Raw genomic sequence first — 60,021 nt, 5'->3', positions numbered from 1 at the left:
TCAAGTGAGGATATGAGGGGAAAAGAAAAGAGAGAAACAAGGGACCAGAAACAGGGTACATTTCTTGGACACAGGACTTGGATGACCCATCACCTTCCTCCCCCACTCTTCTTCCTCCCATACTCAGAGAGGCAGTCAGGTCTGAAATTTGATCCATGATGATGTCTCCAGTGTGAGTGATGTGAGTTGTGTCCCACTCCCAAGTCTCAAATGATTCTCAAAGTCCCAAGCCTGGCACCAGGAAGAGGCACTAAAAGGAAAAAGGGCTGCAAAGAATGACCATCAAATTGGGCCTCACAGGAGATTTTGGCCCTAATCATGTGCAGCCAATGACCTAGCCAGTGGGGGAGGCTAGCCCCCGGCCAGCCCCTGGCTGTGCCCCCCTGCCTCCTGCCCCTCTGTCTTCCCCCTCCCTTTTACCCCTACCCCCACCCCCCCCAGCACCTCCCCCACCCCCACCCCAGCCCAGCCCCCCCCCAGTGCCCCCAGCCCCCCCTGCCCCCCCAGCTGCCCAGCTGGGCAGGCGGCCCCCCCCTGCCAGTCCCATGTGGGCCCAGGCCAGGCCAGCCCAGGCCAGCTGCCCCCAGAGTGCCAGGAACTGCAGGAGCAGACCTGGGGGCAGAGCATAGGCGGGGAGGCCCCACCAGTTTGGGGAGTTTGGGCCCCCCCCCAAAAAAACCACCCCAGCCCTGGGCCCCCGGCCCCTCTGCCAGCATGCAGCATGAAGGCACTCCTATCACTGGGCAGCAAAATCTCCCACATGTGGGTGAAGGGTCTGGAAGACTGTTCTGGCACACTCCCAACCCCACCTCTAGTTTAGAGGGTTTAGGTCCCCAGCCCATAATGCCCAGCCCCAGCCAGCCCCTTAGTAATGAGGCCTCCCTTAGGAAGGCTGTAATTAATGGGAAGGCTCTGAGGCTGTGAGAGGGCAAGGAGAGTTAGCTGAGCAGGAGGCTGGGCAGGGGCTGGAGCCCTGCTGATGTGCCATGGACCACCATGGATCCACCATGAGATTCTCCACCCAGGGGCTGATGTATGGAACCTGATCTGGACACTGATCTGGACACGGAGGCAGCCCAGGCCAAGGGATGAAGGTCCTGGCTAGCCCCAGGCCTCCTGGTCTGGTCTGGATTCCAGGAAGAGAATTCAAAGAGGACATGAGAGAATGGAGGGGACAGAATAGGATTACCAAGGCTAATTTGCAAAAACCAAAAACACTCCCCCCCCCACCCTCTGTCCTGCCCTCCCTTCCCCTCCCCCTCCCCCCTCCCAGCCCTCCCCTCCTCCCCCGCTCTCCTCCCCCCCTCCCCCCACCTCACTCATTTTTGGGGGGATGGAGCAGGGGTGAGGGGGGAGGGGGAGGGGGGGCTCTGGTGGGTGGGGGTGGGGGGGGACTGAGGAGGGGGGGGGGGGGGGGAGGGGGGGGGGGGTTAGGGGGGGGGGGGTGGGGGGAGGGGGGAGATTCCTGGGGCAGTGGGGCAGGGGGGCGGTGGCTGGGGGGTGGGCGGTGTAGCCAGGGTCACAGCGGTCACAGTGCAGCTGGGGCTAAGACAGGCTCTGTGCCTGCCCTGGCTGGGCCATCAAAAAGGGGCAAGCATGTCTGGCCCCTAGGTGGCTCTGGTGCTGTGTGCTGTGTGCTGCCTCAGCCCTCCTTGCAGCCTTGGCTGCAGTTCCCAGGGCAGTGGCAGTGGGAGCGGGGGCCCTGGCTGCCAGAGCTTCCTCCTCGGACATGCTGGCTGCTTCTGGGAGATGCAGCTGCAGGCAGGGCAGCCAGGCAGGCAGGCAGGCAGCCTGCCTTAGCCCAGAGACCCCCCAGCAGAAGCATACAGCAGAAGTAGCAGAAGTATTGCTGCAGACTATGCTGCCTCCAGCCTCTCATTTCAGCGGTGCTGACCTCCAGGGTCATCTTCTCTCAACAAATTCAGTCAGAGCCCAAAACCCTACACAACACACCCTCCTAACACAGCCCCCTCGTAGCCCCAGACTGTAAATTTCCCTCACCTCCTCCTCTCCTCCATCCCCAGGCCTCCTCTCCATCTCTGCTCTGGCTCACTCTCTCCTCCATCCCTCACTCCCCCTCCATCTTTCTCCCTCCCTTCCATTCCCTCCATCAAACTCCTCACTAACACCTGGAACTTCACTAAGCTGAGCCCCAGCCTGGTTCTTTGGCTCCTCTCTCCTCAGCACACTAGCCCTCCCCCCCCCCCCTCTCCCCCTCTGGCTCCATCCATCTCCCCCCATTTGGTCCCTCTTTCTTCTCCTTCCCCTCCCTTCTGTTGGTGCCCCCATCAGAGCTGCCCAAGGCTTTAACAAGGGCCACTAACATCACTCACTCTCTCCTCCCCTGTCTCCATCAGCTAGAACATCGTCCCCAATCAGGTCCCCACTCCTGACTAGGAATTTGCCCCCCTTTTTATTACAGCATAAAACACTGATTATAAAAGTACCTGTGCCCTAAAAGTCACATTCCCTCCCTTCTGCCCCCATGTCTCTTCTCACCAGCCATTTGCAGACAGCACTGAGAGACAGCCACAGCCATCTTTATTTCTATGGCTACAGTTAGAGTGAGAGTGACACCTCTTCGCTGTCTGCCTGCCCCTCAGATCTTAGTTTTCACTGAGTACATCAGAAGGGTATCAAATATACAAATGGACAACTAGCGAGAACTCCTGGTGACAGCATCTAATTAATTTTTGTGGGTGTTTCCAAGCAGCTTTGGAGTTGGTCAGTGCCATGGAGATAAGAAATCCATATCTCTTATCTCACCTCTGCCCACTCAGCCTCTCAAAGAGCTGCAGTCGTGTGTGGGTCACACAGAAGGGCGCTGTGGTGATAGCGCTTTCCACAGTCAAATTGCTCACAAATTTCTGATCCTTGAGGGCATCACGCACAGTGGCTGTCTAGAAGCACACATTACACAAATTATCACCATCAGTATTTATACATGTAAAACTCATAGTAGATAGACTGGAAAATGGAATTTGGGGAAGCAATTAAGCAAACCTGATGCACACCAAGGAAATTGCCCTGCATGGATACTGCATTTCTTCATTAATCACCAGAAGCAGCACAAAAATAGCTCATTAGTACTGGTATTGCCTACCCCAGGCATTCAAAAGTCATGAGTCAGGCCTTCAAAATCATGGGATTTGCTCAAAAACCATGAGCTTTTTTTTAAATAAATGTTGGGTTCTTTGTATTTGCTTTCTGGTTTCTAAGCCTTTAGGGTGAACTCTGGGCATGTTTTCAAGCTTTTCTCTGTAATCACGAGGGCTAGAAACTTACTCTTTTTTTAAATTAAAGCTGAGATGCTGTTGCAATCTCTAGATTCCAGTGGCCAGGGCCAGATATCAAATATTGCCAGACTCACAATAAAATGATGAGAGTTGACAGCACCGAGTACCTAAGGAGTGTTTTTATTTTTAAATTCAGAACTCAGGGTTGGCCTAACTCTGCTCTCATTGAAGTTACTTCACTTGGAAAATCTATCCCTTAATTTTGTTTCAAATGAAAGCTTGTACTCTACAGAAATTGACTTGGCCTCTTACAAACTGACCCTTTGGTGTATCAGCAGGAAGCACTGGGGGACCTTCTCATCTTGTGTGTTAGGTTCTCTACATATAGCATATCCCTACATCTTTCCCTGTTGTTTTCTATCTGATTTTGTAATATGTTTGGGTCAGTTACTCAGGCTATCCCTCCTTCTCCAAGCAGGTATCAGCAAAGGGTAGGCATTGACAGAGGCGGCTCTAGGCATTTTGCTGCCCCAAGCACTGCAGGCAGGCAGCCTTCAGCAGCTTGCTTGCAGGAGGTCCCTGGTCTCGCGGATTCAGCGGCACGCCTACAGGAGGTCCGCCGAAGCCGCGGGACCAGCAGACCCTCCGCAGGCATGCCACCGAAGGCAACCTGCCTGCTGCCCTCGCGGTGACAGGCAGAGCGCCCCCCGTTGCTTGCCGCTCCAGGCACGTGCTTGGCATGCTGGTGCCTGGAGCTGCCCCTGGGTATTGAGACTAGACTCTGGTGGGACTCAGTGAGAAACAGGAGAGTGTGAGTTGAGTACTGTTGAGTGAAGAAGAGCTGGAAAGGAGCTGCTGGAGGAAGGCTCAAGGGTGAATCTAAAGGACTAGCTAGTGTGTGCCAGAAGACAATAAAGTACAACTTTGGTGATCCCTAAAATTAACCTTGACAAGTGAGTTCGAACTGCGCACCTGTCTTTTCTGTGTCACAAACCCCAGGGGCAGAGATGACTCCATATAGAAGCATCTCAGGATGTCTCTTTCTCTGGAGATCTGCACCCCATGTCTGTCTGATTAGCCCAGTCAGGCAGTCCCCACTGAATTAGCCACTTTCTCACAAATGCAGAACTTGTATGACCCACACTCCACAGCGTTAACATTTGCACCTTGAATTGACACACAGATCGGGTAAAGACTGGAACTGGCTTCTGGGATCCGAAACCTGGAATAGAAAATCAGAGTTTATAACCAGCTGCAGCCAGTTTCATGCGGTAAAAATCACTAATCAACCTTATATAAGCCCAACCAGTGCCACCCCTTTGAACTTTAAGTAGAGGTGCATTAAGGTAAGTCAGCTGTCAAGTACGGTCTGTCTGTACCTGGTGGGCGTGTGAGTGATGGATGACAAGGAGGTTGGGTAAGTGAGTGAGTGAGTCCATAATTAAGGATCACTTCTTCCTTCTTCATACCTAGAATTTGAACAGTTTCTAGCCATGCAGAGACTTACAGGTCAGTGGAGAAAGCTCTGCCATCCTCCCATAACCAGGACCCATCAGCTCCTTTGCGGGATAAGGCAATCCAGAAAGAATAGGAACTATAAGACTGTGCTGATCTTATTATGAAACCCTGTATGGAAACATAAGCAGAGCTCTGAATCATATCCCTTCCACGGCCAGTCAGAACTGGAAAGCTGCAAAAGGAGAGAGGCACAGAGAGAAAGGGAACTCATTGGTTTCAGGTATTTATAACAAAGGCTTTTTTTGCAAGGAAATCTGCCTTGAGTTTTCCAGTTCCAGCAGTTAGTTCTATTTCACAGGCCAGGACAGGTGAGGTGCTGAATGCCCTCAATAACTATGGGCTCAGCACTTCTCAGGATCATGTAATGGGCCAGGAAGAATTCTTTCCATCAAACTCTGCGTACAGCAGTGATTAGGGAAGTGAAAGGTCTTAGCCCTTGTCTGGTGTTCTGGTTAGGCTGGCCAAAATAAGAGTAATCAAATCACATGCTTCAGGGTTTAAACTGATCACCAATGGGAGTCTGGGAGGAATTTTCCCTATCTTTGTCTTCCCAGTCAGGTTTGCCTTCATGTATTACATTCTGCTTCATCTGGTATTGGAGGGATCAGGAAATGAGATGGTCTGGGTGTTTTGATTTGGGAGGTCAGGGAGCAGGATAACGAACTAGACTGACTAATTTTCTAATTCAGTAAGGCAAGAGATGGAAAACCAGCCAAGTGTAGGACCAGTGGTATGTTCCAATATGGCTGGAGATTGGATATCAAATAGAACTTCTAAATGATCTACTGAAGTTTGGTTTGAGGTGGGATCATAGAATCATAGAGTCATAGAATCTCAGGGTTGGAAGGGACCTCAGGAGGTCATCTAGTCCAACCCCCTGCTCAAAGCAGGACCAAACCCAACTAAATCATCCCAGCCAGGGCTTTGTCAAGCCTGACCTTAAAAACCTCTAAGGAAGGAGATTCCACCACCTCCCTAGGTAACCCATTCCAGTTCTTCACCACCCTACTAGTGAAAAAGTTTTTCCTAATATCCAACCTAAACCTCCCCCTCTGCAACTTGAGACCATTACTCCTTGTTCTGTCATCTTCTACCACTGAAAACAGTCTAGATCCATCTCCTTTGGAACCCCCTTTCAGGTACTTGAAAGCAGCTATCAAATCCCCCCTCATTCTTCTCTTCTGCAGGCTAAACAATCCCAGTTCCCTCAGCCTCTCCTCATAAGTCATGTGTTCCAGCCCCCTAATCATTTTTGTTGCCCTCCGCTGGACTCTCTCCAATTTATCCACATCCTTCTTGTAGTGTGGGGCCCAAAACTGGACACAGTACTCCAGATGAGGCCTCACCAGTGCTGAGTAATGATCACATCCCTCGATCTGCTGGAAATGTCCCTACTTATACAACCCAAAATGACATTAGCCTTCTTGGCAACAAGGGAACACTGTTGACTCATATTCAGCTTTTCGTCCACCGTAACCCCTAGGTCCTTTTCTGCAGAACTGCTGCCCAGCCATTCGGTCCCTAGTCTGTAGCAGTGCATGGGATTCTTCCGTCCTAAGTGCAGGACTCTGCACTTCTCCTTGTTGAACCTCATCATATTTCTTTTGGCCCAATCCTCTAATTTGTCTAGGTCCCTCTGTATCCTATCCCTACCCTCCAGCATATCAACCACTCCTCCCAGTTTAGTGTCATCTGCAAACTTGCTAAGGGTGCAGTCCACACCATCCTCCAGATCGTTAATGAAGATATTGAATAAAACCGGCCCCAGCACCGACCCTTGGGGCACCCCACTTGATACCGGCTGCCAACTAGACATGGAACCATTGATAAGGAAGTACATGGAACAGCTTTTATCTGTTAGGGCAAGTCCTATGGCCCGGATCCTTTGATAGGTATATATAAGCATAATCCACTGGTTGGTGGAACGACACTGATTTACACCAGAAAAGGATCTGGCCCTATATTCCTGTATATCTGAGTCTGAGCACCATCTCCTGGATTTCTCCTCCACTCAGCTGAACATTAGAAATAAAAAAGTACCCTTAAAGTAAGATAGAAAAATGAATCATTACCAGCTCTTCCTTACTCTCTATCTTAAGAAATCTGGAATCCAGGGAAGAGCAAAGAGCTTTGCTTTCTTGCCAAGTTTTCCATTTGGTAGAAAGGAAGTAACAGTCCTCTCCATGCTGTAGCCAGTTCTCAGGGCAAGGGCTGCATCTATGTCCTTGAAAATAAAATACCATATCACCATGCTTATCAATAGCAGCATCTAGAGATTTCCCTCTAAAGGATCACAAAAACACTCCACAAACTGTATAATGGAACAGCAATAGCCACTCTATAGTTAAGGCTGCAGCTAAGTCAGCCAAATCACCAAGCGTTTGGCTAAGCACTTAAAAACCAACATTGAAGAGCTTCCTACAGCTCTAGTAATACTAACCCACTTAGAGTTTGATCAGATCCACCAGGGCTAACATCTCTACTTTCACAAATGAAACCTTGAACGCACACAAGCAATGAGGGCCTCCTTTTATGTCACAGCTGAGTCAGTACATCCATCAGCACAATGACTTTGTGACAGAGCACTACCTCTTCCCCAGAGAAGACGGGGTTAACTTCAGCCTGTCTTCCCCCTTAAACTTGCACCCATGCCTGTAGAAGGGTATGAGAGAAGGCTGCTCCTGAGAGCCTTTGGGCAGGTTGGGTGTCAAAGACACAGAGGCAGAGACCTACCATGGGAGTTTTTTATTTGTGTGTGTGTGTGTGAATTAATTTCTTAGAGCTGGTAGGAACATTTTAATTTTTGTTGAAATATCCTGCTTAGTCAAAGCTGAAATGTCTGGGGAGAATGTAGCAGTTTCAACAGCGTTTTTGCTAGGAAGGCTTTTTGAGAGCAGCTCCCTCATGCTGTATAGGCTGGCGGTTAGGGCAACGGCCTGGAATATAGGAGACCCAGGTTTAAGCCCCCACTCTACCTAATTCATAGGAGAGTTTTTCATCCCAGATCAGCCTGGGAATTGAACCTGCTGTGTCTCCCACATCAGTACCCTACCCCACAAGCTGTACACACCTTTTCCTTAATTGAAAAGCTCAAGTTTTGATCTGACGGTGGACATTGACACAATTCCATTTTTGTAAAAACATTCACGAGGTTTTATTTTTGTTCCGGTGTGGAATGAAAACAAAATCTGAAACCTCAAAAATGCCAAAACACAGAATTGTTGTCCCATTATTTTATTTATATTTTCCGTAGCGCTATTATTTTTATTTCTTGTTTGAAACATTGGGCCTGATTCTCATCAGGTGTGCACATTATGAAGCCATTTACAGTTGTGCTACCATTCTGATTTGGTGGCATTTCATATCCACTTTGCACTCTTTTTGTACAGGTGTAGATGATGGCACAAGGAGTAAAGCAGGAGAGAATCAGACCCATTATTCCTTAAGAAGAAGCCTTTACTGTTAGTGACTGTGTTTATTCTTTTCTGCCATACCATTTTGTTAGCTGATTTCCCCTTGAACACCAAACAGAGACTCTGGTTCAACACTGAAGTCAGAAAGAAGCAATCAAAATATTGGATTGTTTATCTGACCCTCGTGCAGACTACTCCAAACCAGGGCTGCCCAGAGGATTCAGGGGGCCTGGGGCAAAGCAACTTCAGGGGCCCTTTCCAGAAAAAAAAGTTGCAATACTAGGGAATCCTATATTCTCGTGGGGACCCCTGCAGGGCCCAGGGCCTGGGGCAAATTGCCCCACTTGCCTCCCCCTTCCGCCCTGGGCGGCCCTGTTCCAAACCAAATAAATTTGCAAAATTCCTGCATCTGGTTGGGCTGGCAATACAATAATGAAAACACTCTTTCTCTTGTGGTAATTTGGGAGGTCCAATTCTGGCTTACAAATTGTTTTTTTTTTAAAAGAAAAAAGTACCCAAGACTATTTGGAGAGCTCAGAAAAGGTTCAGGGAACTTGGTTCTTGTTTTGTGATGGTTGTTTCTTTCTGTAGTTCACAGTACAATTTTGTATTGCTACAAATCCATAGCTAACTAGGAATGTCATAGTTGCCAGTGTATACCCTGGCTTCTAAAGACTTCATGCCGGATGGTAATTAGGATGGAACAATGTGGAATATTGAACCCTTATGATCTGATTTATTTTGATTTTCTTTCTAGGAGACTGCTGCTATTTTGTGTTCAATTTAGAGGCAGCCTATTACAGAGGGGATTACCACAGAAACTTGTGTTCAATCTGCTCCCCTGCTTCCCCTTTTTTACTGTAAAATAAAAGTGATGTAGACTGATAGTATATGGTTGCAATATGTGTATGGAAAACCTAACAAACTCAGATTTTCCTTCATGAAAAGACCAAACCCATACTGAATAAGGGATAGAAAAATCACCAGCATAGGGTCTATTAAAACAGTTGAGGAGTTTTGCTCACATCTAGTAGAGAGCAGTGATGCTCACACTAAGGTTTTCATTAACACATACTAGAAAGAGGCTGCCTTGAGGAGATCATTATATTCAACAAATAGAGCTACTCAGGAATTTTCTGACAAAATGTTTTTTCTTTGGACAATGCTGATTTATCAAAACAAAAACTTTTCACAGGAAAGGGTCAGTTTTGACAAATCTGAGGATTCAAAATCTTTTGAAAAGAAGTTTTGAAATTGTCAGAATGTCCCATTTCAACATTTTCTAAATAAAGACTTTCATTTTTTGTTTTCAAGTTTTAGTAATTTATATTTTTAAAAGGAAACATTTTTAAAGGTTGATATCAAAATAAAATGTTTTGATTTGACCTGATCCAATTTTTTTTTCAGTTTATTGGTTCATGAAAATTTTCTAGATTTCAATGTTTCATCCCTAGAAAAGTTTTTTTTTCATAAACTCTTGTGGGATGGAAAAAAAAACATTCCCTGCCCAGCTCTACCAACAAGCACTCCCTAGCAAAAAAAGTTACCTCTGTAGCTTGCCAGTTGCTGCACAGTCTCCGAAAGGTTTAGGTTCTGCGCTTGGAGAAACTCCAGCTGCTGGGTGAGGTTTCCCAGAATTTCCCTTTTCTGGGTAAGGTTTTCATGCCATTCACTCACTAGATGGGAAACCTGAATGACTTCAATTCACAATACAACTAGAATGAAATTGTTCCATTTAATATTAGAGTATGTTATATGTTTGCATATGAAGTATATATAAATGTATATATGTTGACCAAAAGGCATCCTTTTAAAAGTGGAACTTAAATCCTAGTGAGGAAAACAGAAGGAGCATAAACTCTGGCAAGTGAAGTGTAAACATATAATTAGGAAGGCCAAACAAGAATTTTAAGAACAGCTAGCCAAAGATTAAAAAACTAATAGGAAATTTTTTTTTAAGTATATCAGAAGCAGGAAGCTTGCTAAACAACCAGTGGGACCACTGGATGATCAAGATGCTAAAGGAACACTGAAGGATGATAAGGCCATTGCAGAGAAACTAAATGAATTCCTTGCATCGGTCTTCACGGCTGAGGATGTGAGGGAAATTCCCAAACCTGAGCCATTTCTCTTAGGTGATATATCTGAGGAACTGTCCCAGATTGAGGTGACATTAAAGGAGGTTTTGGAACAAATAGATAAATTAAACAGTAATAAGTCACCAGGACCAGATGGTATTCACTCAAGAGTTCTGAAGGAACTCAAATGTGAAATTGAAGAACTACTAGCTGTGGTTTGTAACCTATTATTTAAATCAGCTTCTGTACCAAATTACTGGATGGTAGCTAATGTGATGCCAATTTTTAAAAAGGGCTCCAGAGGTCATCCTGGCAATTACAGGCCAGTAAGCCTGACTTCAGTACCGGGCAAACTGGTTGAAACGGTAGTAAAGAATAAAATTGTCAGACACATAGATGAACATAATTTGTTGGGGAAGAGTCACAATGGTTTTTGTTAAAGGAAATCATGCCTCACCAATCTACTAGGATTCTTTGAGGGGGTTAATAAGCATGTTAATAAGATTGGACAAATAACCAGGGAGGAGTATAAAAGTATTGCTCAGGCATGCAGGTGTGAAATTAGGAAGGTCAAATCACACTTGGAGTTGCAGCTAGCCGGAGATGTTAGGAGTAACAAGAAGGGTTTCTTTAGGTATGTTAGCAACAGGAAGAAAGTCAAGGAAAGTGTGGGCCCCTTGCTGAATGAGGGAGGGAACCTAGTGACAGAGGATGTGGAGAAAGCTAGTGTACTCAATGCTTTTTTGCCTCTGTCTTCACAGACAAGGTCAGCTCCCAGACAGCTGCACTCTGCAGCATGGTATGGGGAGGAGGTGACCAGCTCTCTGTGGAGAAAGAAGTAGTTCGGGGCTATTTAGGAAAGCTGGACGAGCACAAGTCCATGGAGCCGGATGCGCTGCATCCGAGGGTGCTAAAGGATTTGGCCGATGAGATTGCAGAGCCATTGGCCATTATCTTTGAAAACTCATGGCGATCGGGGGAGGTCCCGGATGACTGGAAAAAGGCAAATGTAGTACCCATCTTTAAAAAAGGGAAGAAGGAAGATCCAGGGAACTACAGGCCAGTCAGTCTCACCTCAGTCCCTGGAAAAATCATGGAACAGGTCCTCAAGGAATCAATCCTGAACCACTTAAAGGAGGGGAAAGTGATCAGGAACAGTCAGCATGGATTCACCAAGGGCAAGTCATGCCTGACTAACCTAATTGCCTTCTATGATGAGATAACCGGCTCTGTGGATGAGGGGAAAGCAGTGGATGTGCTATTTCTGGACTTTAGCAAAGCTTTTGATACAGTCTCCCACAGTATTCTTGCCAGCAAGTTAAAGACGTATGGGCTGGATGAATGGACGGTAAGGTGGATAGAAAACTGGCTAGATGGTCGGGCTCAACGGGTAGTGATCAATGGTTCCATGTCTAGCTGGCAGCCGGTATCAAGTGGAGTGCCCCAAGGGTCGGTGCTGGGGCCGGTTTTATTCAATATCTTCATTAACGATCTGGAGGATGGTGTGGACTGCACCCTTAGCAAGTTTGCAGATGACACTAAACTGGGAGGAGTGGTTGATACGCTGGAGGGTAGGGATAGGATACAGAGGGACCTAGACAAATTAGAGGATTGGGCCAAAAGAAATATGATGAGGTTCAACAAGGACAAGTGCAGAGTCCTGCACTTAGGATGGAAGAATCCCATGCACTGCTACAGACTAGGGACCGAATGGCTGGGCAGCAGTTCTGCAGAAAAGGACCTAGGGGTTACGGTGGACGAAAAGCTGAATATGAGTCAACAGTGTGCCCTTGTTGCCAAGAAAGCTAATGGCATTTTGGGTGGTATAAGTAGGGGCATTTCCAGCAGATCGAGGGATGTGATCATTCCCCTCTACTCAGCACTGGTGAGGCCTCATTTGGAGTACTGTGTCCAGTTTTGGGCCCCACACTACAAGAAGGATGTGGACAAATTGGAGAGAGGGCAACAAAAATGATTAGGGGGCTGGAGCACATGACTTATGAGGAGAGGCTGAGGGAACTGGGATTGTTTAGTCTGCAGAAGAGAAGAATGAGGGGGGATTTGATAGCTGCTTTCAACTACCTGAAAGGGGGTTCCAAAGAGGATGCATCTAGACTGTTCTCAGTGGAGAAGATGACAGAACAAGGAGTAATGGTCTCAAGTTGCAGAGGGGGAGGTTTAGGTTGGACATTAGGAAAAACTTTTTCACTAGTAGGGTGGTGAAGAACTGGAATGGGTTACCTAGGGAGGTGGTGGAATCTCCTTCCTTAGAGGTTTTTAAGGTCAGGCTTGACAAAGCCCTGGCTGGGATGATTTAGTTGGGTTTGGTCCTGCTTTGAGCAGGGGGTTGGACTAGATGATCTCCTGAGGTCCCTTCCAACCCTGAGATTCTATGATTCTATGATTCTATGTGGACGAGTGGGATCCAGTGGATATCGTGTACTTAGATTTTCAGAAAGCCTTTGACAAGGTCCCTCACCAAAGGCTCTTAAGCAAAGTAAGCTGTCATGGGATAAGAGGGAAATTAAGCCTCATACCCCAGCTCCCTGGAAGAATTTGAAACACGCATTATCCCTGCTTCAAAGACTATGAAACTGAGGCACAGAGAGATTGGACTAAGCTCCCACACAGCAAGGAAAAGTTTCCAGATCCGCTAATGCCCAAGCTGTACCTCAACCACAAGACTGCATTTCCTCTCCTTATTTTATTTCTAAATATGTTAAGGGTTCACACTGAATTTTTAGCCCAGCTTCCCTGCTGATACTTACACTTCACACTCAGGACCCCAGCTGTTACCAGCAAACCGAAGCAGAAGATCCCAAGAATCACTGCTGTAAGTCGCCAATAAGGAGATGGAGTGGGAGATTCTGAGATAAAGAAAAGGAAGGGAATCGACAAATATATGGATCCTCTCACATCTAGGTCACCAGTTCATACATTGCCCCAAGTCAGCAGTGACTGAAAATCATTCCTGTCTGATGGCTGTGCAGCTATGTGAAATGAATTGGTGGGTTCACTCCAGTTCATAGTAATACTTTAAAAAAATTCCCCAAATAATTGTGCTACTGATTGGCCCCCTCTTCAGCAGACAGATGCCAAGGAACTGCATGAACCATGGAGATAGAAATACCCAATAGCATTTATATATATGGATAGGGTCAAAATATTGAGATGGACAGAATAGGATGTAAGTGACTAACATATAGAAACACGGAAATGTACGCATGTAAGAAAAAAAATCCTCCCCATCATATGCATTTGTTACCAAACCATATATATATATGTCTAAAACATGGCCAAGATTTTCAGCTGTGGTTAGTGATTTTGAGTGCCTTCATTTTTGAGTGCCCAACATGAGACACTTTGAAGAGGCCTAATTTTCAGAAATTACCTTCTGAAACACACATCATCTGAAAATCAAGCCCCTTTAAAAGTGTCTCAAATTGGGCACCCCAAAAAATGGACATTCAAAATCACTTTTGAAAATGTTCACCATATAAACACAGGCATGATGCACAGAGAGTACACAAACATAGACATGCATGGAAATATACAGCTACATACAAGCAATATGGAGACAAACATATATATGCAAACACAGATACTCAATGCATGCATAGCCACACACACACACACACACAAATAAGTTGAGCTCTCATTTACTTTTCTGATTTTTTTTTTTAACCAAAGATGAAGAGTCTCAGCTGGAATATCAATTCCATGCTGAAGTTCACCCTGTGAAATCCTGTGGATCCAAACAATCCAACATCTGGATTAACCATCCCCCATTCCCAACCCTAAGGGGAAGCATTCTACAGAGTCTGACTTTATTCTCTATCTAAGATCCAAGGATCCTTCTGAGGGCTGGTAATGCGATAGCCACCAGATTGGCTACTTACAGGAAAGTGTTCCTCAGTCTTGTAAATTGATAAATTAAGATCCTGTAGGAATTTTGTTAGACTAATTCTTTGTTCCTCTAGCACCTTTAATCCTGAATTGTTCCAAAGCACTTTAAAAACTGTATATACCCTGCAGAACAGGGATCAACCACATACACAGCACTGTTGTGAAGCTACGCAGCATTATTTTAATAGACTCTGAAGTTAAAGGCCAAAGGGTCTTTTTCCAGCCCTCTGTTCCATCCAGAATTGTTCCCTACAGAATATTCTTAAGTGTTTTGTCCAATTCAGTTTTAAATAACCCAATCATAATCCATCATTTCCCTTGGGAAGACTATTTCGCTGACCTCTAGGAACTGATGTATAATATCTAGCCCCAAAATGTCCCTTTTTCCTTAACTTCATCCCATTATGCCTAGTTAGACCCCTTTGCCCCTGCATAAAGAGTTCCTCTACATTCTTGGTGTATACACTCTTCAAATACTTGTAGCTATTAGTCATACTCTTTCATTACTAATTGGTTAGCTAATAGAGATATACTGAGTAACAAATTCTACCCCCATGCCACGCAAATGGCTTCAGTCCCAGTGATTTAAGGGGGATCATTTGTGTGCATATCAAGGGATAATATGAGTCTTAGCTCTTCTACTCTTTTCTGAAAACAAGCCCCTCCAGCTTCTTAGCAGTATAGTTCCTCTCCCTCTAATTTGTCAACAGATTTCTGGTCCTGGAGCTGAATGCAGTTTTCTAAGAGAGGCCCCATCAGTGTCATACACAGAGGGACAACACTGAATGCTGTATTCTCAGTAATCAAGCTCACCATATAAGGATCTACCTCACTCTTTTACCTTTTGCTTTGGCTTCGTGGGGCTCCTGGTTCCTGGGCCGCTCCACTGTCATGAACTTCAGATCTGCATAGGTCACTTCAGCCATTTTTGGCAAGGTTCTGAGAGAAATCCAGGTTATGGCTCAGCACGCAGAGGGAGAGACCGACAGAGGTACAGTTCTGGGTGTGATCCTCGAATGGTCAGAGTCATTAGAAATGAGAGAGTGATTCATCTACAAATCAGGCGGGGACAATGGCTCATGCCAGAGTTTTATAAAACACAAAATCTGGGACATTTGGGGAGCTTGTTTTATACATTGTGGGAGCTTTTACAATAGATTCACAAACTGACATTTATTTCTTCATCTGCCTCTGCAGAAACACAGTGGGAATGGGATAGGGAGTCTTGCATTTCTTGGTTACTGCCATAAATGCATAGAGAGATTTATGGAGAGACAGAGAGTAAGCTGAAATTTGATTGATAGGAAGTGGGCTAAAGAGGGCTAGATTCAAACTGTGCTTCACAGATTTCTTGAGGCTTCACTGCAACATGTGTTCCAATTCTCAACTTTATTACACAATTATTAACACTCAGTAAATTCAAACAACAGTGCTCTTCAATGCTCCCAGTCCTCACTAGTCCTGTGGAGAACAAGATTCCAAGCCTGAGAACTGAACTGGTTCTTCTAAGTGCTTTTGTGCGCCTGCATGGAGTTCTGACTCCTAGGGTGTAGCAGATCCAGTTTTCATAGCCAACATCCCACCTAAGGACTAAAACAATCAGAACTGGAACCGAATCCAGGTCTTTCATCAGGCAACTCAGAGCACTAACTGCTGTAGGCATCAGGCCCAGTCCTTTCAGTGCTGCCAACTCCAGAAAGTGTGATACCAATATTAGGAATAAATATTGATTCTCTGTGGTTTACAGATGAGCTGCACCATACCAGAGTCCAGCTTTACTATTTGCAGGGCCCCAAGCCACCAGAAGAAGGAACTCTAGACATGAGTTGCCTTTTCTTCTGTTCCTATTACTTGAGGGTCGCTGGAGACCTGGAAATGTATTGTTTCCTGTCCCTCTAGTCCCACTGCTGCAAAGGAACATATGGATGAGATGCAGAACCTCCAAAACAGCAGGACCCCAAAATGCTTCTTATTTGATTGAGATTAAAACAGACCCTTAACCAGTCCTAGACTCTGTAGCAGTCCCAGCTGCTGCCTGTGAGAGATCAGGAATAGGTCTTGAATTTGAGTCTCTTGCATGGCAGCACATGGCTCTAATTCAAGGAGCACAAGAACCCAGACTCAGTGGCATTCTCACTAGTTGTCACTTCAGGGGACAACAGACCAGTATTGGGCAAAGCAGAATGCTACCCCTTTGGTGGCACCAAGCCCTACTTCCACATCATTCCCAGACCTCACCAGCCCCAGGGAGTAAAGCACCAGACGTCCTATTCTCCTGACCCAGAGAAACTCTTACCTCTTTCAGTAGGAAAAATGGGCACTATGACCTGGACTCCATGGATTTCTTGCACAGCAGTACAGATCACTAACTCACCACACTGAATCTTCTGTGAGGTGGGTGCAGCAACCTGCTTGGAACTTGGAGGCTAAAGCACAGGTTGCAGGAGGAAGAGTTTAGAGAAGGCACCAAGAAGTCAGTCTGTATGCACATGGGCTAGAATGCTAGCTGCAGTTACAGCATCTCTGTAAATAGTTTTCTCTTAATAAACAGCCTGTTTTGTTTTACAAGCTGGAGTCCTTTTGTGTTATTACCCAGCATGTGGTACATGAAACAGTGGGCATATCCTTTCTCCAACTACAGGAAAAAACAAATGGCTGTTATGAACCCCAAACTCTTTCCCATCTTCTATTCTAAATTCACAAGGGAAATATCTTATGTGACTAAAGAAGCTGGCCTTAAAAAAACAGTCCTCAGAAGGATAGCAAATTATGAGTAACAAGGAAATTTCCATTGACTTCCAAGAACTGCATAATTGAATTTAAACAAATCTGAGAGGAGATTGAGACCTTGCTGAGACTGCTTTAGCCTAGGAGTGTGTTGTGTGTAAAAGGGGGAGTTCTGTGCTTGTTCACCAGCAAACTATGCTGTCACTGGAGCCCCAGTAAGAAGTATGAAGCTCACTGCTGAACATGTAATGAGCCCTTGAAATCTATGACAACAGCAGAACACATAAACAGGACAAGGATGTTTGTGAGCAATTTTGTAAAGGGTATAATCACTTGCTTTAAACTTCTAAAAAGGGAGGAAATCTGGTGGAGAAAACTCACTTCACTGTAAAACAAATCAAAGGAAAATAAAATTATGGGATAAATGAGCCAAAGTATCAAATTGAATGTGAATTATTCTGTCACTGTGTAATAGACTAACGAGGCCATGGTTAAATTACCATGCCCAATTATAACTATGGTATTACCAGAGGCCATAGAAATTAAAGAAATGGAGCCAACATAGTTCAGCCAGAATGAATGATCATGTGTTCTCTGAAGGTCACAATTACTGGTTATAATGTTGCTCTTTCATTAGAGAAATGTTTATCACTTTATGTGATATTTTGCCAAATTTGATCAGTCTAAAATTGAAATTTTCTTCTAATACTAGCATTTCACTAAAAATCTGATTGACAATCTATTGTCAATAGCTATTGAATTAAAACTAAAAACTGACAATTTGGACTTCAGTGGATGATTACATATGATGGACCAGATCCTCGGCTGGTGTAAATCAGCATAGCTCCACTGACTTTCAGTGAAGCAATGTTGATTTACATTAGCTGAATACCTGGCAGCTGGAAAGAACAGTTCTGGGAAATGGTCATACATCAAGGGTCACCGTGAATCAGTTGTAAATTCAATGATCCAGACTTTTTTTTAGATTTATTTCTAGTTTTCTAGGTTGTTAAATGAGGCTGAGTTGTAAAGTTGCAGAAAGGTTGAGTCCACGCTTATAATTTTCACTTGGTTTTTTTGGTTATTGTGTGTTGAACCACTTCAGCTCTAAGAGTTGTACACAGTGAAGGCTGTTCAGTGAAGGCTGTACAGTCTTTTCATTTGAAACTTCCATAATATATAGGCAAATTTAAAGAAAGGAAAGAACAGGAATCTGGAGCAATCTGCAGATGGGAAAGAAGCCTCTAGTGTGTTTTTGCATGTTTCTCCTTTGCACACCAGTATTCAGTATATAGGCCCAGATCATAAACTAATTTAGATAGAAGGGTGAGGGAGAGATGACCAGACAGACAGACAGAACAGCTAGAGAAGCCCATTACTCTTTTGGAGATTTTAATAGACTCATAGTGGATGGTTCTTAGCCCCTGTTTGGGGGGAATGTGTGTGTTATGTTTATGAATCGATTGGTTCTGCTCTTTGCCTTTAATAGCCATGACCAGGGCTAATGATTCACCAGCTTAATTTGGATGCAACGTGATTGCAACATGGAGTAACAAGTTCCACTAGTCTCTGCACTGCTCACTTCCTCAAACACATATTCATATACCAGTCCTGAATGGTTGCAGGGTAGGAATAATGACACATTACTGAGGAGCAATTTTCCTGTTTCAACTATTGGAAACAGTGTGTGTGAGAGAGATGCTAATTACATACATGGAAGCACTTCATAGATACCCGTGAGCAGTAATGTAATAGAAATCCAAAGTGGTTATACAAGAGGGAAAACAGCAGGTCATTAAAAGAGGCCTATTAAGTTAAATAGCTGGAGGGACAACTGTAATGTATGCAGCAGGAGAAGTAACAAAACATTCTCTACTATGGTAAAGGAGTTGTGGGGCATTGGCAGAGCTGTGAGGAGAGACCAGCACTGGAATAGTAGGGGGCTGCAGGGCAGGACTGAGGGGCACTGGCAGAGCTGTGTGGGGAGCCCAGCACTGGAATAGCCGGGGGGCTGCAGAGTCGGATTGAGGGACACTGGCAGAGCTTTGTAAGGCACTCAAGACTTGAATAGTGGAGGTTTCTGCAGGTCAAGACTCCGTGCTTTGGTAGAGCTGGAAAGATGGGGGCCAGGATTGCAATAGCAGAGAGTTCTGCATATCAGGACTGAGGTGATCACCAGAGCAAAGGGGAGAGGCACCAGCTGAGTAGAAGGGAGCACTGCATATGAAGAGTGAGGTGCGTGTGAAGAAGTTTTTAGGTATTCCATGACACACACACACACTGTTCTGCCCATCCTGCGCCAGCAGAAATGTCCCAAGTGCAATGTGCTTTCCATTCTGATTCTGGGCTTCTGGTTAGACTCAGCAGGCCAGAACAGCAAAAGTATAATGATGGGAGGGTGTTGCGGGAGGAGAACAGGAGGGGACATATCGGAGTAAAGCAGAAGGTGAACAAATGACCTTCAAACTGCACCAGTCTCCCTGGATTAGGGGGCGGGGAGAGAAGTAATTGGGAATGAATGAGGTCAAAGCAGCTTCCCCCCACCCCCCATAGAAGAGAGTTCTCCATTCTCCGTTCTTTCAGGATCATGGGTACATTTTTCTCATTGACTTTCTGAGCTAGATCAGTTGGAAATAGCAAAGCTAAGTGACTGGCATCCTCAGTTCTTTTGCTGAAGTGACTGAATGGTGTTTGAGCTCCCCTCTGAAGGGAGAGAAAGAGAGTAACAGAGAGAGATAGACGTTGGCAGAGATATATAAACAGAAAGACAAAGAGAGAAGAAGGCAGACAGAAAACCAGAGTGTGCATGAGAGGGAAAGACAAACCCAGAAGGGTGCAGAAAGTAGTAGAGTAAGAAGAAGAGAGAAGGAACTCACCCTGGAAAGGGAGTTTCCCTGCTCCTCACCCCACTGTGAGGACTGGTGAGGATAAACTGAAATTAGGAAGGAGGCACTGGCCCTGAGCTACATGGGACAGCAGGGTCAGCTGTTTTTTCTTCATGGGGATCGGTAGCCCGCTCGTGACCCTCTCTGCTCTGGCAAGTCTCTCTTGGGTGAGTCACAACATAGGTTCCTCTTTGGCAGAGTTTGGCCTCTGCTGGGGCACTGTATTACATCAGAAAGTTGAAGGAGATTTGAGCCAAAGATAGATTTGAAGTAGGAATTTCCCTGATATTTAAAAGTATTGGGGAAATAAAGTAGGGGCAGAGGAGAATTCAAAGCAGTAAAGAGGATGTTAGGATGTAGAACAAGTGGGGATAGGTGAAGCAAGAGAATGGAAATGGGGGGGTAAATAAAATCTACATTGAGGAATGATAGAAAATGGGGTAACTGGAGATCCATCAGTGCAGTGTGGAATTCAGGTTTGAAATGGACACAGTAAATAATACGATATTGATGGGTCTATGTTTTTAGACAGAGAGGGGAATTCAGATCTCTCATATAGGATGTAGAAAGCAGGTAATCGTCTGTTCATGGAAAGAGAGAACAGAAGAGAATTTAGGGCTATAATGGAGGCAGGGGAAGGTAAAATATAAATTACATGTTTGCATGGGGGAGAAGAGAATTCAGATCTTGGTGTGGGTGAGAGGGACAAAAGAGGATGGGTAACTGTGAATCCACGGGTGGGGTCATTAGGATTGGCATTGGGGTGAATGAGAGAGATATTGAACACAGGACATCAAGGAGACTGAGTGAGGACAATTCACCCTGATGGCCTTTGCTCTCCTTGTAGTTTCCCCAAGTGAGATGTGAGGAAACCTGTGTGAATGCTGAACAGTGAGTATACACATCCTGCATTTTTTTCAGAAGAGGTTGAGGGGGGAGTGACAGACATGGGAGGAATCTCAGCTGATGGCCTTGTCTCTCACCAATGGAGTTTGCTTTAGTTAACAGTGTTGGTAAATCTTGAGCAAGCATTTTCCAGGGCCAGAAAGTTTGTTTGTTAGATTTAAGTTACTAATTCTTAACATACAATCTATTTGCCCTGTCTTCGTGCTTGCAAATTGTCTGCCTTCTCCCCTGTGCCCCCGGGGTGTTGTTTGTTTGAAAACTTTTGCTAAGAAATTTCTGGGATTAATTTTTGTTCTATCACTGTTTTGAAAGCAGTTCATTGTAAGGATTCAATATTCAGAATCCGGGCTGTATTAGTTAGTTTTGATAGGACATGTAGATCAAGTGATATTGTTCGTGCTCCTAAAGGGAAGAGTGTAATATTTACTGGGTTTCCAATGCAAATACTCTCCAGTAGGAATTTAAATGACTATATTGTAAATTCTGCTGTGAACATTCCTGCTAGGAAGGCTGTTTGCAGGAATATCAACAGAAAGTGAATGCAAAAGAAGTGTGAAAGTAGCCACAGAAAATTTAATATTTTATTTAGAGAAATGTCTTTCAAAACATCTTTGTGATCTGTTTGATCAACTCTACTAATTATGGGTAAAGAAATGTGCAGTGCACCCACTTCCAAAAAGAGGGTGACAAATTGGGAGAGAAATTCAGAGGAAAAACAACAAAAATAGTGGCTGGAAAGGCTGATTTATGAAGAAAAAATAAGGAAAATGCAGACATTAGAACTCTCTACAAGTATCTGAAGGATGTAAATGGAATAACATAGCCGGGAGGTGTGTGTTTGTGAGGGGGAGAACTTGTAGCAAATGGGATGAAGTTGAATAAAAGAAAATTTGAGGCTGGCCGTTAAGAAAAAAATCCTAATAATGAGATTTATTAGACTGAAGAATAGTCTTCTCAGTGAGAAGTGGTGGAAGCTCCATCATGTGAGTCAGGGGCGGCTCCAGGCACCAGCACACCAAACGTATGCCTGGGGCGGCAAGCCACATGGGGCGCTCTGCTGGTCGCCACGAGGGCGGCATGCAGGTTGCCTTTGGTGGCATGCCTGCAGAGGGTCCGCTGGTCCCACGGCTTCGGCAGACCTCCCGCAGGCGTGCCGCTGAATCTGCGGGACCAGGGACCTCCCGCAGGCAAGCCGCCAAAGGCAGCCTGCTTGCCGTGCTTGGGTCGGCAAAATACCTAGAACCGCCCCTGATATGAGTAATTTAAAACTTAGAGTGGAGACCAGTCTCCAATCTTTCATCAACTGGAGTGAAGATGGGAGTTGACAAAATAGGATCAAAAAGGGAATTTCTCCATCCCGTATTTCTATGATGTTATGTTGTTAACTCTTTCTTTCACCCTCTTTTTCTCAGCTGCTCAAGCACTGATTGGGTCCGTCTCTGGTACATCTGGTAAGTTTACACTTACATAAATATCATTTGTATTTGTCACTTAAGTTAGCAAGCAATTGATAGAATTAAATCTGATCCTTTAAGTGACAAAAATCGAACAATTCCTCCATTCTACTCTTTACCTCAGTTCCCTCTAGTGTTATGAAGGATGTATTGCGTTTTCCCATTCCTGCTGGATGCTATTAGTATTAGATAACACATTATCTTCAACAAACACAAGCATATCTCTTTCCCTCTTCTCAGTCATGCATTTTTATTAAATGCATTAGTTTTGTTATAAGAAATTTAAGATTTATAACACTCATTATTGCACAGCACAGATGTGCAGCTGTTTTTTTTCTAAAAAAGGACTGTCTGTTTAAATGTTAGTGAAATGAGTGTGATCACTTCTTAGAATCCATTCAATGTGTGTACATAAATAAGGTATGGCAATAACTCTGCTTCCTCTCCCTCTACAGGCTGGTGATGGCAATTGGTGGGCTGCTGCTTGTGTGTGGCCTGGTGTCAGCCTGCATGAGGTGCTGCTGCCGGCAGGCAGGGGAGGAGTCGGGTTCCCACCCCTATGAGGTCACAGTCATCGCCTTTGATCATGACAGCACTCTCCAGAGCACTATCACTTGTGAGTGTGATCGTGCAGAAGCCAAGGTTACAGTGACCAGACAGCAAGTGTGAAAAATTGGGACGGGGTGGGGAGTAATAGGATCCTATATAAGAAAAAGACCAAAATATCGGGACTGTCCCTATAAAATCGGGACATCTGGTCACCCTAGCCAAGGTAGATGTAGAGAAGGCTGAGAATCCTGAAACTGAATGTCTGAAAAATTCAGACCTCTGTATCCCATGAATTTCAAGGACTAGATCTTCAGCTGGTTTAAGTCATACAGCTGCACTGAGGTAAGTAGCACTACACCAGCTAAGGAGCTGTCCCCTAAAGTCTAGAACCCAAAACATACTTTAAAGTGCCAAATCCTAGAGCTCCAAAAGTTTGAAACTATGGGTTCAGGGATCAGGTATGGTCTTAGCTGCATATGGATCATCATGTCACTTACTGGAGTAGTAGAGGGAGGGTCCTAACAGCTGGTGTATGGGCCAGGTTGCTCTATGCTGGGGAATGGGGGCATCTGTGAGTTGGGATTGGGGGATTTCATGGGATATATCTGGAAGATCCAGCTAGCTGGGAAGTAGGGAATGAGGGTGGGACACTTCTTTTGGTGGAATGAGGACAGGTCCAGCAGCTGAGAGAAACATTTTTGGAAGGTGTAGGTAGAGGATGTGTCTGATGAGAAGGGATGGCCTTGGAGAAGGAAGGTGACTGGCACTGAGGGTGTGTAGCTGGGAAAAGCCTTGTACAGCAAGTATATTTGTGCTCTCTGTCTGGCTCATGTCTGGTATTTGATGGTTCCAGAGTTAGATTAACCTTTTCCAATCTCACCTCTTTCAGCTCTGCATTCTGTTTTTGGTCCTGCTGCCAGGAGGATACTGGCTGTTGCACGTTCCCACAATGCCGTGCTAGGATCACCACCACCTTGCGGATCAGAGACCCCTCCAGTCTATGAGGAGGCCCTACATATGAGCAGGTTCACGGTAGCCCGGACTGGGCAGAGAGTCCCAGACCTGGCCCCAGTGCTAGAGGAAAAGCAACAGGCGTCAGCTGTGAAAGATGATTCACAACAAGACCTCCCCTGATGTGAATGCACCCAATTTCTTTTTTTTTACTTGGACAACAATGCAGAGTGCTAATATTCAAGGGGAGGATCCAAAATCTGTTCTAGGTGGGTTCAGGAATACAGTTCAGGTTATTCTCCTCTTTAATCGAATGTCCTGAACAAGGAAAGAGAGTAACTCAATTTCCTAATACTTTATGACCCATAATATTTTCATGGATCTCTCTTGATACCTCCGTGGGGTCTTTTATTGTTAATTAGTTATTGTTATTCATTATTATTATTTATTACTTTCATTACACACATCAATAAGATGCCCCTCACCGTAATCTCTAGCACCATAGTTAGTCCTTGCACCAAGGCAGCAGGGTTATTCTGTTTACCCAATCTGCTGGCAGGTGTTAGTGTCCTGCAGGAAGATTCTGACTGATTCCTGATGGCTCATTGTGGCAGGTGTGGCTTAGTGACTCTAACCTGGCTGTAAGGGACGTGGGAATGGTTATTTTGTTAGAGGGAGACAGCCATAGGACACAGAGATCTGATGGAAGAACACTAGGAACAGCCAAGATTAGGGAAAGAACTTGAGGTGGAATGTGTGTTTTATTATTATTAATTACCTCACACCACAAGAAAGACACACCACAAGAAAAGGGTGAGTTTAACCTTATACAGTGTTTATATTTTGGAGCAGGGTGGTAACACCATCTGCTTATATAAAGTACATAACTGTGATAATATAACACTATAGATACATGCAGTGTTTTATAGACCATATTGAAAAACAAGAGGCACAGTCCTGAATAGCTTATATTTGAACTAAAAAAAATGTGATATGTGGGATAACAGATCAGACATGGGAAGAGGCAGAAACATTGCTGGTGAAATAAAGCTCAATTAATGTTTATCTGTGTATTATTACTAGGATTGGAAGGATTAGATTTTTATCAGCAAATGTCGGTAAACATCAATTTCAACATACATTCAGAAATGGACAAAAATATTTCATTGATAATAATCAAAATTTACAGATATGTAAAATAAGAAAAATGCTGCATGAGAACTTATTAGAGTTTGATTCAAGGATATTTGTGTGCTTTGAAGTCATGTTGACAATTTGTGGTTTAATGGTCATAAAACTTTAACTGTTTTCCCAATGTCTGTCAATAAAAAAGTTGTCTGACCTCCCTCCATTGTCATAATTTCCTGCAATGGTGAAAATTTAAATAGATAAAAACTAGGGCTGTCGATTAATTGCAGTTAACTCACATGATTGACTAAAAAAAATGAATCATGATTTAAAAAATTAATCAAGCTTAATCACAGTTTTAATCATACTGTTAAACAATGGAATACCAATTGAAGTGTATTAAATATTTTTCAATGTTTTTCTACATTTTTAAATATATTGATTTCAATTACAACACAGGTTTCAGAGTAGCAGTCTGTATCCGCAAAAAGAACAGGAGTACTTGTGGCACCTTAGAGACTAACAAATTTATTTCAGCATAAGCTTTCGTAGGCTACAGCTCACTTCTTCGGATCCGAAGAAGTGAGCTGTAACCCATGAAAGCTTATGCTGAAATAAATTTGTTAGTCTCTAAGATGCCACAAGTATTCCTGTTCTAATTACAACACAGTATACAAAGTTGACAGTGCTCGCTTTATATTATTTTTATTACAAATATTTGCACTGTAAAAATGGCAAACAAAAGAAATTGTATTTTTCAATTCACCTCATACAAGTACAGTAGTGCAAGTACTGTAGTTAGGGTGACCAGACGTCCCGATTTTATCGGGACTGTCCCGATATTTGCTTGTTTGTCCCGCGTCCCGACCAATGTTAGGTCGGGACACTGGACAAACAAGCAAAGGCTCCGGAGCCCAGAAGGGCTCGCGCCCTCCCCCGCCCTGACTCTGCCCCCTCCTTCCCCCATTGGCTCCCTCCCCAAATCCCCGCCTTGGCATGCCCAGGAGATGCAGGGGAGCGCGGGGTCGGGGTGAGTGTGAGTCTGGCCTGGCCCCGAGCAGGCAGGACTCGGTACCTGAAGGGAGAGTAGGGGGGCGGCCCGCGGGGCCAGGCGGTGGCTGTTCTCCCCACCTGGGCAGCAGGACTCGGGAGCAGCCGCTGCTGCAGCTCCCACTGCCGCGGGGGGAGGAAGCGGCCAAGCACGTGGCGCTCAGCGGCTGCGGCTTTGGTGCCCGGGCCCGAACCCCCCGAGCCCGGGCCTGCTGCAGGGACCCAGCAGCGCGCACGCTGCGCCCAGCCCCTGGCCAGTCGTGTCTGGGCTGGCTGCCCGGCTGGTGCAATCCCGCAGCGGAGGCATCGGCAGCCCAGTCCCATTCGTTCTCCTGCGGGACCCAAGCGGGATGGGGGGGCTGGGGCCTGCTGCCCCCACTCCGGGGCCGCCCGCGGGATTGCACCAGCTGGGCAGCCAGCCCAGACGCGACTGGCCAGGGGCTGGGTGCGCGCTGGGTCCCCGCAGCAGGCCCGGGCTCGGGGGGTTAATGGGTGCTAGAGCCGCAGCCGCCAAGCTTGGCCAGCGGCCGCTTCCTCCCCCCGCGGCAGTGGGAGCTGCAGCAGCGGCTGCTCCCAAGTCCCGCTGCCCAGGTGGGGAGAACAACCGCCGCCTGGCCCTGCAGGCCGCCCCCTACTCTCCCTCCAGGTACCGCGCCCGAGTCCTGCCTGCTTGGGGCCAGGCCAGACTCACACTCACCCCAGCCCCGCGCTCCCCTGAGTCTCCCGGGCCTCCCTCCAGCGCTTGCGGAGGGAGGAGGAATCGGGGGTGGGGGATTTTTTTTTCTCTGCCGCCATTTTTTCCCCCTCTATCCCTGCCCCCCCCCATGTCCCGATATTTGACCTGGGTGATCTGGTCACCCTAACTGTAGTGCAGTCATGTAAGTGCAACTTACAAATGAGGATTTTTTTTAAATCATATAGCTGCACTCAAAAACAAAAGAAAACTTCAGAACCTACTTCTTGTTCAGCCAATCACTAAGACAAACAAGTTTGTTTACATTTTTATGGGAGATAATGCTGCCCGCTTCTTATTTACAATATCACCTGAAAGTGAGAAAAGGCGTTCACATGGCACTTTTGGAGTCAGCATTGCAAGGTATTTATGTGCTAGTTATGCTAAACATTCGTATGCCCCTTCATGCTACAGCCACCATTCCAGAGGACATGCTTCCCTGCCGATGATGCTCATTAAAAAAATAATGCCTTAATTAAATTTGTGACTGAACTCCTTGGGGGAGAATTGTATGTCTCCTACTCTGTTTTACCTACATTCTGCCATATATTTCATGTTATAGCAGTCTCGGATGATGATCCAGCACATGTTGTTCATTTTAAGAACACTTTCACTGCAGATTTAACAAAACGCAAAGAAGGTACCAATGTGAGATTTCTAAAGATAGCTACAGCACTCAACCCAAGGTTTAAGAATCTGAAGTGCCTTCCAAAATCTGAGAGACAGCGTATGGAGCATGCTTTCAGAAGTCTTAAAAGAGCAACACTATAGAATCCGAACCACCAGAAAAGAAAATCAACCTTCTGCTGGTGGCATCCAACTCAGATAATGAAAATGAACATGCGTTGGTCCGCACTGCTTTGGATTGTTATCAAGCAGAACCCATCATCTGCATGGACACATGTCCCCTGGAATGGTGGTTGAAGCATGAAGGGACATCTGTCAGATAAGTATCTTGCGATGCTGGCTACAAAAGTGCCATGAGAATGCCTGTTCTCACTTTCAAGTGACATTGTAAACAAGCAGTGGGCAGCATTATCTCCTGCAAATGTAAACAAATTTGTTTGTCTGAGCAATTGGCTAAACAAGAAGTGGGATTGAGTGGATTTACAGGCTATACAATTTTACATTGTTTTATTTTTGAATGCAGTTTTTTTTTACATAATTCTACATTTATAAGTTCAACTTTCATGATGAAGAGATTGCACTACACTACTTGTGTCATAAATATAAAGGGAAGGGTAACAACCTTCCTGTATACAGTTTCCAACTACAAACTACAAACCGACCATGCTGCGCTGAAGTGGCTTCACGTTGTCAAGGACAATAACAAAAAACTTCTTCGGTGGAGTTTAACTTTCCAAGATTTCAATTTTGAAATACAACGCATTTCAGGAGCTTCTAACAAAGTGGCTGATGCACTCTCCCGTGAAAGTTTCCCAGAATCAACTGGTTAAAATGGTCCTTGAAATGTGGAAAATATTGTTAGTTTTTATATAGTCAGTAGGATATCTAAAGATATATGTGTCTTATTAACTTTGTTTTCTCCTAGAGCTCCAAGAAGAAATAACAGCCAGTGTGGAACCTGTATACCTTCCTGTATACTATACTATAAAATCCCTCCTGGCCAGAGACACAAAATCCTTTTAATGTAAAGGGTTAAGAAGCTCAGGTAATCTAGCACCTGACCAAAAGGACCAGTAAGGGGACCAGATACTTTCAAATTGAGGGGTGCGGGGGTGGGGGGCAGAAGGCTTTGTTTTGTCTGTTCTTTGTCTGTCTGTTCTGTTTGCTTGCCAGAGACAGATCAAGAAAGCAAGCAATCCAACTCCATTAAGATTAGTAACTACTAGCAAGGAAATGTGTTAGCTTACTTTTATTTTGGCTTGTGATTTTCTCTGTGGTGAGAGGGAGGTGTATTCCTGGTTTTCTTTTTGTAACTTTAAAGTTTTGCCCAGAGGGAAATCCTTTGTGTTTTGAATCTGACTGTCCTGTGAGATTATCTTCCATTCTAATTTTACAGAGGTGCTTCTTTTAACATTTTTCTTTCTAATAATGTTCTGGGTTTTTTTGTTTTGTTTTTTTAATTTGATTGGGATTTTTTAGTGGTCTAAAAGAACCCCAAGGTTGGTTTGTGCTCATCTTGTTTATTCTAAAGCCTCCCCAGGAAAGAGGGTGTAGGGCTTGGGGGAATATTAGGGGAAAGTAGGAACTCCAAGTGGTCCTTTCCCTGAGTTTTGTCTAATCACTTGGTGGTGGCAGCATTACCTAATCCAAGGTACAAGGGAGAATTTGTGCCTTGGGGAGTTTTTAACCTAAACTGGTAGAAATAAGCATAGGGGGTCTTTTATGCGGGTCCTGATGTCTGCATTCTAGAGTTCAGAGTGGGGAGGGAACCCTGACAACTTGTGTTAGGGGAATTGAAAAATATTATTTCTTTTGTTTTTTTACAGTGAAAATATTTGTAATAAAAATAAGTGAGCACTGTATACTTTGTATTCTGTGTTGTAATTGAAATCAATATTTGAAAATGTAGAAAACATCCAAAAATATTTAAATAAATGGTATTCTATTATTGTTTAACAAAATGAATCACGATTAATTGCACTATTAATCGCTTGACAGTCTTAATAAAAATGCCTACAATTAAAAATCATTATCTGCTGAAATTATAAAAAAGAAAAATCACATTCTTCCAAGCCTAATTATTATTATTACTAGAGGTGATGAAACTATTCAAGCTGAATAATATTAATCACAAATGTAGGCCATTTTTCAGGTAACAAATCATTTGTGAGCCTTTTCTGATCTGCATAAATATATTAATTATTCATGATTCTTCTTCAAATAGTTTGCATGAATAATTTTCAACCAATGGACAGTCTACAAACTGCTTCTTGGAATAGTTACTCTTTCTGGTGTGTGACTGATCATCTAAGTTACATTGTATTGTTTTTGCTCAATAACTGGATGGTGGAAAAATGTTAGACATAATGGCAAATGGCAAATAATAGTGATGAATTAATAACACACTTATGATGTGAATATTCAGACAAATAAATATTCACCTGCCCAGCTATATAAATATAGCCCCTGTAAGCTTTGCTTCTGATCACCTCGTAATTTTTAATGTATTTATCCTCAGAACATCCCTGTGAGGCAGTGCTATTATCCCCATTGTACAGATGGGGAGCTGAGTCATAAGAGACTTAAGTAACCTGCTCAAGGGCATGCAGGAAATCTGTGATAGAGCATGGAACTGAATCAGCATCCCAACTTACCAGGTGAAATCCTTCCCAGATCCACGAACATTTTCTTGAATTATCCGCTGTCCAACTGTTTGCCACTAGTGAATGCTAAGACCCCATGTGTAGCAGCATACCAATGACTTAATATATTTGCAGATCTGTTTTTCCACTATTCAACCAGCTCAAATTATTATTAATTATTATTTGTGTAGCCTTGATAAATCTATTCTAGTTGCTGATCTTTAACATCCACTCAAATCCCAATGAATCCATTATATTGTTTCCTAGAGATTTCAGGTTTACTGAATAATAAAGGCCAGGAACAGAGACATTAGAATCTGTTGACTCTGGATACAACTCTGCCAAGTGCACAAAGTTCCAGGAATCCTTGAAGATCTTTTCCACTTGGAACATACCATTCCTTTACTTGCTCCACCCCTTTTCTGGCTCTAAATAGAACAGCCTACTTCTTTACATTTATGTGGGTTTATGTGAGTATACATAGACACTAGATGTCAGTCTTGCTCCACTTGGCAGGAATGGTATCAGAGCATGTTGTAATTTCTATGTAAATCATAGAAATGCAGGGCTGGAAGGGCTGTTGAGAAGTCATCTAGTCCAGGCCCCCACACTGAGACAGGGTTAAGTAAACCTAGATCATCCATAACAGGGATTTATCATTCCACAACCTCCCTTGGAAGCCTGTTCCAGAGTTCAACTATTCTTATAATTAGAAAGTTTTTTCTACTATCTAACCCAATCTCCCTTGCTCCAGTTTCTTGTCCTACTTTTAATGAACATGGAGAACAATAATCACCATCCTTTTCTTTAACATATTTGAAGACTGTTATGAGGTCGCCCCTCAGTCTTCTCCCCCAACCCTCATCTACTCAGCTAGTAACCCTATTAGAGAAGGAAATGGTTTGGAATGATTTGTTCTTGACAAATCCATGTTGTCTATTATAGTCCTATTATCCTCCTAGTGCTTACAAGATGATTATTTAACAGATTCATAGATTCCAAGGCCGGAAGGGACCATTTTGATCATCTAGTCTGATGTCCTGTGTGACACAGACCATAGAATTTCCCCAAAATAACTCGTAGAGCAGATATTTTCAAAAAACATCCAATATTGATTTAAACATTGCCAGTGATGGAGCACCTACCATGACCCTTGATAAATTGTTCAATGGCTAATTACTCTCACTGTTCAAAATGTATTCCTTATTTCCAGTCTGAATTTGTCCAGCTTCAACTTTTCATTATTCATTGGACAAATTATTCATTGATATAACATTGATTGTTCATGTTATATCTGTCTCTGTTAGACTGAAGAGCCCAGTATTACACAGTTTTCTTATTGTGGGTACTTATAAGCTGTAATCAAGTTACCCTTTAACCTTCTCTTTATCCATCAAAACTCGAATTTTTTTTCAGAATCACTGCTTCCCAGGATAAAGTTCCCCATCTTCTAAGTATGGCCTACATTCTTTGATCCTAGATGTATCTAGTGTATTTATGTTTAGCTGTATTAAAGCATATATTGTTTGCTTGCACTCAGTTTAACAATGATCCAGATTGGTCTAATTCAGTGACCTGTCCTCTTCATTATTTACCAGTTCCCCAATTTTTGTGTCACCTGCAAACTTATCTAAATATCTTTATCCTGTTCTTTCCCCATTCCAGCTTGTGTTCCTTCCTCCTTGTTGTTATATTAATTGTGTTAAGTATTTGGTCACAATCTAAGCATTTTAGCACTCAATAGCACTGTGATTTTTGGTTCAGTGTGTTTTCATGGGATGAGTGGGAAATTAACCTCATCTGTCATAGGGCTATGTCCTCCTACTGTACTTTGACTTCAGGTGGAAAACTTCAGAAATAATAATTAGACGTCTCATAATGGATCTATTCAGGGCTCACCAGGACAGGACAGAACAACTTGCTGCTATTTCAGACACTTTGAAATGTGTTCAACCAGTAAAAATATCACATGAAAGAAAAGGTGTGTGGAGTAATGCTAGTGACTGAGTAGGGGATGCTTTTCTCTCTGAGTCATTACTGACCTCAATGACCCAGCATAGTACTAGGGGGCACTGTTCTCCAAGGAGTAGTGTGAGTGACCCAGCAGGGTTATGTTTGTCTCTGAATCTATACTGACCGTAATATCTCAACCTGGTACTAGAGAGCACTATGATTCTGGAAGTTGTCTCCTTCACATAAGACTTAAAAATGAGACCCTAGTCAGTAAAGATCCAGTAGGAATAGTAATCTCTAGCTCTTACATAACACTTTTCACCAGGAGACCACAAAGCATCATACACAGGGAGGTTAGCACCATTATTCCCATTTTACAGAGGGGAGGGCACTTAGAGGGAAAGTGATTTGCCCAATGTCATCCAGCAGCAGAGCTGGCATTAGAACCTTGGTCTCCTGAGTCCCACTTCTTGGCTCCATCTTTTAGGCCTCACTGCCTCCCTTTGTGAAAGAATAGGAATAATAATTCCAATGACTGGACCTAATACCTATTTATTATAATCAATTACTTTTAGGCTCCCCCGATTCTTCCAGAAGATTCTAAGGGAATATAGCATTTTTCTTTACCTCCATTGCTAATCTGTTGTTTAGTGATGCTGTATGCTGTTAGACAGCTGACTTGTTCCACACCAGAGATGATTGCATTTCACTGATGGCTATGGACCTTGAGTATACTTTGTATGACAGTTTATTAGTGATAAAGCTCTTTGAAATCCTTTGAGATTGCAAGTGATATATAAACGTAAAGTATTTGAAGGCTCTTTAACTGAATAGTTAATAAATGAATACAGCATTTAATCAAATACGTTCTTTAAGTAGTGACTTTTTTCTATACCTGTGAGGAGTAACTGCAGCTGTGACATGGATAATTCTTAAATAAGGCATAAGATGCATAAAGGAATTAGAATAATTACTCTGTTAATCATTAAAGAATAATATGGCTTGCTTAACTGTTATGTAGTGTCACTGATATAGAATGGCTTCTACATTCCACTCAAGAGATGGGTGTAGCTTTTGAGAAAGAATAGAATCCAAAACGCCCCTTTGATACTCAGAGGCACTAAGGGTGTGTAGTCCCTTTGTCCTCAGTGGATTAGAAATAACAACTGTAAACCGACAGACAGTTGCAATCTTGGGTTTTGGCTTTTCCCCAGTGGTGCTGCTTCTTGTAATGTGTAGAGTTGCTTTCCAAAATCCTGTGATTGTACTAGCTGCAGCTGTTTCAGCTGCTGGAGCTTAGGCAGAACCTTTAGATCAGTTTTGCAGATGTGAAAAGCTCTTTTGCAAATGTAAGAAGCTACAGAAAATAAGGTGTCAAACTGCTTCCTCAGCACAGGCAACCCAGAGCCATCACCTAAGAGTACAGATGGAGTGATTGGCATCTGCCACTGTCTTCTGGAAGTGACTAACTCAGTTCCCTAGTCCAAGAGCTAATGGTCTCATAGTGGTTCTGGGATAGTTAACAAATCCAGTGCCAGTCATAAATGATTCTGGTCACCAAATGGAGAACTTCCATGTACCGCTAAAGGACAGCACACAGAGCAGAATTAAAAGACACTCTGGCAGCAAATACACCTTCTTTCTTTGCTTTAATATAAATAAAACCATTCAGACTCCCCAATATTTTCTGGTGAGAGAAAAAGGCTTCAGCTTGCCTGATACCACACTGAGGAAGAAAAATGTTCGCTCTTTGTGAGATAAATGGAGGCCTATTTTGATAGCCACATGGGGCAGCCCCATCTGGCAAAACAAGTGGTCCATGTAAGAGATTATCACCTCTGAGGTAGTAGTTGCTAATGGAATGGCATCCAGCCATTAAGGATGGAGGTCATGAATCACAGACAGTTGATGGCAATGAAAAGCAGCTGCAGGGCTAACAACATTGATGCTGCAGGCACAATCAGTTGTTTATAAGGCTCCCCAGGATTTCTGATTTTCCCCGCAGGGGCCTCTCTGTACATTCTTCTCTCTTCCCCTGTTTTCCTTATTCTATTCCTGGGGAGATTCTGTGCCAAATAATTAAAAATTTTGCACATAATATTTTAAAATCTGTATTTTTTTTGTCAAAAAAACACAATATAATCAGTCCAGTTTCAATTATTTTGATAATTTACTTCAAAATACCTGTCAACAATTATGTTAACAATACAGACAACAAAAAAGATTCCCCCAGCAGTAGAGAGTTAAAGAAATACCTATGACAACCCAATTCCAGTTGAGGGGTGTTGGAGGGGGCTGCATGGGTCTCCCCAGAGCCCAAACACCTGCACCCCCCTCCCTCCAGAGCCCAACCATATATTAACTCCTAGGCCCAGACACACGCAACCCCTCTCCCCGAGCCAGCCATCGGGTGCCCCCAGATCCAGACATGTGCACCTCCCTCCCCCCAGAGCCCAGCCATGGGGCACCCCATTCCCCACAGAGTCTTTACTCCCCCCAGCTTCTTTACTGTACCACTGGGGGATGCAGTGCGGTGCGGCCCTGCTCTGCCCTTCCTCAACCTTTACTGGAACCGGGTCTTCCAGACCATCTCTGTCCCCGGGCAATGAAGCCAAGCAGCTAGAGCATGAAGAGCCTCCATCCCCTCCGGGCTGGGCACTCCACTCACTACAAGCTGGTGAGCTGGGCTCTGCACATTCCAGTAGTCCCTAATGATCACCATCAGCTCTATAGCCCCAATTCTGCGGGGGGAAACATAAAATTCTGCACAAAACATTAATTCTGGGCAAATTCTGCATTGTGCAATGGCACGGAATTCCTGCAGGAGTATTATTTGGAGTCTTACTGAAGATGAAGATACTGGTTTAATGGCAGAGCTTATATTAATAGGAGGATGTAGGATTTTTGTGCCTTTGGCCAAGGTACACATAGAGTATGAGGGTTTAGAAAACAATTTAAAAGTGGGGGTGGCGAATAATATCCCTGCTGACATGTTTAGTTGGCCTGCTCTCTGCTCTGCTGGGAATTTCTGGATTCTGCCAGCCCTTATAACCATCTCCAAATAGGAGTGACTCCCGCCCCGAACTCCCAGAGACACACTATCATCCTTTGCTGCATAAGGGCTGGAAATGTTCCCCTCTCTCCTTGGCTGCTTTTCTGTCCCTCAGTTCGCTTCTGAGACATCAGTGCCATTTTCCTTTTTACTAGAGGTCACTATATTAACAGCTTTGGACACAACAACATCAAATAACTGGTCGTAATAGATTACCTCTTTCCCTTTTGCTCACTTTTTCATTAAGTCACACATTTTATACATATATTCTCTGTGATTCATCTTATCATATATTTTGAGGTTCCTAAATCTTAAGTGGTATCCCTTGAGGTAATATGAAACCTTCGCAAAACAGCTTTTTTAAATTCATCATATTTGAGTGCCTCCTCCGTGTCCATCTCATTAAATATGTGCAAAGCTTTTACCCGAGAGCTTGGTCATAAGTCTGGGTACCCTCTTTTCTTCAGAAATCTGATGCCATTCACAAATTCTTTCAAGAGTGCTGAGATATTCTTCACTACAATCCATCTCACACCTGCCTCCTCGTGGAGGACGGCACACCTCTCACAGATCCAGTGGACAGCAGGGAAGGACCAGGCTTTCTACACTAGTCTATTCTCCCAGGATCTGACTGACATTGATGCCTGTGGGACAGACTCTCTATGGTCAGCCCAGGAAACTGGGCAACTGGGGAACAGCTAGAGCAGCCTCTGACTCTGGCCAAGTTCTCAGATCCCTCCATCTAATGCTTAACAAGAAATCTCCAGGCATCAATGGGCTGACTGTAGAGTTCTACCACATGTCTGTGGACATCCTCAGCCAGATATCTCCACCATCTGGGCCGAGTCCTTAGGAAGTAGGATACTCTCCTGCTAGGCAGGTGGGAAATGCTCTCTCTGCTGCCTAAAAAGGGGGATCTCCACAAGCTAAGGACCTGGTGCCCAATTTCGCTCCTCAGCATGGACCACAAAGTCATAGCGAAGGCCATCTTGCTGCAGCTGGAGTCCGTGCTGATGGATGTGATCCAACCTGACCAAACCTACATGATCCCAGGCTGGACCATCTTCATCAACCTCTGTCAGGTCCAGGACCTACTCCATCTTGTGCCTTGGGATGGTTGGTTGCTCACCTCCTGTCCCTGGACCAGGAGAAGGTGTTTGATCATGGGTATCTTGGGGGCACTTGGCAGGCATTTGGCTTCAGGCCCAGCTTCATGGGCTTTCTCCAAGTGCTGTATGCTTCTGCAGAATGTCTGGTCAAACTCAACTGGCCCTTGACTGAAGCCATCACCTTCTGTCAAGGGGGGCATCAGGATTCCTGTTTTCCAGCTAGCTCTATCTGATCACTATTGAATCCTTTTTCCATCTCCTCTGCAAAAGGATGACAGGATTGGTGCTTCAAGAGCCAGACCTGCAGGCAGTCCTGTTAGTGTATGCCAACAACCTTTTTTCTCATGGCCCAGGGCTTGGGAGACTGGTGTGGGTGTAGACTTGCCAACCCATCTGTTTGGCAGCCTCCTCTGTCCAGGTCAACTGAGTCAAAAGCTCTGGCCTGGTGGTCAGGGATGGGTGGCAGACAAGCTCCCTCCCACTCGTGCTCTCGGCTATCTGATAGGGTGTGGGTCTAGTGCTCTATGTGGGCGTCTACCTTTCTGCCATCAATCCCTCCCCACTGGAGAACTGGGTCAATATCAATATCAGTTGCAGAGGTGGATGGGGCTGTTCTGATGCCTTTCCTTCGAAAGAGAGGGAGCTGGTGCTCAACCAGCTGGTCTTATCGATGTTCTGGCACTGGTTCAACAACCTGAGACTGCCCCTGGGAACCCTGACCAGCCTCCAGAAGAAGATCCTGTAGTTTTTCTGGCTGGAGCTGCACTGGGTCTCTGAGGAGGTCCTGAACACATGAAATTGTCCACCTTGAACATCCCCAATTGCTTGCTCCAGGAGATGAGGGTAGCCTTGCATCCAGTTTCGATTGTTTTCTTGGAGTAGGCCCTGCAGGAGAGTGCTCCCCACCTGTCTCTCACCCCTGGCCCTCTAGACCTTGTCATCAGAACCCTGCCCCATGAGACTCCGTGGCCACCCTGGACACAGCACCTGAGCTGACTGCACAAAATCCAACCAGTCTGCCTCCAGACTGCACCCAGGAATAATCTGTACTTTATCCTATTCAATTCCCTGTCATTGTGTCCAGCCCTGATACCAAATCTGTTGCCATCCAAAAAGGGTGAGGAATCCTGGTGGGCCTGTATCCCATGGCCTGCTGGGGATATTAGTTGGCAACGCCTTCATAGAGCCATGAGCACAGGCCTGTACCTGTTATGGTTCACCAACTCCTCTGACACCTGCCTCCTTTGCAGCAAGAGGGAGACCCTGGTGTATATCTTTGTAGAGTGTGTCAGGTTGCAGCTCCTCTTCCAGCTCCTCCAGAAACTCTTACTGAAGTTCAAGCTGCATTTTTCCCCATACCTCTTGATCCTGGCACAGGATCTCCTCCACAACCTCCTCCTGGTGCTGGCTAAGATGGCCATCCCATCACCACCGTACCAGGAAGAGGAAGTTGGACTGGCGGAGACTTTGCGTCTGTGGGATCTATTTCTAGTCCCTTAGCCAATCACACCTAATGGCAGAGTTCCTCTGGGCAGTGTCTGCTGACTCCCCGGTAGCTTTTCAGGAGCACTGGGCACTGTCAGGCGTTCTCTGTTCAGTGTTCCCCTCTGGATCTCTGATTCTTAACCTCTGATCTCATCTCTGCTCCTATTTTTTTTATTTGCTGTCTCCTGTACTCAATTGATGCCTAGGTTCAGCGGTTCCTCCCGCCGCTTAACTGGGTGGGGGGGGGGAAGAGGCATCCGTTTTGGACAGTCCTACATCCAGCCATCCCAAGTGCTTCAAATAGCACAATCCATCTCTCTGTATGCAGGGCACAGTTTCTTCCAGTTGGGTGGATTTGGAGGGAGGTTATCTGCTGGCTGAGAGTTCTCCTTTTCTATTTGACCTTGGGCTGGCGTTGCTTCTCTTTTTCTGCTTGCTCTAGTTTGAGCCAAAGGATTTCCAGCTGCATTGTTCCCCTCTCCAGCCACATCCATTCTAGGTTCAGTTGTAGGCTTCAAGGTCTATTTCAGCCCCGACTCCACAGCTTCTGGTCCTCAGGCACACTCAGGAAACCTGGCTGCCTTTCATAGTGCCAGTTATGTTCCATGAGAAGGGTTTTCAACTCGTCCATCATTTTTTTTGCAGCAAACACCAGAGCAATCGGCACACAACTCTTCTAAATGATTTCTTGATTTCTTCTAGCATGTACTTCTTTGCTCATCCTGCTGTTTCTGCTGTTCTATTTCCCTTCCCCAAAATAAAATGACAGAAAATAACAAACTGCAACCTTTTTCTGTGTCCGTTCTTGACCTTCTCACTCTCTCAGAATCTAATTTCCCAGGGCTGGAAGTGTGGTAACCACCAAACTGTGTCTAAATCCTGCCAAGACTACCCCACTGTGCAACTTCCTTGGGGTGCCCAGGACTGTGAGTCACTGTGTCCCCTCTTGCAGGAGGCAGCGGGGTCATCTTTCTTGTGGTAGCTGGGTGTCACTGCCAGCCACTCAAGCACTTTCTGCTGGGCTTATGCTAGCCCAAAGTTCACCTTGCAGGTTAACATTAAGTGCATTCCAGTCACCAACCTCTTCTGAAGCATCCACCTGCAGTGTCCAGCCCTTAACCACTGGACACTCACAGTATACACGCAGCTAGACTGGTCTTGCTCACCCGCTGCCCTCTCTTCTGCAGATTGGGGAGTGTGGTGCACTGGAGTGTCCAGTCGCCTCTGCCTTCATTGGCAGAGGGTCACTGCCTGCTGATTCCCTGTCTGGACTGTGCACTGCTAGGTAGCTCTTTACTTGACAATTTCCTCTCATAGCCCTTCCCCTGACCCCAATACTGCTGGGGAGGGAAGGTAAAAGTCCTCACCATTTCTAGGCAGGACTTGAGACTCCAACACAATGACATTGACCTGATGTCTCCAGCTCAGGATTCCCCATGCAATGAGATTTTCCACTGTGCTTCAGTCAAGAGCCTACACCTGCCAGAGGCCCTGAAAGGAAGCAAGACCTCAGGCCTCATCGCCCTGCTCCAGACTGTGAGGAAGCTCCTACCCTAGCTCTGGATTTAGTGATAGTTTACTCAAGGGTGAGAAACTCTAGGAAAGAGCCTGTTCAGTTCCTAAGGGAGATGCTGGTTTGCTCCTGGTCTTTTGCCCTGCCCCACAGGAGACACGAAATTTGAAAGAGTAAAACCAATATATATCATTAGAAGAAAAGCTCACTCTGTGAGCTGGAAAGATTTGAGGGGAAACCATCCCTGGACATCACATATTGACTAAAGGTACCATGGAAGCAGATGGTGACCATATTTTGTTTTTACAGGGGACATTTCTCAGGGTCATCACAGCAGTAAGAGAGGGAACAGAAATGGAGAAATAGATGGTGCATATCATACAATTTGGGCATGTGCAGGGTGGACTGTGGTCTGTGCTAGGAGGTTTTGGAGATGGTATGAGAACAAGTTGGAGGCAAATGTCAGCAAGGAATGGGCTTTTGCTCAAGAGTATGGGAGGATAAGAAGATGGGTCATGGGTGTTCCTTGTCCAAGGAACACGTGGAAGAAGGATACCTGTTTCTGGTCCCCATTGCCTTCCAGCTTCTCTTCCCCTCATATAGTACCTTGATGATGACTCTGAGATCAACCCAGCTTTCTCTGAATGGGGCCTTATAGCTCCGCCTGTCTGCCTCCACACTGTACTGTGAAAACATTAGCACACAATACATTGTGGGTGCTTCAGAACCAGATGATGCCCATGGAAGCTCTTCTCTTGAGTTCCATCCCTATTACCATGTTCACAAAGCTGCGCAGTTAACAGTCTAATTCAGGGGTGGGCAAACTTTTTGGCCCAAGGGCCACATTGGGATTGTGAAACTGTATGAAGGGCCGGGTAGGGAAGGCTGTGCCTCCCCAAACAGCCTGGCCCCCGCCTCCTATCCACCCCCACCCACTTACCGCCCCCTGACTGCCCCCCTCAGAACTCCAGACCCATCCAACCTCCCCTGCTCCTTGTCCCCTGACCGCCCCCTCCTGGGATCCCCACCGCTAACCGCCCCCACAGGACCTCACCCTCTATCTTACCCTCCTGCTCCCTATCCCGACTGCCCCAACGCTATCGACACCTCTGCCCCCTGACAGCCCACCCCCCGGGACTCCTATGCCTATCCAATCCCCCCGGTTCCCCATCACCTGACTCCACCTAGAACCTCCACCCCATCCAACCTCCCCTGCTCCCTGTCCCCTGACTGCCCCGACCTCTATCCACACCCCCGCCCCCGGCCCGCCCCCCCAGAACCACTGCCCCATCCAACCGCCCCCTGCTCCCTGACTGCCCCAACCCCTATCCCCACCCCCAACAGGCCACCCGGGACCCCACCCCCTATCCAGCCCCCCCTGCTCCCTGCCCCCCAGGATCCCCTGCCCCTTATCCAATCCCCCCCTCACTCCCCGGCCCCTTACCATGCTGCTCAGAGCAGCAGGAGCTCGCAGCCCCACTGGAGCCAGCCACACCACCTGTGCTGCCCGGCAGGAGCAGCAGGCCAGAGCGGTGGCGGTGTGGTACGCTGAGGCTGTGGAGGAGTGGGGAAAAGTGTGGGAGAGGCCAGGGGGCTAGTCTCCCTGTCCAGGAGCTCAGGGGCCGGGCAGGACAGTCCCACGGGCCGGATGTGGCTGGGGGCAGTAGTTTGCCCACCTCTGAGTTAGACCATGAGCATGAGGGCAAGAACAATGAGGCAGTAACTCAGAGCCCTCCCCATCTAGTGTCCTGTCTCCGGCCATTGGGGATTTTTGCTATTGGCAGTTGACAATGGGCCACGTGCCATTTTAGGTAATCCCCTCATACCATCCCCTCTATAAACCTATCAAGCTCAGTTTTTAAGTCAGTTAGGTTTTTTTGTGCTCCCCTTGGAAGGCTGTTCGAGAATTTCACTCCTCTGATGCTTAGAAACCTTAGTCTAATTTAATGCCTAAAGTTGTTGATGGCCAGTTTATATCCATCTGTTCTTGTGTCCACAATGGCGCTTAACTTAAATAACTTTTCTCCTTCCCTGACATTTATCCCTCTGATGCATTTATTGAGAGCATATCTCCCCTCAGCCTTCTTTTGGTTAGGCTAAAAACGCCAAGCTCATTGAGTCGCCTCTCATAAGACAGGTTTTCCATTCCTTGGATCATCCTAGTAGCCCTGCTCTGGACCTGTTCCAGTTTGAATTTATCTTACTTACACATGGGAGACAAGAATTCCACACAGTATTCCAGATGAGGTCTCACCAGTGCCTTCTATAATGGTATGAACACTTCCCTGTGTCTACAGGAAATACCTCACCTGATGCACCCTGGGACTACATTAGCCTTTTTCATGGCTGAATCACATTGGTGGTTCATAATCAGCCTGTGACCAATCAATACACCAGGTCTTTCTCCTCCTCTGTTGCTTCCAACTGATACGTCTCCAACTTATAGCAAAAATCCTTGTTGCTGCTCATGTCCCAGGGGTGCTTGTGCTGAGGCAAGGAGCCAGGAGCAACTGGGGATATGATCCATTTGTTTTTCTATGTAAACAAAATTGCTGTTGCATAATCAAGGAGACAGACAGTGCCACTTGGCAAACAAGGTTATATTAAGCTGCACTTTGCTGGAAGTGTTTGTTTTGTTCTTGAAAAAAAAATATGCTGACTATACAGTGTTCAGCTTATGGATTGGAGGTGGGGAAAGGAAGTGTATAAGGGGATCTGGGAGGAACCGTCAAGGAGGAAGATGTTTTGAAAGTACCTGAGTTCTGGCACAATCTGGTTCACTCCAAAGGCAAAGGCTAAGCAATTTGCTCTTCAGAGGTATTTTTATTAACCTTCAGGAATGAGTCAGGAGTGGCTTAGAGAGGTACAGAGAGGTGGTGACTCCATTGGGGCAGGGGAATCCCCTCAACCTTCCCTTCAGCTTGATGGCAGAATTTTAACAAAGGGGCTATGACAAGCTTCCTGTGCACATCCCTGGGGAGGGAAAAGTCCAAATCCTGCATTAACTGGATGGTTCAATGAATCTGAGGCTAGACACATTACAGTAGTCAATCAATTTTGGTTGGTAGCCTGTGTGAAATGTGTTTGATGGGTTCTCACCTCAGTACCTAGTGGGACCAATGTCCACGTCACAACAGAACATCAACACACCTAGCAATCTTTGTCCCTGCTGCCTTGTGGGCAAACTCAGAGAAGAGTCCAGCCATTTGAGTTACAGGGAGGTGCTGAGCCACAAATCTAGAAACCCCCATGACATGACATGACCCACCCCCATCTCATTCTCTTGATTTTTTTGAGTTTGTGATGCTCTGACCCTCCTCTCATTTCCTTATTGGGGGCAGGTTCCACCTGGCCCACTAGTAATGATATTGGGGCAGCACAAAGCACCTAACCTAAACTGTGTACCCCATGACCATCACCACAATATCTGGGCATGCCCAGCAGCTGAGGTCACCTTGCTACAAAGGAAATATAATTCTCCCCTACCTCTCTGCTCTGAGGTGTCAGCAAGGAAGTCAGGAGGTGAGGGGGTTTCCAGAATCACAGGAGTTTGGAGAGAGGACCACCTGATCAGCTCACTTCCGAGTTCAAGTGGAGATGCTGCCTGACACTAAGGGCAAAGGCAGGAGATGTATGGGGTGCTTGAAACATGATCTTCTGCTAGAGGGAGGGTCTGGTTTGGTTAGCACCTTTGATCGGCTCTGCAGATTGTAACTAGCAGGGATTAGCTCCCTCCTGCCAGTGGTGACAGTACTGCTCTCCTCCTCCCTGTGGACAGCACAACTGTGTGTCTGTGTAGGAAGGGATTTTTGCCACTGGCAGTACATGGGTGTGTGAGTGAGAGCTTCCTTCCTAACAGCCCCACTAGCAGCTTCTCAGGGCAGATTAAACCTGTCCCCCTAGTAAATGGTCAGGGCTTCATGTTCCTCCCAATTTTGTTCTTATTAGCAACAGCTGCCTTCTATCCAGTCTATCACTTGCTGCCTAAATACTTTTCTGCACCATCTGGAGGGCTGATCCTCCCTATGCCCAAACTGCCAGGACTTAGATTGATCCTCCTGGCTGGAGCCTTGGCTGAAGGAGGAATAGGCAGTATTCTTTCTTCTGTACCAGGACCTCACCATAGGAGTTGGGTGCCCATGTATTGGTAGCAACTGCTTTCCCCTGCTGGTTATGTCTGAGGAAATGCCTATGAAGACCCTGCCCTTATTCAGGAATTAGGGACAGGGCCATAAAAATCTTATATCCGATCTAAAATTGAACTGATAAAGGAACAGTTTAAAACACAGTAAACAACGTCAGTCTGTATCTATGTACACAAGAGACAAGGTGGGTGAGGTAATATCCCTTATTGGACCAACTTCTGTTGGTGAGAGAGACTAGCTTTTGAGGGTATGTCTACACAGCAATGTGAGCCTCAACTCAGGATTGAGCCTAACCCCCCCTTCCATCTACACACAAATCTCTCAGACTCAGGCTCAGGGTCTTAGGACTCTGCAGGGAATGGAGGGTTTAAGCTAGGGTAAAGCTGGAATCCAGGGTTCAAGCCCTGTTGCTTTTCAGTGTAGACAAAGCCCCCTTGGGAGTCTGCCAAAAGTATCCCACAACTTTGTGGGCCAACTTCCTTTGCCCTCTCTAACCCCCAAATCACCAATCAACTCTAGGGAAATAGAAGCAACTCCCACTTGTTGTATTGCAGCTGATTAGCGAGTCAGCATTTAACCCTTCCATTGTTTTCTGACCGCTGCACTGGACACACACCTTCAGAGAACCTTCTGCACAGGTGCCAACCCCCCAACTCCACCCCAGCCCTGCCCCGACTCCACCTCCTCCCTGCCCCATTGGATCCCTCCCCAAATCCCCACCCTGGCCCCTCCTCTTCCCCCAATGCACTACATTCCTCCTCCTCCCCCCTCCCTCCCAGGCTTGCACAAATCAGCTGTTTGACTGTGAAAGCGCTGGGAGGAAGGGGGGAGAAGCAGGACATGGAGGTGCGCTCATGGAGGAGGCAGAGGAGAAGGTGAGCTGCAGCAGGGGGGCGGGGCCATGGAGAGCTGCCGGTGGGTGCTCAGCACCCACCAATTTTTCCCCGTGGGTGCTCCAGCCCAGGAGCACCCATGGAGTTGGCACCTATGACCTTCTGTATTTGAAATGGAGACTGACTAAAAGAAGTTATTTGCAAACCGTGATGCTTCATTGTCATGGGAGAACAGCCAGATTTTGGTTAATGTCTGTTGTGAGTGCCAGGAACGACCACGCATACCAGCAAAGAGCACAGAAGGTGGCAGAGTTGGAAATTTACTGGATCATTGACCAGTGTAAAGAGCAGATTAAGCAGCTTAAGACCAAGTACCAGAAAACCAGGGACCAGAACCGCATTGTGGGCAACTTGCTGACATCAAGCCCATTTTAGGAAGAGTTTGACCAGGCGCTGGGCACTGTGCCAAGTATGGAGCCAACAGTGGTGCATGAAGACCTGGGCAGTCCAGATGGCACCCTGCTGGCCCCAGACTCCAGCATGGGGACTGATGGGAGCCAGCAGCAGGCACCCACTGAGGCCAGCAAAGTGACTTTATTACTGAAACTGGTCCCAGAGGAGGCTTTGTCACAGGAGCAGCTGCAGCACATCCTGGGGCTGTACTCAAAGGAGTGTTTTGATGCCCTCCCTGAGGAATGGCCCTCCAGAGGCAATGTGTGGGGAGCAATGCGGGGTCATGTGCCCCCGCTAGATTTCTGGGAGTGCTGAGCTGTTGGCCTGCTGGGAGGAAGAGGAGGTTCTGTCCTTCTCCCACTGCACCTCCCCCACCTGGCACGTTTATGGTTCACTTGGCCCCTCTCCCCGGCAGCTGGGTCTAGGCGGGGAGTGGACGGAGCAGGATGGAGCCGCTTCTCCTGCCGGGTGAGGATGGCCGCTTCAGGTCGCCGCCTCTATGCAGCACGGCGGCTGTTTGTGAGAGCCCGTCTGGGAAGAGGGCAGCAACCCGCCCCCCCCCACTCCCTGCCTGGGCCTGGAACTGGGGGGTGGGCGGGCTTTGGCTGTGTCTGTCCCCTGACATGTTTCAGGCTCGCTTGGCTCCTGTCCCCAGCAGCCACACCGAGGTGAGGAGTTGAGGGGGCAGGCCACCGCCGCCTCTCCAGCTGGGTCCTTTCACATGCAGCCACCATGCCGCACAGAGGCAGTGACCTAGAACAGCCACCCTCAGCCAGCATGAGAAGCAGGGCCGGCTCCAGGCACCAGCCCAGCAAGCAGGTGCTTGGGGCGGCCAAGGGGAAGGGGCAGCACCTCCAGGTCTTTGGCGGCAATTCAGCAGCGGGTCCTTCACGACCTCTTGGAGTGAAGGACCAGCCACCAAATTGCTGCCGCAGACTGAAGCGGCGGCGGTAGAACTGCAGATCGCAATCGCGGGTTTTTTTGTTTGTTTTTTTTGCTGCTTTGGGTGGCAAAAACCCTGGAGTCGGCCCTGATGAGAAGCAACTCCGTCCTGCCCCCTCTGCTCCTTTCCCAGGCCTGGCTGCTGGGGAGAGGGGCCGGGCGAGCTGGAAATGTGTCGGGGGGTGGGGGGAGGCACAGCGGGAAAAGGACAGAGCCCTCCCTGACCCTTGCTGGTAAATTTGGCGGGGAGAGTGCAGCAGCCTCGGGCTGGGCGCAGGGTTCGCTGGGGAAGGTCCTGGGACCAGGTTCCCTCTGCTCAGCCCGAGTTAGGGCATTGCATGCACCTCTGCCCCTGCTGAGGTATCCTCAAGGGCATGGGAGCTCCGGGGAGATCCTGTGTTGTTGTGGCCTGCCCAGTTCCAGCACCCCTGCCTTACAGGGATGGCAATGCAAGTAACGCTGCAGTGTAACCACTGAAAAGTGTAATGAACTATCTGGAAACAGTGAACTGTTAGGGGTGGGGGGAGAGGTGGAAATGTATTCCCCTCACAAACCTAGTTAAATGTAGTCCATGCAGTCCACAGATAACAAAATCAGTTGTCTCTAACATGATGCAGGTTTGAAATTTTGTCCAGAAATGTGCCCAGGGGAGAAGGGACTGTAAGGAAGATCACAGTGGATTTCTGTGTGTTTGCATGCAGTTATAACAGGCGAAGGAAGCTAACATGATTCCATCATGAATTCTGACCTAATCCTGGGGGTCTGAGAGCTGCAAGCTTTTCCTGTAGCAGAAACTCGAGATAGCTAGTCACATTTTGGGATAGGGTGTATTTTTTAGGGCAACTCGAACTTGGTAGCTGACCAGCCCTCTCCTCTCATAGGTGTGCTGTTCAGTCACTGTACATTTGAATGTTTCAGTTCCATACAGTGCTGGTTTCCCACCAGCAGCTTGCAATAACTTCTTCCTTTGCCAAAACAGGCACCACAAGAACTGTTATATCATCCAAGATGTAGAAAGCCCGAAATAATAGAAAATCCTTTTGTAGCAAGGCCACTACTGCCCCCCTAAACCCAAGTGCTTCTGCAATTTTCAGGGGCGAAAAGCAGCTTTTTTTAACTTACAATTATGTATACAATTCTTTCACTGTGATTAACCTGGCTGTGTCCAAGGAACTTCTATGGTCTAAAGCATCCTGCTCACAATATATTAAAGTTCAGTTTGGAAAAGTAACATTTTATGTCCTTCAAATTCCACAAGGATTTTTTCTGTGCTCCTATATTGAGCTATGAGAGACAATAACCTCTTGTGTCTTGTCCTATTCCAGGCCCCTCAACCTCTATAGGCTGCACTTCCACAGCTCGCCCACGCTGCAGCATAAGCCTGGCTCAACGTAACTTCATTTGTGGTACCAACGGAAGCGTTTCTGTGATGAACTTATGGTTGAAGAACCAAGTTCTGCAGAGGGCCAACAAGAAGGTCCAATACTAAGGAAACAGGGGGACTTGCAACTAGAGGAAAGGCCTGGCAAGAGGCAAAGGAAAGGCTCAGGCTGGCTGCAGAGCATGAGGACAGGGTTGCAACACAGGAGTAAACCTTTGCTTCACAGTTCCTGGAACAGTAACAGCGGCTAAACGAAGATGTTAGAGCTCAGCAGAAAGAACTGTTTGAGTATCTGCTATTACTAATGGCTGCAAAAGTACTGGCTCCTGCTGCACCCACACCACAGCCTGTGCCCCCTATTCAGTACCCTGGGCTGCAGTGCAGAACCAGCTTGGACAACTCCATGGCTGGGTGCCCCTTGCAACTGGTCCCTAGGAGCGGCTGGGCAGTGCAACTTTCCCCCCCCCAGAGACCTCCATAGTGACTCCCTCTTCTGTGGATGCTCCCGACCCCCTGCACCAAATAGTCAGCAAATGTAGACGAAAAAGAAAGAAGAACGTGGGGCCAGGGACATGCAACAGCAGGGGGTTTCTATCCTGTACATGGGTTGCTCTTGTTCATGCACTTTGGGTTTTTTTAAGGTTTTGTTTTTCTAGTATTTGGTGTGATAACAGCAGCTGGCCTACCTGCCAATGGGGTAATAGTGTACTTTCCTAATACATGTTTATAAATAAAGCTGTTTATGTTATCAAGTAAGTTTACTGCTATCACTGCATTAAATCATACAATGTGTATTTCAAATAATAAAGGTAAACACATGATCAGGGAGAATTAGCATGGAAATACTATTGCTCAATACACTTGGTTACATCAATCACTTCCTTGCATCAATCCATGTTGTGAACCAACCCGTCCTTTCCACTTCCCCATTTGATAAGCTGGCAGGTCACTCATAAGTACATAGAATAGAAATCAACCCCCACCCCCCAACACGCAGCACTGAACACCCCCCCACCACCACCACCACAAGCACATTCATGAGATTGCAATTCTCCTTCTTCCATTGGCCTATGCAAGTCCATAATGTAGGTGCACAAAACATCCCTGGCTTCTGTAGCCCATGTGCATCCAGCTCCAGCAGTGTTAGATGCACTGTCTAGCTGAGGGTACCCGTTCAGCAATCCCCCTGAATGGACCTATGACAGTAATGGAAGTGGCTCATGTATCGGTGCACCCTATAAGGCTTTATGGAAATATGCTTATGAATGTATATATACCTCTACCCCGATATAACGCGACCCAATATAACACAAATTCGGATATAATGCGGTAAAGCAGCGCTCCGGGAGGGCAGGGCTGCGCGCTCCGGCAGATCAAAGCAAGTTTGATATAACGCAGTTTCACCTATAACACAGTAAGATTTTTTGGCACCTTAGGACAATGTATATCGGGGTAGAGGTGTATATGACATAACTGGAATATGTTTTATGCTACATATGCCATGTAACATATCTCTGTAAAGGTTATGAACTACTGAATCTATTCATCCTATCTGTATGCATATGTGTAGTGAGGTGGTGTGGCTTCCCACCGCCCCGGAAGGGGAAGAGCCCATCCAGAGGCCGGAGTGGGCGGAGCTAGGGAGCTTTGAGACCGCCTCTCAGAGGATCAGGCAGCGACCCGGAACTATAAAGGCCGACTCTCAGAGCTCAATAGGAGCCCAGCCACCGGAGGGACCAGACGTCTCTAGCCTAGCCCGCAACTGGGAAAACCTCGCGGCCCAAGGCAGCCGCCCAGACTGGCTGGGCCTGTCCTGCGCCCGCTATCCAGAGGAGTTGCCGGACCTACCCTGCACCCATTATCCGGAGGAGTTGCCGGGCCTGCCGATCAACCCCTGCCCTGAAGAACCCATGCTCCTGGATTCCCCAGAGGCCAACACCAGGACCCAGGTAGGGCCCGAGGGGGAGTGTGGAAGTAGCTCGGGGGCAACCAACCCCAGTCTGGCTGCACCACTACCAGAGCCTATGTCAGTGTATTGCAGCCAAGATCCCCACTGACTAAGCAGCGGATCTTTGGCCACTGCTAGGGCCCCAGGCTGAGACACAGTGGAGTGGGAGGGCCTGCGTCCCCCCCTGCCACCCAACTCCTGGGTGGCAGACTTCCCCTCTCCCTGGCCTGAGGAGGCTGGAGCCTATGGTTACTGCTCAGCCCTGCCTGAGGGCCTGAGCCCCCTGACTCAGCATTTGTTGCCCCACCCTGACCTAGAGCCAGGGCTTAATACTGTTGTACTTACTGCTCAGCCCTGCCTGAGGGCTCGAATCCAGACTTAGCGGTGTTGCCCTGCCCTGAGCAGGGGCGGCTCTAGGTATTTTGCTGCCCCAAGCACGGGCAGGCAGGCTGCCGTCGGCGGCTTGCCTGCGGGAGGTCCCTGGTCCTGCGAATTCGGTGGCAGCCTGTGGGAGGTCCGCCGAAGCCATGGGACCAGCAGACCCTCCGCAGGCATGCAGCCAAAGGCAGCCTGCCTGCCACCCTCACGGCGACCGGCAGAGCACCCTCTGCGGCTTGCTGCCCCAAGCACGCACTTGGCGTGTTGGTGCCTGGAGCCACTCCTGGCCCTGAGCCAGGGCCGGGCTAACCGCATTTCGGCCGGCTAAAGCAAGGGCTACCGAGGGAGACCCTCTGGCCGGACTAATTCCCCGGAACCAACGGTGTGTATCAAGCCAGTGTAGCTCCTCACCACCCCGGAGAGGGTCGAGCCCTAGCGAACTCTTGTACAATATGTCATTATTGTATTCGAAGTTATGAATATTGGCTGTGTACTTGCTTGATTTCTAAGTAGCCTTAGTAAAGCATTTGGTCAGCTTCTTGAGACAAGAATGTGCAAATTAAGTGCCCTATCAAGAAACACTTAAAGGGCAATGAATCTTGGAAGGCTTCAATCCACATAAGAAGTCTACCTGAGGACATTCAGGGTAGCATGTAAACAATGGCTGCTGCCTGTAAAAACTGAGTCATCTATGGACATGTGACTTGCCCATGTGACTTCAAAACTCCATCTTGGACTGGACTTTGCATAGGAGACAGAAGGGGATCTCCTCTCACAAGAGAAAGTCTATTGAAACCAATGGGAGACAAACTAGAGAATTCAGTCTTCTGGGACGTCTAGCCATTTTGTTCAGTGGACAGGGTACGGGATTCGAACTCTGGAAAGCTGGGTTCTTATCTGGCTTTGCTACTTATCTGATGTGTGGTCTTGACTCTATGCCTCTGTTTCACCCAACACTAAAATCACTTACACTTATTAAAATAAGGTGATATAAATCAGCATTAAAAATTCTGTTCCTTTGTGGTGGTCTGACTGGGGTCCCATGGGGCCACACTGCGATTGCTTAATCAGGGCAAACTGCAAAGAATGGGACAGATAATCCCCCAAACTGGAGGTTATTCTAATACTTAGATTCACCAATACAGCAACAGAACAGTTTCTATAATATCTTACTGGTTACCCAGATGCCAAAAATACAGTTCCCTTAAAACAACCCAGCCTTGGGCTCCCACCCAGACAGCCAAGTCAAATATGATGAGGATTACTGAAAATCTTGTTCATCATGTAAAAGTTCTACCAATCCCAAAGGATCAGACACGTTACCCACCAGGTCAATGAATATTTCAGATCTTACCCAAATAAAAGCTTACAGCCAATTCTCATTAACTAAACTAAAACGTATTGAAAAAGAAAAGAGAGAAAAGGTATTGGTTAAATGATCATTAGACATACAAGTATGAATAAAGTTCTTAGGTCAGTTTCACAGTAGAGATAGTGAGCTTTAGAGTTGCAAAACATTCTTTCGGAATAAGTTCCAATGTCCAATATCAGGGTGACTCAGTCTGGAGCTGGGGACATCAGTCCTGTGACTCAAACTTCCCCTGATGAAGCTTAAGCAGATCTGAGATAACAAGATCAGGGCCCAAGAGTTCTTTTTATAATTCTCTGGCAGGCTATTGACAACCTCTTGATAGCAGGTGTTCCTTGGGTGAAGCATTGTGGCTTTGAAGTAGAATCATCTATTTCCTATATATACATAGGTAACTAGTTGCATTCATCAGCATAAGATAATTATCAATTAAGCAGTTCACAGATAGTTTACTACAAACTTAAAGAAGAATATAGACAATGACATTATTACACGCACGTTTCATCTAAATGTTAATATTCCCTTTGATCTCTGAATCAATAGATACAGTAACAGATAGGAACCATCTGTTTACATGGTTAAGATCTAACTTTAACAAGATATAAGTAAACATATGCAATTAGCATTACCTCTAATTCTCTAACAATACAGGCAATGTAAGCTCTAGTCTATCTAACATGGCTATGTTAGCTATTTATAAAGAATAGTCCTAATTACCATTTATATACTTTTCAAATATGCGTTAAAAGGTTAAATTTAGGTCATTTAGCCTGATAGTTGCTTAACCCTTTCAGCCTTAATGTCACAGGTGAATGGATCACTTGATAATTACCTGTTCTATTAATTCCCTCTGAAGCATATACTACTGGCTGTGACAGGCTGGATCATAGAAACCCCCTTGGGACTGCCATCTGATGTGTTTTGACTACCTATGAGTCTGTTTCCCCTGCCAGCTTAGGACTTCAGTGCCCTGCCTGGTTTGAGCCAGACACGATTGCCTGCTGCAAACACAGACCCAGGTCCGAATCACGTCCCCCAACAGCTGCAGGCTTAACTGAAAACAGGTTAAGAGTATTCCTGTCTCTAACACTCACTCAGATATCCAGCACCCAATGGGGTCCAGACCCCAAATAAATCTGTTTTACCCTGTATAAAGCTTATACAGAGTAAACTCATAACTTGTTCGCCCTCTATAACACTGATAGAGAGAGATGCACAGCTGTTTGTCTCCCCCCACCCCCACGTATTAATGTATACTCTGAGTTAATTAATAAGTAAAACGTGATTTTATTAAATACAAAAAGTAGGATTTAAGTGGTTCCAAATAATAACAGACAGAACAAAGTAAATTACCAAATAAAATAAAGTAAAACACGCAAGTCTATGCCTGATACGGTAAGAAAACTGAATACAGATAAAAACCTCACCCTTAGAGGAATTTCAGTAAGCTTCCTTCTAGTCTGGGCCCAGCAATTACTCACACCCCTGTGGTTACTGTTCTTTGTTCCAGTTTCTTTCAGGTAGCCTCTCCACCCCCAAAGGATATCTCTTGAGCCAACTGAAGAGAAAATGGAGGGGTCTCTCAGGGGCTTAAATAGACTTTCTCTTGTGGGTGGAGACCCTCTCCTCTCTCCTATCCAGAATTCAGCTCCAAGATAGAGTTTTGGAGTCATATGAGCAAGTCACATGTCCATGCATGACTGAGTTCCTTACCAACCAGGCCACATTCCTGGGAAAGCTCAGATGTGGACTGGCATCTCCAAGTTCATTGTTGGCTTAAGAATTTCTTGATTGTGCACTTACTGAGAATAGTCTTTTCTCAGGAAGCTGACCAACTGCTTCACCGAGGCTACTTAAAATTAAACAAGTACATAGCCAATATTCATAACTTCGAATACAAAAATGATATATGCATACAAACAGGATAAATATATTAAGTAGATCATAACCTTTACAGAGATATGTTACATGGCATATGTAGCATAAAAAATATTCTAGTTATGTCATATATACATTCATAAGCATATCCCCATAAAGCATTATGAGGTGCAACATCACACTGGCCACTGTCGGAAGACAGGATACTGGACTAGATGGACCATTGGTCTGACCCAGTATGGCCGTTCTTATGTTCTTATATTTAATGGATGACTTTGCCTCCATCTTTAATGAGGCTAATGAGCAGCTCAGGGATAATGGTAGGATGACAAATGGGAATGAGGATATGGAGGTAGATATTACCACATCCGAGGTAGAAGCCAAACTCGAACAGCTTAATGGGACTAAATCGAGGGGCCCAGATAATCTTCATCCGAGAATATTAAAGGAAGTGGAACATGAAATTGCAACCCCATTAGCAAGAATTTTTAATGAATCAGTAAACTCAGGGGTTATACCGTATGACTGGAGAATTGCTAACATAGTTCCTATTTTTAAGAAAGGGAAAAAAGGTGATCCGAGTAACTATAGGCCTGTTAGTTTGACATCTGTAGTATGCAAGGTCTTGGGAAAAAAATTGAAGGAGAAAGTAGCTAAGGACACTGAGGTCAATGTTAATTGGGACAAAATACAACATGGTTTTACAAAAGGTAGATCGTGCAAAACCAACCTGGTCTCCTTCTTTGAAAAGGTAACAAATTTTTTAGACAAAGGAAATGCAGTGGATCTAATTTACCTCGATTCCAGTAAGGCATTTGATACGGTTCCACATGGGGAATTATTAGCTAAATTGGAAAAGATGGGGATCAATATGAGAACTGAAAGGTGGATAAGGAACTGGTTAAAGGGGAGACTACAATGGGTCATACTGAAAGGTGAACTGTCAGGCTGGAAGGAGGTTACTAGTGGAGTTCCTCAAGGATCCGTTTTGGGACCAATCTTATTTAATCTTTTTATTACTGACCTTGGCACAAAAAGTGGGAATGTGCTAATAAAGTTTGTGGATGACACAAAGCTGGGAGGTATTGCTAATACAGAGAAGGACCGAGATATCATACAGGAAGATCTGGATGACCTTGTAAACTGGAGTAATAGTAATAGGGTGAAATTTAATAGTGAAAAGTGCAAGTTCATGCATTTACGGATTAATAACAAGAATTTTGGTTATAAATTGGGGACACATCAGTTGGAAGTAACAGAGGAGGAGAAGGACCTTGGAGTACTGGCTGATCACAGGATGACTATGAGCTGCCAATGTGATACGGCCGTTAAAAAAGCTAATGCAGTCTTGGGATGCATCAGGCGAGGTATTTCCAGTAAAGATAAGAAGGTGTTAGTACCATTATATAAGGCACCAGTGAGACCTCATCTAGAATACTGTGTGCAGTTCTGGTCTCCCATGTTTAAGAAGGATGAATTCAAACTGGAACAGGTACAGAGAAGGGCTACTAGGATGATCTGAGGAATGGAAAACCTGTCTTATGAAAGGAGACTCAAAGAGCTTGGCTTGTTTAGCCTAACCAAAAGAAGGTTGAGGGGAGATATGATTGGTCTCTATAAATATATCAGAGGGATAAATATCAGGGAGGGAGAGGAATTATTTAAGCTTAGTACCAATGTGGACACAAGAACAAATGGATATAAACTGGACACTAGGAAGTTTAGACTTGAAATTAGACGAAGGTTTCTAACCATTAGAGGAGTGAAGTTCTGGAACAGCCTTCCAAGGGGAATAGTGGGGGCAAAAGACATATCTGGCTTCAAGATGAAGCTTGATAAGTTTATGGAGGGGATGGTATGATGGGATAGCCTAATATTGGCAATTAATTAATCTTTGATTATTAGCAGGTAAATATGCCCAGTGGTCTGTGATGGGATGTTAGATGAGGTGGGATCTGAGTTACTACAGAGAATTCTTTCCTGGGTGCTGGCTAGTGAGTCTTGCCCACATGATCAGGGTTTAACTGATCACCATATTTGGGGTCGGGAAGGAATTTTCCTCCAGGGCAGATTGGCAGAGGCCCTGGAGGTTTTTTGCCTTCCTCTGCAGCATGGGGCACGGGTCACTTGCTGGAGGATTCTCTGCACCTTGAGGTCTTTAAACCACGATTTGAGGACTTCAGTAACTCAGACATAGGTTAGGGGTTTGTTACAGGAGTGGGTGGGTGAGATTCTGTAGCCTGCATTGTGCAGGTCAGACTAGATGATCATAATGTCCCTTCTGACCTTAAAGTCTATTTTGATAGGCAAATAAAACTTCACTGGATGGCACTAAGTAAGCAAGTAGAATTTGTGCATGTGCTGATCCGTTTTTGAAATATTTTTGCAAAACTGATATATATTTACTGATTTGAGCTGGCTGACCCATTCATTAAGACAGGGGTGGCCAACCTGTGGCTCCGGAGCCACATGAGGCTCTTCAGAAGTTAATATGCGGCTCCTTTGTATAGACACCGACTTTGGGGCTGGAGCTACAGGCACCAACTTTCCAATGTGCTGGCGCTGCTCATTGTTCAACCCCTGATTCTGCAACAGGCCCTACCCCCACTCCACCCTTTCTGCCTCCTCCCCTGAGCCTGCTATGCCCTCGCTACTCCCCCTCCCAGCCTCCTGCATGCCATGAAACAGCTGATCCGCAGGTGTGGGGAGGGAGGGGGTGGCGCTGATTGGCAGGGCTGCCGGTCGACAGGAGGTGCTGGGAGCCGGGGGAGAGCTGATGCGGGGTGTTGATGTATTACTATGGCTCTTTGGCAATGTACATTGCAGGGCTGCCCGGGGGTGGGGGGGCAAGTGGGGCAATTTGCCCCAGGCCCTGGGCCCCACAGGGGCCCCCACGAGAATATAGTATTCTATAGTATTGCAACTTTTTTTATGGAAGGGGCCCCCGAAATTACTTTGCCCGAGGCCCCCTAAATCCTCTGGGCAGCCCTGGTACATTGATAAATTCTGGCTCCTTCTCAGGCTCAGGTTGGCCACCGCTGCATTAAGAGATTCTCTTGGTTAGGAACTGGCTTGTGAACTGATACTGATTTCCTTGGAATGTCTTAGTTGTTTGTAAGTGAACGCTGAATAACTTGGATGAATAACGGCCAGCCTATACCTTGTTTATAAACTGTTCACTTCAACTATTTGCAATTTATGTTGTTTAGCAGGTCACCTGAATTGGTTGCACAGTTTCTGCACCCTAATAGGATGACTGAACTATTTTAAATATGAATGAATGACAAATACTGAATAAGGAACAGTAAAAAGTAATAATACATGACTCTTACCTAGTGCTATTCATCAGATCTCAAAGCACTTTACCAAGGAGATCAGTATGGTCTCCATTTTACAGATAGCAAAACTGAGGAATGGGAAGGGGGGTAAAATTACTTGTCCAAGGCCACACAGGCTAGTGGTAAAACTGGGACCATATCCCAGGTCCCCTTAGCCACAGTTATGTGCTCTGCCCTGTAGGTAACACAGCCGACTCTAGTACAAATTTTCAGATTAGTAATTTGTTCAAAAAAATGGGAGACTCTCTGGATTGAGAAATGTTGCCGTAAAGGACTGCTAGTTGTCCAAACACTAATAAATTATGGATCCCATGAATGAGAACAAACCTAATACGGCACTTTTATTTCTGAAAATATTCTCCACTCATTTTTCGGGCGGGTTCCTTCTCCCCAGCACCAATGGAGGCAGCATCAAGCTTCACTTTAAAGCTCATATTTTCCCTCCAATGCCAAATGTTTTGGTCTAAGAATTCCTTGACTGATAGCGGGGGGACGGGGACACAACTGCGAGGGTGGCAGCCCCTTTCCACAGCGGCCCCGCTCAAACCGCTAACAGATTCCCCTCCCCCCGTCTCTTTCCACGGACAAAGCGCAGGGCGGGCGGGCTGCCTGTTTCTGTTGACAGAGGCGGTGATGGTGGATTTGCAGGTGTGTGACTCACCCAAATCACGAGCTCTCTCCCACAAGAGCCGCAGCCCGCTCGCCTCTCGGCCGCAGTGGGGGAGGGGAGGAAGCAGCCCAATATTACGAAATTAAAGGTTATTATGGACACACGAGCCTGCATTCATTAGTCATGCTCCGTTCAGAACAAATGACACCGCCGCCTCTGTGCGCGCAGATCACGCTTCTCTGTAGCCCGCTCCGCCACCATTATCTGTGGCCCCTGCGTCATGGTGAGCTGCTGCTCTTACTCAGCCCTTTGTTTTGCTTTAGGCAGCAGCAGCAGCAGACACTGAGTCATGGGAAACAGACACAAACACGGCAGATCGCATCCCAAAAACAGAGAGAGGGGCCTGGAAAACTGCCCCACTTTGGGGAAGGAATAAAAACCTGCATAGACAAAGTAGAACAGAACAGTCTAGAATTGTCACCCAAATGTTTCCCATTTGACGATCTGTCCCCCCACTCTGCTCCTAGTTACCTTCCCAAATGCCCCTGCTAATGGCTTAGAAATGTTGGCAGGCATCGGGTAGACTGTAAAGAAATATCATTTCTTTCTATTTTTATTATTGTTGTGTTGTGTTGTGTTGTTTTCCAGCACATGATCCTCCCCTTGTACAGGAAAAGGTTTAGCCCTGAAGCCCGTTTGTAGCAGTAGCGTGTGGATCAAGCCATAGGACACAGAGCAAGGGGGGAGGACTAATTCTTAAAATAAACTTGAAAGAGTTTGAAGGCCGTATCTTCAGTGATGCAATGACGGATAATAACTACGTATTTCCAGGTATATCTTCATGTATTTCATTAACAGCCGTGTGCAAATGCGATTTAATTAACGTGCAGTCTCTCCTCCCTATTCTACAGGTGAGATGGTGCTGCCTAGAATGATGGACGCTTCTCCCTGTGACATCACAATGCCCAATTTGCTACATCGTTGTTTGTATTCCATGATCAGCTGTATCTCTGCAGCCTGGGAAACTGACACAAGGAGAATTCAAAGCAGCACCGAAAAACCTCAGCTCGTTTCAGAATTTGCTGTGACCCACTATCTCTGATATCAGGGGCTTTGGAAGGCACCTTTAATATATACAAATATATTTTATAATAAGAAATAACAGCATCAAAAGGAGAAACTTGAGAAACCAAAAAAAGACCAACAACATGAAGTTCCAGTACAAAGAAGATCATCCTTTTGAATACAGAAAAAAGGAAGGGGAGAAAATCAGAAAGAAATATCCAGACAGGGTCCCTGTGAGTGGAATATATAATTGTGTCTTCATATAGTGTACTGGTGGCTGCCCCCTGGGCTTGCCTTGCAGTGCTGCTTATATTTTACAAACAATTTGTGTGTCCTTGGTTTTATCAAATGTTCTGTGGTTTATTTTTTTTAAGGGGGAGGGGCAGGGAAGAGGAATTGGGGTTGTTATTATTAGTATATTTTAATGTTCTGATCTGTTTGAAATCTGCTGTCTATTTCTTGATCTGTGTTTATATACCTGTTTCTATTTATTATATTGTTATATACCAAGAACAATACCATTTGATTTGATATGTAAATAGGTGATGGGGTGTATCTCTCTGGCCCCTTCCCTCCATGATCTGCAGTAATTTAGCAGGGAAAAATGCTGCTAATCTTTTTTTATGACAGTCTGTGTTCATGTTGTTCCAGGGTGGAGAGGGAAGTTAACCATTTATTTACAAAATGGTGGAAAACAATATGTGAGTTAATCATATAACCTTCATGGAAAACTGGAGGGTCTGTATGATGTCATCAGAGATCTTCCTTTCATTTTATTTTTTGTTTTATTTTCTTTTGGCCTCTCTTTTCAATACAACCTTGCTCTGTTCTTGTCCTTGTAGACAAGAGAAGATTAATAGCAACCACTCAATCTTTTGACCTCTCATTTAATCTCTTTGTGGAAAAAAACACATCACATAGAAAACAAGGTCATGTTCTCCCAGCCTAGCTGTGCTTCCTCATCCAGAAGTCCCTTTGGAGTGCTTATGGAAAACTTCTGTCTTTATGATAATAATTAAGAAAGGGAAATGGCAGACTAAACTCATTACATTTCTGCAGTCCCTTTTATTAAATATTTTCAAAATGTTCTTTCTTTCCATCCCCATTGGAGATGTCTGTCCCAGATTTACCGTTCAGGGGCTACCTTCCAAAATAGTCTAGAATCCCCTGTGGATACAAGGGGAAAGAAAAACCTTGGCACACATTTTTGCTGCAATTCAGCACCATTTTCTTCCTTAGGAGAGGCCCCATGATTGGACTTGCAAGAGTTTATGCAAGTCAGAATTGAAGTAGTGCAGTGGCAGAGGTGTATGTGGACCACAGGAATGGAGCAGTAGTTGTTGCTAGTCAGAAATGAGGTGCAGAGCCATAGGTCTGGGATAATAGAGGGTGCCACAGGTCAAGAGTGAGGTCAGGATCTGTGGTGGAGTCTGAGGGACTAGTGTAGAGGGCTGTGCTGTGGGTAATGATGGATAAGTACTGCAAGAGCTATGTGGGGGCCCGAACAGGAATAGCAAGGGGTGAGGCAAGTCAGGATTGAGATGCACTGGTTGATCTGTGGGGGGAGGCCAGGACTAAAATAGCTGCGGGTTAGAGTGAACTGAAGAAGAAACTCTGTGTGCAGAGTTCTAGGACTGGAACAGCAGGAGGAAGTCCATCTGGCCACAGTGGAAAATACCCTCCTCAAAATCATTGACAGAGCTGTGTAGTGGATAACTGAAGGCACCGGCCAAGCATCTTTGAATCATTTCTGTGTCTGCCTTTCCTGACAGCTGGATCCCTGATGATGATGTCCCTTCAGCTGCTAACTCTGCAGTGCACCCGGTACATCTTAGCATTTTAGCTGATACAAGCGTATTGGCGCCCTCCCACGCTACAGCAAACACCACTCAGTGACAATCCGGAGATAATCTGCATTTGCCCTTTGGTTTTTCCTTTACCAAATGTCTCTCCATCTTTTTGCAGACAGATTCTCAAACCTTTGGGATCAGAATCACAGCTGAGGGTGAGGGGTGGAGATAAAGTTCCATGGACAGTTTGGCTGGAGTATGGCTATTTTGTAAAGGTTTCAGGTCCATGAGAATGGACACCTGGTAAATTTATTGTCCAGACAAATTGAATAGCTGTTGAAGCCAATCAACCAAACATCCCCATCTCATTCCTATCTCCATGTAAATTGTAGTCTCTGTTAAACTCTATTGGATCTCAACACTTCCTAGGATTTAGTAATCCCAATACCATCTTTTCTTCCTCTCAAGTCCCACGCTTCTTGTGACCTCTCCTTTCTTCCCCATCAAGATAAAAATCATGCTGGGATTCACCCTCTTATACCAAGAAGGTGATCTCACTGTTGTTTTCACAGGTTCTCCTTGTCAGTGCCTTGGGAAATGGAATGGAAGAAGGAAAAGTGCAACCCCAACCCCACAGTCATTCACTCCTTTAGTCTTCCTCCCCAACTCTCCCCCCACCCCAGAAACACACTACACAGTTACATGCAGCAGCTCCAGGAGGTGGCCAAGTGGTTAAGGCGATGGACTGCTAAACCACCATTCTTCACATGCGGAATACACAAGATCCCCAAACTATCCCCCATTCACAACATCTTCCCTATATCAACAGATTTACAATATCCTTTTTTTTAATATATATATATATAAACACACACACACACACCCCAGCTATCCCAAATCCACAAACACACCCCACTCGCCATACACATATGCAGTATCTTGGGAGAGTCAAGTCTCCAAACTTACAGAGATGCTA

General features: G+C 45.8%; 3 protein-coding genes across 3 annotated transcripts in view; 2 read left to right on the top strand and 1 right to left on the bottom strand.

Moving 5' to 3' along the window:
* Positions 1 to 4,319: 4,319 nt before the first annotated feature.
* On the bottom strand, positions 4,320 to 15,077 carry LOC120371057 (oxidized low-density lipoprotein receptor 1-like). Its single transcript, XM_039486558.1, has 6 exons — positions 14,993 to 15,077; positions 13,014 to 13,112; positions 9,715 to 9,864; positions 6,694 to 6,769; positions 4,744 to 4,926; positions 4,320 to 4,458 (listed from the first exon to the last, which is right to left on the bottom strand). The coding sequence occupies exons 1-6, from the start codon at positions 15,075 to 15,077 to the stop codon at positions 4,320 to 4,322; spliced, it is 732 nt and encodes a 243-aa protein (XP_039342492.1).
* A 4,799-nt stretch (positions 15,078 to 19,876) lies between these two features.
* Positions 19,877 to 23,851, top strand: TMEM52B (transmembrane protein 52B). Its single transcript, XM_039520822.1, has 5 exons — positions 19,877 to 19,930; positions 20,611 to 20,654; positions 22,082 to 22,120; positions 22,579 to 22,739; positions 23,562 to 23,851. Exons 1-5 carry the CDS (start codon positions 19,877 to 19,879, stop codon positions 23,804 to 23,806), a joined length of 543 nt encoding a protein of 180 aa, XP_039376756.1. The 3' UTR covers positions 23,807 to 23,851.
* Positions 23,852 to 56,545: 32,694 nt separating this feature from the next.
* LOC120381883 (gamma-aminobutyric acid receptor-associated protein-like 1) overlaps positions 56,546 to 60,021 on the top strand; it is an 11,558-nt gene continuing 8,082 nt past the window's right edge. Inside the window, exons 1-2 of the mRNA XM_039500045.1 lie at positions 56,546 to 57,021; positions 57,102 to 57,488. Coding sequence (XP_039355979.1) covers positions 57,399 to 57,488 — 90 coding nt within the window. The 5' untranslated portion in view covers positions 56,546 to 57,021; positions 57,102 to 57,398. The remainder of the gene's footprint in view (positions 57,022 to 57,101; positions 57,489 to 60,021) is intronic.

Source organism: Mauremys reevesii, linkage group 1 (genome assembly GCF_016161935.1).
Source record: "Mauremys reevesii isolate NIE-2019 linkage group 1, ASM1616193v1, whole genome shotgun sequence".
Classification (NCBI taxonomy): Eukaryota; Metazoa; Chordata; order Testudines; family Geoemydidae; genus Mauremys; species Mauremys reevesii.
Note: the sequence above shows the minus strand (reverse complement) of the source record. Positions and strands in the feature narration are given on the sequence as shown.

Coding starts and splice junctions, on each gene's coding strand:
- LOC120371057 (XM_039486558.1), bottom strand. CDS start 15,077: ATGGCTGAAGTGACCTATGCAGATCTGAAGTTCATGACAGTGGAGCGG. Junction 4,927..6,693: donor GGGCCAGATCCTTTTCTGGT/GTAAATCAGTGT, acceptor CTCCTTTTGCAG/CTTTCCAGTTCTGACTGGCC. Junction 4,459..4,743: donor AGAGCTTTCTCCACTGACCT/GTAAGTCTCTGC, acceptor TTTCTATTCCAG/GTTTCGGATCCCAGAAGCCA.
- TMEM52B (XM_039520822.1), top strand. CDS start 19,877: ATGGGGATCGGTAGCCCGCTCGTGACCCTCTCTGCTCTGGCAAGTCTC. Junction 22,121..22,578: donor GTCCGTCTCTGGTACATCTG/GTAAGTTTACAC, acceptor CTCCCTCTACAG/GCTGGTGATGGCAATTGGTG. Junction 22,740..23,561: donor TCTCCAGAGCACTATCACTT/GTGAGTGTGATC, acceptor CACCTCTTTCAG/CTCTGCATTCTGTTTTTGGT.